Source organism: Barbus barbus (genome assembly GCF_936440315.1).
Source record: "Barbus barbus genome assembly, chromosome: 8".
Taxonomy (NCBI): Eukaryota; Metazoa; Chordata; class Actinopteri; order Cypriniformes; family Cyprinidae; genus Barbus; species Barbus barbus.
The window spans coordinates 15,038,916-15,111,004 of NC_136736.1; the positions used below are offsets into that span (position 1 = coordinate 15,038,916).

General features: G+C 36.4%; 1 protein-coding gene across 4 annotated transcripts; it reads right to left on the reverse strand.

Moving 5' to 3' along the window:
* Positions 1-13,788: 13,788 nt before the first annotated feature.
* On the reverse strand, positions 13,789-37,131 carry LOC306873504 (anosmin-1-like). 4 transcript variants are annotated; one of them, XM_079422839.1, is made up of 14 exons: positions 36,855-37,131; positions 33,181-33,228; positions 24,859-24,921; positions 23,117-23,339; positions 21,818-22,002; positions 21,240-21,369; positions 20,868-21,064; positions 19,069-19,210; positions 18,810-18,926; positions 17,597-17,685; positions 16,951-17,122; positions 16,061-16,281; positions 15,097-15,241; positions 13,789-14,745 (listed from the first exon to the last, which is right to left on the reverse strand). In XM_079422839.1, the coding sequence occupies exons 1-14, from the start codon at positions 37,044-37,046 to the stop codon at positions 14,696-14,698; spliced, it is 1,974 nt and encodes a 657-aa protein (XP_079278965.1). In that variant the 5' UTR covers positions 37,047-37,131; the 3' UTR covers positions 13,789-14,695. The 4 variants fall into 4 exon arrangements, with proteins under 4 accessions (XP_079278965.1, XP_079278966.1, XP_079278963.1 ...); XM_079422840.1 differs by having other exon boundaries at positions 13,789-14,764; positions 16,061-16,278; positions 36,855-37,129; XM_079422837.1 differs by having other exon boundaries at positions 16,061-16,278; positions 36,855-37,092.
* Positions 37,132-72,089: the final 34,958 nt, after the last annotated feature.

Below are 72,089 nucleotides of genomic sequence, written 5' to 3' on the forward strand. Positions count from 1 at the left end.
TGAATACTCATAAGAATTACGAGCCTGTCTGGAACAAAAACATGGACAAATGGAGTGATTCAAGCCGTCCCAGTCCCTCTTGGAACACCAAATCGGCCAATTAAATTTAAAGACCTAAAAAAAAAACTATGTATTTGAGGGCTACATGTAAAGTTTAAACTTGAAATTGGAAACAAATGGATACTTTATATTAACAAGTCAAATTAGTCCAGGATCAGTTTTAGTCAAGGTATAATAAACTAAACATTACTGTACCTTCTTGTGTGGTCTTGAGGAATTAGATCATTGTGGTATACAGCAGAATCCACATCCACCCCCCTCCCAGAATCCACAATATTGTTTAGACACAACACAAAAGAGGTGGCCTTGAGCTATGTCTGCATGTGTGTGTTCTGTGAATGTCAGTCCCCCACCGTCCAGTAATGCTCTAGAAACGTAGCACGTGTCTGAAGGTCGATCCGGCCCCGTGTCCTGCATGCATCCAGCATCAACCAAAACGAACCACTTAACTTGAAGAGTCATTTCCTGGACATCCCTTTGAAAACAAGTGGTTTGATCCCTCTGCACAGAGCCATGCCACAATCTCAGCACTGTAGTCTGGAGAAAACGGAGACCATTAACACAGCGGGCAGTGACAGTCTCTATTATTTCTTTTACTATGAGAAAAATGTGGCCTGGGGAAGCAATCACACTCACTTCAAATGTTAGCGTATGATTTTTTGTCATCAAGCTGGCCCACATTTTAATGCAGTATAGAATGCTTTTTTTTCATGACCACAAAAATTTAATACAGGCTAAATATGTTGTACATAAGACAGGGTTAAAAATGTTTATCAAATTGAAAATATGTTTGAAGAGTTCATTTGCAAAACCAGATAACAAAAATCATGTTTGTTTTTTCTCCATTGTGCATTCCAATCAATCAAACTGCAGTGGGTTTATTAAGTAAAAATAAATAAATACAATACAACTACAGCTAACTAACACAATAAAAACATGATAACATAATAAAAAACATGATTTTTGAAAATGTAGTAATCTGTTTTGGCAAATAAACTCTTCATTTGTTTAAACCTTCAAATGCTAAATTCTCAGGGCAAGAAAATACATTTCCAATCAAGAATGGGCCAAAATATATGAGGACATAAAAAAAAAAAAATAAAAATAAATTGGAAACATTATTACAAATTGAAAATTAAATTAAATTAAAAAAAATATTAAAAAAAAATTAAATTGGAAAAATTATCACAAATTTTTAAATATGTGACCCTGGACCACAAAACCAGTCTTAAATCACTGGAGTATGTAGCAATAGCCAAAAATACATTGTATGGGTCAAAATGATCAATTTTCTTCTTTTATGCCAAAATTCATTAGGATATTAAATAAAGATCATGTTCCATGAAGATATTTTGTAAATTCCCTACTGTAAATATATCAAAACTTTAATTTTGATTATAATATGCACTGCTAAGAACTTCATTTGAACAACTTTATAGGTGATTTTCTCAATATTTGGGAAATTATTTTTTGCCGTTTTTTTGACAAAATGATTTTTATTGCACCCTCAGATTCCAGATTTTCCAAATATTGTCCTATCCTAACAAACCACACATCAATGGAAATCTTATTTATTCAGCTTTCAGATGATGTATAAATCTTAATTTAGAAAAATTGGCCCTTATGACTAGTTTTGTGGTCCAGCGTCACATATATATGAGCAATAAATATTTTCCATGTATTCCATTTTGGTGGATTTTTATATAAAATATATATCTGAATATCTGGTTCTCATCCATCTCTCTGAGGAAGTGTTGCTGTAGCAGTGACAGAGCCAAAGGTGATCAGAGGATCTCTGCACTGTACAGCTGTTACTGACAACTTAATCGTTTCTTAAAAACACATGTGAATTGATCCAAAGAAAACTGCCATTAAGGTCTGCTGAGCTCAATGGACTCTTTGTTAGTTTTGCGTAAATACTCTGTAATTGTCAGTGTGCGTTGCTTGAGGTGTGAAACTTGTCAAGTATGTTATTTATTTATTTATTTATTTTATGGGCAGAAAGAAAACTTCATTTCAGAAAAGTAGTGACATGCTGTCTGAGGGGATTAAGTGCCCAAAAATGATTTCATTCAAAAATACATCACTTTGAAGTCTGTAATTTATGGTTTGTGCAAAATTAACTCTTCTATATGATGCCGTAATGTTGACACTACATTGTCTTATTTCATTTCTCCCTCCTCGCTGCTCTACTTGAAGGTGTTTAAGCCTCGCTGGGATTCATTCCCTTAAGGTGGCTTGTCTCATCTCCTGAGATGTAGTTTCTGAATTCTCGGTTTTCATTTCGACCGCATTTTTGCCTTCAGCGATGCTAACTGGGACAGTATACAGAAAATGCCAGTTTTGAGGGATGACTGGCACTCGTTGATGTGCTAGTATTAAGTTTTCATCACCTCAAACCTCTGTCTCGCAGGTTTAGCAATTCTATAAACAATCATACAGGTGTGGTGAGGACCAGGTGCCCTTCACCATCTAAACATCTTTCACGTCATCAATTCTATCAGGTGTACTTGATGTCTTTGGAGAGCTCTTCCTCTTTTGAAGCTGATCTGTTGTTTGTTGTGAGGCTATCTTTGGCAGCAGCTTTGACTTGTTTTCATTTTAATGTTGATTCAGAGTAATCCCAGTACTATCATCCCTGTCAGGCTGTTGTTTTCTGAGGATTTTGAGCAGAAGCCACACCCTAGAGAAGCATCTTAACATCTTACAGTCTTCCAAGTTTGACTGTTTTAGGGCAAGCGTTGTTTTCATGTCTCCTCTTCATATAAACCCGAATAATAATCACTTTTTGACCAAGTGCTAGTGCTCTTGTTATGATGCTGACCTCTTACCTCTGTAAAACAAGTTAGTCAAGGATGGCCAGGTGCTTTACTGACCTGACCCCATGACTGCAGTGAGATCTTCATTCATCTGGTCTGCACATACAGTATGATATGATAATGCTTGATCTGTACGGGATAATTTGAGGGTCAATGAGAAATAGTTTTCACAATAAAAGGAAAAAATATTATAAAAATAAAGTTTTAAATGTAGAAATGTCATGTTGGTTTCATATGGTTTTGGAAAACTGGCCTTGCTTTGTCATAAAAAGCTCCAATTTTCTGATATTTTAAGAGACTTAATGACCTAATGACATGTTATGAGGGTTATGAGTATGAGGGTCTGCAGGGTCCACTTTATGATATTTAATACTGTTTTATATTTATTTTTCTTTTCATGTTGGCAGCACCACATGACTTTGATTTGGTGGACAAAGATTTTTCAAACTATTAATAAGAAGCGAGGCAGTTTTGTTAAAAATTTAGAAAAAAGTGACGTCAGGGCAGTTTTAGCATGTATGTATGTATTTTTACTTTCCAAAAATATGAACAATGAAACATGCTTATCATATAAATGGTTAATTGACGTAATTTTATGTATTTTATTTATGATGCAATTAATGTAAAGCAATAGACCACACACACCAAAAAACAAAACTTGTGTCTACACCCACCTCTGTAACCAAGGTTTACGGCAAAATAAATCATTTGGGGATGATCGATGTCAGTCAACCTTGAACAAATCTTGAACTTGTCTGGATTGGCAATATTAATCTGTTTAACCAGCATTTTCAGTTCAGGATGAAAGAAATCAGGTCAACTTGGATGGATGTCAAGAAGAAAGTCTTTGAATAGAACTGGAACATTAAACCACATCATTAACATACAGGAAAGAGAAATAAAGAGCAGAATCATAGAATCATTAATCATAAAGAGTCTGACAGCGGCAGCAGTTCAGAATGATTGATGATGAGCCAAGATAAATTTGATCATTTTTCACATCACCGTCTGGATATGTCACATGGTGAACTAGGATTTGTTTAGTACACAACATCAATATTTTGACAGCCATGCATACTCAGAGGAGATAAATGATGCTATAGTCGCCAGTGCAAAAATAAACTTAAATGAAAATTAGGCTTGACTGACAAATATTTAAATGTAATTTATGTAGTTCTGGTGTATGTTTTGTTTTCATTTGCTAGTGCTAAAACCCTTAAAAGATGTTTTGGTTGAGATTTATTCACACAGAAGAAAGGCTTTTCACATTCCTGTAAAAACCACACATTTAACGCTGGGTAGAAAAGAACACTTCACACTTGTAATTTAAAAGCAGGGTTAGCACATTGAGAGGAGCCGTTTTTGAAATATTTAATGGCAAAATGCAATATTTGTCTCACTTTCTAAAAATATATGTAAAACATAATGATGTCAGCCTTCCAGCATTGTGTCAGATGTCAATTGCGGTTGTGAAATCGAGACGCTCACATGCTGTCTCATAAGCCAGTGTTAGCGCTGTTCATCTTCCCGGGTTTTGGGGGCAGATGTGCAGTGGGAGTATCTTAGTGCAAAGTTTCTCTGAGTCTGGAGCTGAAGCTCCCCAGAGGAGTGCTTGCAGTGGGTTTGCCATGAAGTCTGGATGACTATCTAGATGATTGCCAAAGTCAGAGACTTATTTCAGAGAAGCCAGTAGTCTCCGATGAGTCAAAGCACGCAATATTAATGAAATGCTTGAGTATGCGCGTCAGTCTGTGCTTTAACACATATCACTCTGTTCTTGTTCACAGCCCATCTGCTGCAGTGTTCCTGATAAAATCCAGAGTATCATGGGGGAGATGGATTGAGTGTCAGATGGTGTATCTCTCTCTTTCTCTCTCCGCGTGTGTGTGTGTGTGTGTAAAACCCCCATACCTGTAGTAGCCTATAGCTGCAAGAGTCCAAAAATTGTAAAACAGGATCTGTAGATCTGAACTGATCTATAATGCACTAGCATTCAAAAGTCTTGGGTTCAGCTATTTTTTTTAAGAAATTAACACTTTAGCAAGGGTGCATTCAGTTGATTGACAAATTAGAAGATTGCATTTTAAATAAATACTGTTCTTTTGAACTGCATTTGTTCTTTTTTTTTTTACTTTATTACAAACTATTAAGCAGTACAACTGTTTTCAACATCAGCAAGGATGTATTAAATTGAGCAAAAGTGACAGTAAAGACATTTAGAATTTCAAAAAAGATTTCTGTTTTACATTTCTTTTGAACTTTTTATTCATCAAAAGCCCTGAAAAATGTATCAAGGTTTCTACAAAAATATGAAGCAGCACAACTGTTTTCAACATTGATAATAATCAGAAATGTTTCATTAGCATCAATCAGCATTAGAATGATTTCTGAAGGATCATGTGAAGCTGAAAACTGGAATAATGGCTGCTGAAAACTGTTTGCTGTGCTGGAAATTACTCCATAAATGTGGGACAGCTGTACTTTATGACAGAGAAAAATAAAACTACAAATCATTTTCACACAAAAAGGATATTGAAATGGTTAGATAATCATAGATTTAAGCATGTATAAATAATATTTTTAATGGATGTGTCTTAAGGATAAATTACATCAAACATGACTTTATAAATAATGTGTTTTTAAATCTAAAGGCTGTAAACTCCATTGATAGAACTTGCTGAAAGCTGAAATTATATTTTTTTTTTAATTCAAGTTCGTTCATGACATCATGATATAGCCATGAAACGTCAATGTGCCATTGGCAAAGACTTAATGATAACTGGCACCTGGGTTTATTTTTCAAGTTATTCAGAGAAAAATAATTCACTCCAGCTCCACATATCCATCAGTTTTTCCATTACCATGGAAACACACACACACACACACACACACGATGTGCTGCCTCATACTGTGCTTTGTGTCTGCCAACACCTCCACCGATCAATACTCATCTTCACATAATTTGGTTTGAAAATTGATTTGCAGCCTTGTTTGTTGGTTGTAAAATAAATTAGCCTATGGATCAATGCTTTCAAGGTTGGTCCAAACTCCATGTTCCAAAAGCTGATAACTCTCACATTTCACACAATCATCCATACAGCACATCTATGCTTTCTAAGATGCAATATACCTAATGCATTATTAAATCTTTGGTCAATAAAATCAGGTGACTGTATATTTACCAACTTAAAGTCATTAAACAGTTCATTGAGGACACTGTGTATTAAATGTTACAGAGAAGGTTGATTGACTGAATGTCTTTATAAGACACATCAGATATGAGTCTGTGGTCTTGTGTAAAGAATCCTTGATTAAATATAGATTTTTTTCAGCAGACATCAAGCTCTTTTTAATGAGACTCATCTCGATTGTCAATCACAGTCGTGGTTCATGCCCATCAATGGCCCTTCAAAGCCTGCGTCAATCTGTTTAGTGGCATTTGACAAAATTATCCTAAATCTGGGTCATATTAAACGTTATTGGTATGATTTAAACACAACTTCAGCCTCAGAATTGAAGAAATGTGATCGCGCCTGTTCATACGGAGTGCAGATGTCTGTTTATGAAACCAGTGTGCTGATCATTTGCATTATTATGTAAAAGCTTGTGTGGGGTATTGAAGATCTTGAACTATCGTTCAGAATTTTGCTCTTGGCCTATTTTAAGTAGCTTAAATAGCTTGCCAACAAGGTATAAAACTGTTCACTTTAATGGCCTACTGATTTACAGTACATTATTTTGACGCACTTATTAATTCCTTAAGATAAGTAGGAAGTGTTCTACAAAGTACACTCCAGTGCACAGAGTACTCATAGTGCTCTAAAGGTGTCGTAAGGGGTCCTTCGCTGTGCTTTCAGCGCCGTGAGTTGCATTATAAGCTGCACTCTGCGCTTCACTGTTAATTTATGACTCCCATCTCCGGAGTGTGATTCCACAGCCTCTGTTTTTGATTAAGCGCCGATGTGTGCCTCATCAGCACTATCAGAACAGCCATCTCTCCGGCTGTCAGCAACACCCACACACGCAAACAAGCATGTTCTCTTTTGCTCTCACACATACACAGATATGCCCACGGAGGAAATATATCTCCCTCTTGGCCGTGAGCGAGGTCGGCAATCATTCGAGAAAGTCTGGATAAAGAGTCGAGGCCGTACTGAAAGAGTTGATTGCTGTCGACATGGCTGTCTGGCAAAGAACGGAGTCTCATCTAGGAACATTGCCCTGTCATTTCGGTGTAAACGACTCAATAATCCTTAAAACATTAAAGTTGATCGCATTCTTTTGTGGTTACTGTCATATTGTTACTAATTTGATCATCAAAAATATCCATATATTTCTGTAAATCTCCAAATATGTACCTATACAGACAATGCACTGCAGTTTCCAGCTGAAATGAACACTAGTGCCAGTAAAATGCTAACTTTTATTGCATTTTACGTAAATTATGACACCAGGTGCAGAATTTTATGCAGTTCCCTACACAAAACTATTCTATGAACTCAAAACACTTTTGCCACAGTATAATGCTTGTAAACTATTTCATGTTGATGTTTGCATCACGTAACCAGCTCTATATATGTAGCTTTTCTTATCTAGTAAACTTGCTCGGTAGCTCACCTGGTACAGCACTGCACTTGTGGTGTGGAGCGTGAGTTCCGTGAAAAACGAGCCCAAAGATTTGAGCTAAAATAGAATGGTTGCTTCAATAAATGTGTTTTTATCTCACATTTGCTTTTGTTAACACTACTGGTGAGGTTTAGGGTAGGTTTAGTGTAGGTGGTGTGCAATTTTCAAACGTGATCCAGCATTAAGCTTTAAGCACCACTCACCCAACATTTCATTTTGGAACTGCCACAATACATTCTACAAATAACATAATAAAACATTGAGATGATCACACTCATCTGTTTCGGTAAAACCGAATATGCTTTTAGTGGCACTCTCTGGACATTTCACTTTAAAAGTGTATTGAAACACGCAAGAAGCAAGGTAATATCATTTTGCTGAAATGTTGCCACAGGCACGTATTTCCAATGAGCCTGTGTTGGTGATTAATGTATCACCAGTGGAATACAACAAGATGTTGCCATGGGAACTGTCTTGGGAACATAAATAATTCAAAATGTAAATGAAAACATTCCAGTTAATTTGCTGTGATGAGATAATCCTCGAAGTGATGTAGAAAAACACAAGCGCTAATCTGGTACTTTGTCATAGTGGATCTCTTAAATGAGTGTGCAAATTCACTCAGTCAGCTCAATTTTTTGCTTCAGGGCCATCAAAAGGGTAGAACTGTATTGTTAAAAAGATTATGCAGTGCTGTGTTTTGCTGTCAGGTCTACTAGCACTAGTCCAGTCAGCCACATTTTTAATATCACAAATCAGCTATTTAACTGACACAGACTTCATGCAGTGCCTATAATGCAGGAGACAAAAATATCCTGCATTGCTGCTATTTTGTTATGGAACTCATCCCCAGTAATCCCAGTGCAGACGACATGCATAATCCATATTAAACAGGATTTGGATGGGGAAAAAGCCTCAAAGGAACCAGACAAACAAAAGCAGCCGCGATGCAGTGTTGTGCTCCACAAAAACAAAGTTTCAAAACACTAATCCGCATGGAAAAGGAGAAATCAAGGCCTCCAGATGTCCAAATGGGAGTATAATCTCTTTATCTCAGGAGGCTTCTCTTAAACATCGCCTGTAACGTCGCCACATCGCCGCCCTCTTTTGTAGGATCTGATTTAATGGAGCGAACATTTCTTCATAATAAAATCCTCTGTGACTGATATGGGATAGTATCAAATATAAAGAACAAAAGTAATGGCTCCCCCGTACTGGGTGCTGATGGGAGAAAACAGCATCAGCCAGGTGCCATAAAACTCAGAGTAATAACTGCACATCTGCTCACTATTCACACAAAACACATGCACTTGTGCACACACACACAAACACGTTATCTAAATGGACACTTACTAGAGCAAACGTGCATACAATTTAGTTAATCCATGTAGGACACACATATACCTAAGATGTTTTCTTATTTGTCTATGTCACACTTTTTCATTGGTCCCATTGCTGGACAACAACAACACTGCAGTAATGTCCAAAAGGTCTCTCCCTGGAGTACAGCAAGACCCATTTTACAATCCAGAGCACATCCTATTAGATAAACTGGACAATCGCATTACTTTGAATTTATTATCGTTCAAGCTATTTTTTTAAATCTTATTTAAAGGTCCTCTTCAAACGTCCTGTCAAAAGTGTACTGAATGCAGGAGACACGTTTTCATTTCAAATGCTGCGAGAATAGAAAGAATTATGTTTTGAACAATGTAATTTAATAATGATTTATTCTTACACCCCTCACCTGTAGGCCTATAATCTTCTGAAGCAGTCTGGGATATGCAAAGACGGTATTGTGATGTTTGAAAGAACACATTGTACCTTTAAAAAAACTGCTCTTTGAAATGTTTCCAAAATGAATCAAATAAACAGAAAAAAAGTGTTCAAACCCGAATGCAATTCTGTTTCATCTATGGTGATGTGCAGCCACATTTCTCACGCATTCGAGGTTTAAATGCTCATAAACTCCAAACTTTATGAGCGATTCGTCTTCTTGTGGGTCCCTCAGATTTTCAGCTCAAAATTTAATAAATATTGGATAATCAAACAAGCTATAAAATATCTCCCTCCTCTGCACTATTTGTACGATTTGTAGAGCATGGATTCATTTGAGCATGGATTTCACAATAACTGATTATGAAACACATCTGAGGGATTTTAAAATCAATATAGTGAGATTGGATTGAATAAAACACCAAATAAGTCTGTCACCCCTGGATAAAAACTGTATCTAAGAATTCAGGGAGATCCAAACCAGGTAGGTTTTGTGAGAGACTGCTAATTAAAAAACAAATTGGCCAATGACATGGCTCTCATCCTTATGTTATTTTTGTGGAACAAACATTTAAACAATGTTGAAACAATATTTAGCACTTAAAATACTTAACAAATGTATCAATACTGATTCAAGTCACAGATATGATCTATTAATTTATTTGAAAATACATGAAACATGCTATTCATACAGACAATGGTTTATATACACCTCTTCTGTAACATGCATGTGTGTAATTTCTGCATCAAATCATATCATAATAAAAAAGTTTAAATTCTTGAAAAGAAAACCTTATTTTGTTAGTCATGAAGACATGAAAATATAAAACAAAAAACTAAATCAAATCAAATAAAAATAACTGCAGGACTATATAATGGTCAATAACTCTCAAGGTACAATAATTATAATAATAATAATAATAATTGTAAAAAAGACAAAAAAAAATCAGTTTTTATTAAAAATGGTATGCAGGAATTGAAGCTGTAATGGTATAAGTGAGAACACAGGCCAGAGTGCAATCATTTTTGAAAAATGTTTCTTATGGGATTGGCCAGTTGTGAGGCAACTCGTCTGGGAGGCTCATGGGAAAGTGGGAGGAGGAAATATCATATCTCCCTCTGGCTTAAAAAGTGTGAAGTATTTTGATACATATTTCATCTGCTCACAATTTCGGTCCCTGAGGTCATCTATTCTCTCCTTCTCTCGCTGTCTCTCTTTTGCCTCTTCTCCCCTTTGGTTCCTGTGCATCTCTCCCCTCTAGGTTTCCTTCTTCCTAATGCTACTTCCCTTTCAGTCTCCCTTTCTCTCACACTGTACCATACTCCGGCCAATCTCTAGAGCATCATAAATGTGTTGCAAGCGGATCGAGTCTTCCAAACTCTCCAACCCCCACCCTTCCTTCTCTCTGTTTCTTCAAAATCCCTGTCTGTGGGTCACCAGAGTCCAGAAGCACTCATAAATCCTGAGGCACAGTTCAACACTTCAGAAGGGAAGCAAGAAGACACTTCCAACCAGGCCATTACGTTCTCTAATGTTCTCACTGCACTCCAGATGCAACATGCAGAGATCCATCGATTTATTCAGACAGCCTTTATATCAGTCATACTAACATTCGGCCTGGATTCAAACAACTAGCAATATTTTCTACTTAACTGAATCCATTGAGGCCTCATTGACAAGAGAATGATTACTTTAAACAATGAGGTTGATACTGATATGCCTCATAATCAGACAACATGAAAAAACTGTGGCTTTTCAGACACTCCTTCAGGGAGTTCAGACAGATAAGATACATATTTCATTTTCTAATAAAGAACCATTTAATGTCTAATCATAAAAATGTCAGCTTAACCCAGGCACACACACACGACATGCAAGTAACTACATATGGAAGTCATACCATAATATGGTATGGATACCCAACCATCCAAACAAGCCACATGTAATAGCCATCACCAAGCCTGACTCAGAGTAGATGCCTGCTGAAAAATTCAACTTTGACCAACATGAATTTCCATGCTGAATCATGCTTGTAAAGTTGGTTATGCCATATACTTTTATGGTAAACAACCCCCTAAGAGTTTCCAATATTTGAATAATTTCTTGTCTTTTTTGAACACTCCAGACAGACTGTCAGTCAGTGCTTTCCCAGCTAACAGGAAACATTCTCAGAACTTTGGTTAACATTCTGGCTAGATTCTTTCAAAATTATGAATGTTCTCCGAGTAACATTAATAGAACATTTGTTCAAAGTTATCTTGCCTTCAATAGTTCTCAAAATTTTAGCTCAAAAAACAATTTATACATCGTTAACATAATGTTGTTGTTTTTTCTCAATTTCGACATTTGTATAACTTTTTTCATGCTACTACTTGTATTCAAAAGTAATGTTCCCATAATGTTAGCAAAATGATCAAATTGAATGTTTTCGTAATATTTACATAATTTTTATTTTTTAAATACCGGTAGATGTTTTGAATGTTTGCAGAACAGTCAGAAATAGCATTTTCATAACTTAATTGTAATGTCATCAAGACGTGCTTAGAGTATATTTTTAGTTGGATCACTTGTGGGAATTTTTCAGTGACTCTTTCTACAAATCTGTACATCACAGAAACTCAGATTTGTTAAAAATACTTATTCATACAGGAACGAGCTGTCTTAATTATGAGTGAGTTATTGGCCCTGTCCCAAATATTATACTTTACGAGCACTTTTGTGGACAAGACCGTATGGCGTCCCATATGTCGTTTTACATTTCAGAAGTGTGTTCACAAGTGCCCCCTTTGCAGCCCTTGTTATGTATTTCTGCTGAAGTGAGCTTCATAGCATGTGTTTACCATATACGTAATGATGCAATCTGAAAGATTAAGCAATATGATGTTAGCGAACATGATGACACCCCCACTGTAAAACTTCAAATAAATGTAATTTTGGCCTTATTTTGTTTGAACTGACGTCACACCAGTTCTACTTAATTAAGTCCACTGAGTCCATCTTATTGACTAGAGAATGATTACTTTAAACAATGAGGTTGATAAAACAATGTGACACAGATTACACAGTTTACACAGATAAGATTTTAAACATTAAAAAAACATTTAAAATCTAATCATAACAATTTTATTTTCGTATAAAGAACCATTTAAAATCTAACTATAAAAATTTCATCTTAAACTAGGCACACACAAAATCAAGCAACTTTCAAACTAAGCAACTTTCTGTTTTTTTAGAACAGTAAATTAAATCAGTGTGCGGAACTTGCACAAAACTCCAGATTGCAGAGATTCCTATTGAAGTGACTGAAATTCACCCCTAAATTTTTGGAGAGCAACAGTAAATGTGACTACACCTTTAGAGTGACATTTGTGACAGAGTCATTGAATTGTTCACTCAAACGATTCAAAAGCACTAATTCATACTCTTTTCTCGGGTGAGTCTTTTAATCATTCACTCAAATGATTTATTGAAAACAGATTCATTAAAAAATGAAACAGAAACTCTTTTGTTTAAAGACGAGCTATGATTGATTCTACTGTGAACCTCTTTTAGCTGGCGGAGCAAACACAGACAAAGATATATAACTTTAATTTAAAAGCAATATCACACTCGCAATCATGCTACAAGCTCTCGGCCTGAATGCCAGGGCAATAACAGACCTCCTGCTCATGTGATATTGCTAAAGCATATGCTTGATAGTCCATTGACATCCGCAGTATATGGTAGAAAATGTATATCGGATAATATCACTGAGGATCTACACAAATGAATATTGTAAACAAACATCCATGTTGTCTCCTGTCTTTTTGTTTTTACATCATCCTAAGGGTTAATGACAAGGGCACATCATTATTCCATATAACAAACAGGCACACACACACACACACACACACACACACACTTCCGTTGTGACATGAGGGCCAGATGTGGAGTTGAATTCTAATGAAAGTGACTACAGAGCTACAAGGGTAGAGTTGCTTGCATGCATATGTGTATGTTTGAGTAACCACACACTTGTCCCTAGAGCTTAGGGCTTTATGAGTGCTTTGTTTGCGCACACACACACTGAACCACAACAGAACACAATGTAGCTGCATCAACAGAACGTCTCATTACTCTCTATCTGGATGCTTTTTTGTTCCAAAGTAGTGTCTACATTTGCATCGAAATGAAAAATAAACACAATTATATATGTATAATGTATATTATCGTTGTCAATGACTGGAAATGTTCCGAGTCTTGATTGTTTCGTATGAAATTGTGTTTTAGTAGTAAAATGAATACTGGTGGCATTTATTTGTTCAGATTTTTTTTTTTTTACATATATATGATTGAATATTGCTTTGTGTGGCACAGTTTAATCATATTCACTCTGGTAGCATGTACGTATGTATATTTATAGAGATTTTATTTGTGCATAGGTGGCTTGATAAATTTAGATAACACCGTTCACTCCCATTTCATTAGATTCAGCCTTGTAATTACAAAACACACAACCAGCTTGGTAAAGGGAAACAAGGTTTAACAGCTTTATTCATATAAAATATGTACACTAATATTCATTATCTATGGGAATTTACAAATATATTTATACAAAATCTCCTTGCAAGGGTTTGTAAGTTTGTGAATGATGCTGGGGGAACACACATACACTCACACAGTTACAAATCCACATGAATTGCATACATAAATAAATAAAAAAAACATACAGTATATACAGGAATTACATGACTGCAAACAAATATCTCTACAGCATATTGAGCACACACCACACAAAACCCTCATAAACTTGAATGACATTTTCTTTTTAAAGAGCTGCAATATTTTTTCATTGATTCCTCATTTGTTGCTATTGACACAAAGGGGATGCAAACAGTAAATTTCCATGCTTAACGAACACATGCAAAACCACAAACAGTTGTATTGAGTCAGACGGGCTTATTTACAAGTCAAACCAAATTAGTCATCACATGCGATATTGGATTAAAGAGGCTCCATTTGCAGAGCTTAGGGTGTGGGTAACCATCTTTTTAGGGAGGGTGCAAATCAAAGCATGTCTTTTAGGCAAATAACCACAAAGTTACAGTTTCAAATCCTTTTTTTGTATTTGTATTTGCACTTGTTTTGTTTTTATCCTATGGCTTTTGCTTTTGCTTTTGATGTCCTAGTCTTTGTAGTATACTCAATTCTAATTAGTTTGTGGAAGCAGATCCCCCACAGGAAATTACTGGGGCTTTAAATATCGTAACGTCAATCAACATTTGATTTTCAGATTACAGCAGGTCCCCATGTTGAGTTATGGGGCAGCTGACTGGCTCAGGCTGAAACGCTGATTCGCAATGAACTGTTCTTTGGTTCTCTTTGTTCCTGAGGAGTCAGTTCTAGTCCAGGATGATTCATTGCAGTGTGGTCTTCAGTGCCGTTCTATCACCGACCTTAGATGGTGTTTCTTAATCCTGTGTTCTGCGAAGTTAAATATACGCTAGAGTCAAGAGAGGAAAAGCAATTTATCTCAATTACATGATTTATTGGTTGACCTGTACATCAAGAGCTGGGGCCACTTGCACATGACATTTGACCTCTCATACAACCCTTGACCTTTTCCTTCCGACGAACAAGAATGACTTTTCAGCTCCCTTATTAAGATTTAAGTATTGGGCTGCAGTTCTTTGCATTGGAGAGATCAGTGTGGTACAGAAACCGCAAAAGATGTTCAATGGTAAATTGTGAAATAAGTAAGAGCGATGATGCCATTTCAAAATAGTATGTGCTGTGGAGGTACGCATATGTCATCTTGTAAGTTTAAGCACTTACTGTAGTGCTGGACTGGCTTGTTGTGAGCTGGTGTCTGGAAGGTTCTCGAGGTTGCTGGGCCTTGTCCTCCAGCAGTGATCACCTGCACCTCAAGTCTGTAGAGAGATGCCAACTGAAGACCAGAAACTACCAAGATATTACGCTCCTGTTTGCGAAGAAAGAGAAGATATTTTAGTTCACTCAAATTTGAGTCTGAGAAAGAATTAAAATACAAATAACACTCGACTTGTTCAAAAGTTCTGGGGATGAAAGATGAAAGATTTTTTAAATACTCACTTATGCTCACCTAAGCTGCATTTATTTGATCAAAAATACAGTAATATTGTGAAACATTATTACCATTCAAAATAACTCTTTTCCATTTGTATTTTAGAATATGATCCTTCAGAAATCACTCTAATATGCTGATTTGCTGCTCAATAAATATTTATTATTATTATCAATATTGAAAAATGTTGTGCTGCTTCATATTTGTAGAAACGGATATTTTCAGGATTCTTTGATGAATATGAAGTCCAAAAGAACAGTATTTATTTGAAATAATAATCTTTTTGTAACATTATAATTGTCTTTATTGTCACTTTCGATCAATTAAAGCAACCATAACACATCAATTAACACCAAACACCAAACTTTTGAATAGTAGTCTACATTGTAGAAAAACTCCGGAATAAAAATAGCTACATTGTAGAAGAACTTTCGATATTAATACAATGAATACAATACATTTATGGCTTAATTTCTAAAATAATTTATGGAAACCAGAATAGAACAGCATATGTTTTAGAATGGTTTGAATTTAACTCAGAACTAAATGAATGCTACATTATGTTGGTTTGGTAGTCTTACTGCTGGAGCAGCACACTAATGCCCAAAACGAAAACATATCCCATGCTGGTGAACAGTGTGCAAAACAAAACATACTGTATGCTTGTGACCAGCAATCATTATTAATGTGACTTACTGGAGGCAGGATTTGAGACTGGGATATGAGGCTGTTGGGCAGATTATTTCTGCGGCTCTCTGTGATGACCTCTGCCCATGTGACCTGATATCCTGTGACCTGCTGTGGCGGTTGAGGCATGGCCACCACCCATGAGAACAGGCCTGTCACATTCCCCATGTAGATGGAGAACGCTGCTGTCAGGTTCTCTGCCTTGACCAGGACCTTTGGAGGAACCACTGCTGAATGAAAGAACATAAAGAATCATACAGGACACATAAAATCATATACTAGTAATAGATGTAAAAAAAAGATTCTAGAATTATTTTGAGATTTCTGGGCATAGAGTCAAATATGTTACAATGACAAAACTGCCCTGATGTCAAAATGAAAAATGAAATTGAATTGAATTGAACTGAACTGTACTTAACTGAATCAAATTGAATTGAATTGAAACAAAATAAATCAAATTTTAGTTAATTTCTTGAGAATACAATTTGGCATAATCTATTTTATTAAGAAATTATTATTTCTAGGTTATGTTTTTTTTTTTTTTAAATGGCAAAAAAAATTAGGTGATCCACCCAACATGTAGAAACAATATAATTAACTATTTTTAAAAAATTAGTGTGTACACTCAAATTTTCAAGGTATAAGGTAATATGTAAATATATGTGTTTTTGAATCCTACATGATTACAAAGAGTACATTTGCAGTTAAAGAAATTTGACTTTAGAAATTTGACAAACTACTTTGTAAAAGAGTTTTCTGTTTCTTATAGGCATTATTACGTGTCATTGTCCCACACATTTGATCCAACATACCTCATAAACAAAGCAGTTTTGTAAATTACACTAAAGAATTATAGCAATACAGTCATCTTGCTCTCAGAAACTAAGTCTCATAATTACCTGAGACTGTGGAGCAAGGGATGGGTTTGGGACTCTTGCTCTGGATGGTAGCACAGGACGGGGTGTAGAAGGTTGTGCTTTCTGCCTGGGCTTTACCCTTTGATCCTACGGGCTGGATGATCACCTTATACTTGCAAGAGAACTGAAGTCCAGGAAGGCTGGCGAAATTCTCCTGCTCAGTGACACGAAAAGAGAGGAAATAGTGAGACCTCATTCCAACTCCACTGAGAAGAATTCAAATAGAAATATGATGACTGATCACCTATCCCCACATCCAGCATAGCTGTGGGCCACAAAGGGAAAATCTATAGTTCATGTTTTTCATATGTCAGGAAAAATTTATTTTCATGTTGATAAAGATATTCTCCACTTTTTCAATGTCAAAGACTTTAACACAATCTCTCACATTGTATATTACATAATTACACTGATAAAAATCATAACCTAAGGATGTTTAAAAATATTTTGTCTTATATTTTTCTGCGAATTAGTAAAGAAATCTGTCTGTGGAAGTGCCTCCAAATGAAATGAATGATCAATGAACACCACACGAACACTCTCCCTGGAAATTCATAATATGCATGAGCTGTCAGAATGTGGCCTCGCACCTGTAGAGAGGATAGAAGCCAAATTCCTGACTGGTTACCTGGGTGATGAGCTTCTCCTGTGTTCTGGATCCATTGTGACTGCAGAATTCCGGAGACCACTGCACACGGTAACGATTCACGGTGGGATCTGAAAAGAAGAGATGGCAAAATATCAAGTGCCAGATTCTGAATGTGATTATGGAGGGCTCTGAGTGGGGGGACGGGAAGTTTGTTTTGTTCCGCACCACTCACATATGCCGTTCCAGACCGATTTTTAGTCTGTGTGCTGCTTGGTGAAACGCAAACTGATGCTTTGCTCTTGTTTGGAACTATTTAAACTGTATGGACTGGCAGAAAGTTTGTATAGGCTGGCCAAATTTGATCTGTTTTGAATTTAAAGTCATCCTTTACTCACTCCCATGTCATCCAAAATAATTTGTACTTTTTTCTTTTTTTTTTTGTCAATACAATTAAAGTCACCAGTGATATTTAAAACTCCACTGGCTTTCAATGTATGAGCAAAAACAGTGAACAATTTCTTCAAAATATCTTCTTTTGTGTTCCACAGAAGAAAGAAAGTCTTGGTTTGAAACAACATGAGTAGGCCCAAATGATGATAGAATGTTCATTTTTGTATGAACTATCCCATTCAACACATCTGAACATTTTTGTTAAATATTTAAAAATTTGGATAAGCCTCTCATTGTATTATTAAACTTTTTTAAATCTCAGTATCAGTAAACAAACAGTTAAATGTTCACTGATAATCATCAGTAATGATCTATTCAAACCTTGCAAGTAATCAGTGCTCAGTGTTACACCCTGTAGAGATCCATGCTTTTTATTCATCCAGAAAATATGCAAAGCAATGCAAACTATGCAAATAAAAGCAATCTTTATAATGTGCCTGACAGATCAGTATGAGATAAATCCGCTGGACATCCATTAGAGAGATTAAGGGATTTGACATGTGGCCAGTGTGACTCTTAAGTTATTGAAATTCAAAACAGAGGTCAATGACAAGGTTTCAAGCACCATTTTGCATGGCTTGGTATGAATAAAATGTCTTCGTTTCTGTGACAGTTTTCATTTGTGAGGTTAATGTGGGATTATCTCATCACTCATTGGCAGAACGAAACGTTTAAATGTAATTTGCGGCATGTGATGTGAGACATGCCTCATCTGCTCATGTTAGCACACAAACAGCTCCACACTAATTTCAAGATTGGTTCCTATCACTTCCCAAACAAAGAGCTATTGCATATGCTATACCTTTCTTTTTCCAGTAGACCCGGACCTGAAGCTGTCCATCTTGATAGAACGGAGTGCCCACATCTAATAGATCTGACTGGGGTTTTATAAAGACTGGGCTGTCTGTGGGTTCCAAATCTGCATGACATCAAATATGGGGAAAAAGTATAACGTTACAAATGGAAAACATTTACAGCTGTTTTCACTGTATTTCACAACACCCAAATGAGTGCTGTTATGTATCAAGCAAAAAACGTACAGCAATTAAATAGTTTTGTACCAGATTGTCTTTGGCTTGTAGTAAACTCAAAAATGGCCTTGGAGCTCTTGAGAGGGACCTGACCCCAGTATGAAACCGCCTGCAACTCCACAGTGTAACTCCTGTTCTCTCTCAAGTCATCCAGCTCAGCATAGGTAGAGTCCTGCACACACACACACACACACACGCAAAACCCACAGGCAAGGATTAGTATAGTCACGGCAATCCAAATCCAAAACAAAAGAAACCGAGAACAAATGGAAATGGAAGGTAAATCCTTGTAGAATTTTTAACTACCCAATAATCTCATTTTAGGTGGAGGGCCATACAAAACAGCACCTTATGCATGCGAAAAATATTTTATTTGTTAATCCTTGGTGAACCCCAATCACAAAAAGGGTATGCAAAGAACATGCTCTTCTGGAGAAGATCCAGAATCAACTTTAGCTGGTTTAATGGCCAATTTTGGGAGCAATTTACTGATTTTAGTCACCAAAGACCTTTGGATTACATTTGCACGTGAGGGAATATTGATCAAATAAAAATACTGACAAGAAAAAAAGAGTAAACCCCTAATCGCTTATCGGCCTGCCTGGATAATTTAAGAAGCTTTAATATGCCATCTGAAACTATAACTGACCATTAACACAAAGTTGGGCCAAATAAAAGAAAACTGCTCAAAAATAAACGTTTGCAGTGATTCCATAGAAGAACCCAAAGAACCTTTCAGTGAAGAGCTCTTTGAAAAAAAATTATAATATACTCATTTTAATTTATGGGCCTGCTGTTCAGTCAAATTCTGGCAGCATCAAAATAGCATTAATGTGTCATATAAATGTAGCAAGTATTCAGTGGAAAATATTAATATTATTACATAAGAATCTTCTTTCAAAAAAGAAATGTGCTGACCCCAAATATACTTTAATATTAGTGTATAATGTACAACTTTTGAAGATAAGAAAAATATTCTAAAAATGAATCATACCAATTTAAAAAATCTCCAAAGTCAACCCACAGGGGGTCGTTAATTTAGTCCAATAACATGAGATCTAATACTGTACGTGAGTAACAGTTTAATATTAATAAGACTATTAATCACATAAATCACAGTAATAGAGTATGCCAGAAAAGAACTGTAAAGTTATCCAAATTTGTTGTAATCTTATAATCATTGTTATAATCCCACTAGAGTAATCTGTTTAAAATATTTCAGCATATTTTTTTCCTATCATCTTGCAAAGCCAAGCAGTAAAAGGAGCATGGTTTACATTTGTCCGCATTCACTCAGCAGCTATTTAAAAAATGTCATTTTCTGAGGAAATTTCCATGTCCCTCAACTGACAGAGCCCTCAAATGCAAATATGAATCAACTGCCATCTCTTGGATTCCTAAAGAAGTAAAATAAACTCTTCAACATGATCTCATTGAAAGAAAAACAATTCAACTGTTATTGAGAGATTTCCTTTTCTCAAGCACAACTAGAATTGATATGCTGTTTTTGGCTGTATATCAAATGGCACCCAGAAATGTTTGCATTTGCCAAGAGTGGTGATGCAATGCTGTACCACCCTAGTTTGGTGTCTGAAGCCCTTGAAAATAGGGCTTGGTGTGATCAAAGGCCCAATCCTGAGTTCTTTATCTTGCACTTGTTTGGACTAAGATTTCTAATTTGTTGTGGCTTGCTAAAAGAAGATGCTGGGAAGCTTAACCCTTGAGGGGTTTTGGGAACAATCCAATATATGAGAAAACAAAAGCATTAAAGGCCGAGAGAAAAAGCGAATGGGCAGAGAGTTTGTGTGTGGGCAGACCAGATGAATTACCCCATTTGTAGTCTGTCTCCTCTTGAGTTTGGATGGCATAGTATGGTCAGAACAGCTCCAGGAGAGTTTGTAGTGGTTAACAGGGATGTCTAAATCTGCAGACATGCTCCAGCTGAGGCGGACAGACACAGAGTGTTCTGCACCAAAGGTCATGTCACTGACATGAAGTTCAGAGGGTGCCGGGGGAGGGGCAGGATCTGAGAGAGGGGAACATAGGGGGGAATAAAAATTAGCAAAAGGTTACAGTGTCGATATTTCAGATAATAACAGAAAGTAAAGGATAACATTCATTATATAAATTATCATTATTGTTTATTATGCTAAAATAGATCCTAATAGAATGCCATTAAATTACAGTTTTTTTGTTCTCACCTTTAGAGGATCTGAAGTGTCTGCTGGGGGTGGTGTATCCTCTGGTTCCATGAACATTGACCGCAGCCACTCTGAACTGGTACCAGCGACCGGGCCGAATGTCCGTCAGCCACACGCGCTCTTCTGATGTCTACAGTACAGAAACACAGATGAATGAGTGTAGGAGGGAGCATATAAATGACTGAAGGAAATTTAATATATACTGAATATATACTGTAATAGAGCAAGGATCGCAAGGGAAGTTAAGAATTTCATTTTATGTTTGGCTTATGCCATACTAATATATTTGCATACGTTGTTGTGATGCTAACATTTAAAAATATTTTATTATTTGCATTATAATATGCATTATTTTTTTTAAATATTACAAATAAATATTATATTTTTCTTAAATGAACAGAATATATAGTTACATTTTGATAATATGTGATGTATTTTTTTTATGCATATTATTCAGTTTTCACAAGAATGTGCTTGAGATTAAACTATAATTTTCAAATCTCCTGCTGTATGGCTGGAGGACCTTCTAGTATCCTTTATTAAAGACGTAACACACACACACAAAAACACACACTTACTCTAGCCACCACTTGCCACTCAGTTGCTCCATCCTCACTGGGGTGGATGCCGTAGTTCCACCTCCTCTGCAGAACATTCAGCACCGGCTCTGCTGACACATTGAACTTGGAGGACCAGCGCACTTCCAACACTCCAGACTCCAGCTCCTCAAAGACCAGCTCCTTCCTCGGCTTCAGAGGAGCACCTGAAGATCAAGACAAGAAAAACAGTAAATCTCAACCTGAGAAAGAACATTCTGGATATGCCTTTATTACGATCAGTAGTCTATCAAGAACAATATATACATACTAGCTTTAGTTTTTCAAAACAAATGTGACCCTGGACCACAAAACCAGTCATAAGTAACACAGATATATTTGTAGCAATAGCCAAAAAATACATTGTATGGGTCAAAATGATCGATTTTTCTTTTATGACAAAAATCATTAGGATATTAAGTAAAGATCATGTTCCATGAAGATATTTTGTAAATTTCCTACCGTAAATATATTAAAACTTAATTTTTGATAAGTAATATGCATTGCTAAGAACTTAATTTGGACAACTTTAAAGGCGATTTTCTCAATATTTTGATTTTTTTGCACCCTCAGATTCCAGATTTTCAAACAGTTGTATCTCGGCCAACAAACCATACATCGATGGAACGCTTATTTAATCAGATTTCAGATGATGTACAAACCTCAATTTTGAAAACTTGACACTTATGACGTCCATGGTCACAAATATGCTTGATGTTTGCTATTTGACGTATGCTATTTGCTGTGACCTTTCAAAGAATATATGGCACATGATAATACAATCTGCATGTTTTCCAATCCGATTATGGTTATTTTCAGCACATTTCTTACATTTTGAAACAGAACACTTTTTTAATTTGTGAGAAAAATGAAACATCAGATGTTAAGAGTTCCTCTATATCAGGGGTTCTGAAAGGTTTTGACTCCATTTTTGACTCCTTTTGGATTACTGTGATGTTTTTAATCCGCTGTTTGGACTCTCAATCTGACGGCACCCATTCACTACAGAGGATCTATTGGTGAGCAAGTGATGTAATGCTAAATTTCCCCAAATCTGTTCCCATGAAGAAATAAAGTCATCAACATCTCAGATGGCCCAATAGTGATTAAACTTTCAGCCAATTTAAATTGTGAGGTGAACTATTCCTGTAACACCTATTCGCTCCAGATAAAATGTAAAAAGGTACAAGTTTAATGGTATTGTCCACAGCTGAGGTTAAAATCTAAGTGATAACTGGGTTAAGTCAGCTATCTATCATCAGGTTCAGTAGCAGGTCTTACCCCTGTAGAGGTTCTTAGGGGACTGGCATGTGTGTCCACAGCCATTTGGGCAACATTTCTTCTGGGCTGAACACTCTCCATCTTCTTCACACCCCTCCACACAGGCAGCTGCAAACCCACTGGCTCTCTCCGGCGCAGGACAGTCACCCTGTTTCACCACCATCACCGATCGCAGGAACTCACAGCTTGTCACACACTCGCCATGACGCTTGGGAAACGCATGCTGAGAAGATGTCATAGTGCACAGGACCAAACTTTATCACCTGTATCATCATCATACATTCTAGCAATTCATTTATGTGCCATTAATTTGTTTATTACTTTTGGATTCGGTACACTTTTGAGTCCCATTCACTCACATCATATGTATGCATGTATTTTTACATATAACCTGTGTGCTTACAGCTTATATATTAACTATATATAATGTAATGAATGTAATGGCAGTGTAATGAAGTGGTCTTTAAGAGAAGCAGTCTATCAGCGGAAGTTTAAAATCAGCTCGTAAGTGTATTTACTTGTCTCAGTGTTTAGCGCATTTGCCGTTGCTAGGAAACGCTTATTTTGTTTACTAGGATGAGAGTTGCTGAAATCGCGTTTGGTCTCGTACTGTATCGTGTATCTTGTCAGTGTGTGCACTTGCTTGGCCATTTGTAGTTGATAAACAGGAAAGTGGGTCCAGCTGAATTGAAATGATCATTTGTTGGTTTGGTATAATAAAGGTTATTATACCGCGGCAGCGGTCGCGGCAGTCGTCGTGTGAAGCCCTCTTAGTGTGAAGACCAAAGAGTGTAAAGACCATCGACTCTACCGTGCGACTCCACCGGGCAGGGACACCGGCAAGGGATAGTAGTAGCTTTTTATTTAATTTTTTCATTGATATGTTTATTATTGAAATGTTGTTGTTATATGCATGTGTTAATTTTATTTAATTTCTTTATTTTCTTAAATATGTGGGTAGATAGTATTTATAGAGTTGTAACTTTTTAGTTTTAGTTACTTTTTCTTATTTGTAAGTCGCTTTGGACAAAAGCGTCTGCTAAATGACAAAAGTAAAAGTAAAAGTAAAGTAACTTACATTTATTTAACTTATATTGTATTATTGCAGGAACACATGATAGGTAGTATAATATAATATAATGGTCAAAGAAAAATGTACACTTTCACATGCAGTTTAAATCTATATGAAAGGTGTATTGTTTTTTTAGCTGGCTTTGGGAATGGATTTTCTTGTTTTTGGCACTATGTTCAACACAAGATGATTACAAGATTTACATGTCTTGTGAATGAGTGGATTTCATGTTGCTTAATCTTATACAAGTCTAAAATGATGGATGAAGGTCCTGATCAATACTGGCAAATGAAATAACTAATATTCATTGTTTTAAGTCCCCATTGCCCTCAACAGTGCATTCATGGCCTAAGAAACAGGAAAAGCTAGATGTTACTAAGCCAAGAGTTTTAAATTGTAGAGAAACGCCACAATAACAGGATTCAAGACCAAAGAGAAATGATCAAAGAAACTCTCAGACTGTTTAAAAAGAAGATCAGAGCAAAATATTATCATGTTGAACAATGGGAGACCACTTAAACAGTAGCCAAGTCTGTCAGGAAAAACAATGGAGGATTAATATTTGGAAAACCAGAATACCAAGGTCAGCCAATTTGTATCAGATTTTTTTTTCTTGTTGAGAGCACATCCCAGAAACTACTAGATCTATTAAGAATGTTGCGGTCTGTACCTCACATAAATCTCGACAAGGTCCGTCTTTTAACTCCCAGGAGTCTTTGCATGGCTCCAGGCACTGTGAACAGACAGCAGAGGTCTGGGTATCAGAAAGCAGTTTCGAATGACTCTGGTATTATTCTTTTCCATACAATCACAGTCAAATATGTTAAAGTCAAAAGCATATACTCGGTGTAGGGGTATCACAATACACGGCTTGTGACAATAACCATGATATTTTATAAATGAAATATTGATATCATGGTAACATTACACACTAATACCATAAATAAACCATCACTTGTAATTAGTTGACACTCCGAAACAGAAATAAGAAATCGATGCAATGTGTAGTTACAACTGACACACAAAATTATGTTGGAGGAGAAGACACACAAAAACAAGTTACTCTACCCACATCTGACAAAAGTTAGCTTGCCAATGTGGGAGTTAAAGATGAATTTAACTAACAGCATAATACATATTTTCCCAAAAGTACTATAGATATCGCAATAACATCATAATTGTGAACTCTTTTGGCTGTGATAATCGTGTAGTGAAAATCTGATGTTCGTTGCTGCTAATCTGAAGAGCTAAGGTGAGTCGCAGTCAGCAATTTTCTTTATCGCAAATCGCTCAGACAAAGGTTCTTTTATAATTTTTTGTTGTTTTTGATCATACCTCATTCGTAGGTGTTTGAAGTCTGTCATTACCTTCTCAGCAACTTGGAAGCATCAGTGGAGAGATCCCAGAACGTTTTCCGATCACTGACATTTGCATTCAGCATTTAAATCACATGCCAAAATTCTTTCATTTCGATATCTACACCTGCCTCTCTCCCTTGCTCTTTCTCCTTCTCCTTCACTCCCTCTCTCATCGTCTATTCTCCTTTCCTTAAAATTGACACTTCGCTTCCTGCATGAGTGAGCGTGGCTGCCTCTGGGGAATTCACATTTCCAATTTCATGCCACGATGAGACACAGCGGTCACTATGGTGCTGGGGCTAAACATTGCTCTGCAGGAGCATGCTGGGAACGAGATGTGAACATTACACATTATGCTGATCTAGTAGCCATCTTTACTCCAATGGTCACATTTTCAGAACAGCATGAATGGACCTTTACCACCACCTTGGGAAAACGCACACTTCCTTCCGAAGGAAAGATTCTGCAGACGTCAGTTAGAGAGAGTTTCACATTAAAATGCTTGTTAATCCAGGGATTTAGTATCAGGAGGAAACGATAAGGTGTGTATATGTTGGTGTGTGTGTGTGTGTACCTGTGTAAATTGTTAATATATGTGTGTTTGTGTCAGAGGGAACCAATGTTATCCCGGGGCGATGCTTCTGAGTGAGAATGAGAGTGGGAAACACATTTATCTGGGAGGGCAGTAAAAATGCACACCTTTTAAAGACGGCTTGGGCTCGAGTGGTGCGGTCGTCGGAAACTATGAATAATGGGAGAGGCACATGGGCAGTTAGAGGCAGCAGAGGAGGCAGTTTTATGGAGCTCAGAGAGGCCAGAGCCCTGCTGAGATTGCCTGGAGCTTGTGTGCTCCAACACACGAAACACTGTCTCAGAGTCGCCTATGCAGCTGAGAGAATTCAGCTTTGCCTGCTTTTGTTTCCCATGCGTGCAAATATCAATTCACCATGCACACCACTTTATGCCACATGAAATAAAACAATGACATTACAAGCAATGCATAACTAAAGTTTAATTTACAGTCTAGACCTAGTGCAGTACTAATGTTTACTGCATGTTTATCATTTGCCATAAGTGGAAAACACAAGTCAATTAGTATGAAATTACTGGAGTTACAGAGATCAATGCCCCTTATTTTCATGTCCAGATCTATTCATTCATATTTTTTGTATTTTTTATTTAATTAATAAAATCTCAGTAAAACATTGATTTAGCTGTTCTTGATATTATTGAATGAGAACACTGAATAAGTGAATTAAATTGATTTTAAATCATGAGACTGTATTATTTCCTGTAAAGCTGCTTTATACTTAATATTTAAGTTGCAATTACAACCAATTTATTTTTCCCAATATAGTAATAATGAAGAATAAATATTATAATAAAGAAAATGGCTCATTAAAATAATTAAATTACTGAAAAGAAAAAGTTATTGAGTAGCATAACATTTTATTATAACTTTTTACAAAAAATAAAAATAGAAAGACCGTGTGATTGAAATCAAGGCCGTGGAGCAACCAACATGCAGGGAATAAATAAATACATATAGAGCCTCATAAGTGGGTGTAAAGGTCAGTAGGTCTCTTTAAAATATCAAACGGTTTGACCTTTTATTGCGAAGCATAAGGCAAATTTCATCTATACTATGACTCATATAGTATGACTCCCCAAAAACATAATGATATTTTTGAAATAACATTTTATTAGGATGTGGGAATTCAATTCAGTGTTATTATCTTGCACAAGATGACAAACGTTTGATACTTTTATTTTTTAAGTATTTATTTTTTTTGACCATATGAAATCAATATGCATATGATGATGATTATTATTATTTATTATTATTATTATTATTATTATTATCCCTTTTCTTTATCATGGACATGTTATTTGATCCACACATAAATTATTAAAATGATATTTAAACTTATTATACTTCTGTCAGATAAAAACTGTGGAGTCTTATTCATTACATTGATTCTTCAGCATCATATGCAATATAATGCAGTCTTTGATAAACATCTACGTCTCCCCGCTCAATACTCTGCAGGTAATGCGTTTTTATGCAATGCTGATGTCGATGCAGGAAAATTACCTCCTACCCACACACTTTATAATTGATCAGATATTATTCATTCCTCATATGACAAGTAGATTCATTGGCCTCTTTATAAACTACAATCTCATGCACCCTCACCCATAAACCTAAACCACTGTAAACAATAGCATGTTCTAAGGAACGCCGCATTCACAACCCTAGTCTCATTTATCAGTCTCTCAAATACAGCACTCAATGGCTCATTCCCTTTGCGTAGTGGCCCTTTATGATGCATTGCATGTTGATGGAAAAAGCACAGCATAGATCTAAGCTATAAATCACTTAAGTATTACAATCCTGCAATGCTGGTTTTAAATCACTTTCACCTTTCTAAAGCCACCTTTTGGCTTGTGCCATACCCACAATGCTTTTGTCCATGAGGTGCCTGTAATCTCCATGAAAGCATTCGCTCCCAATGTCTTTATTGTACCCCAGCGCCAGTTAGTTTTCCGCCCCATTTCAGTCTCAAATCAAGCATTCCCTTCTACCATACAAAATAAAGGTTATTTAGGAGCTGCGGACATGGAGATTGAGCTGAGGAGAAGTCTTGGGTGAGTTCCAGTTCAGCTAAGATGCACTGCCCTTGAACAAACTGAGACAAGTTTTGTACTTTTTAGCATTAGGTGAAAAATAAGACCTGTCTCTTTTGAATAAAATGGTCAAATCTGACATGGCGTCCTCTATAAGTGAGTTTGGCCGACGCTTGCATTGAGTGTTTAATGCTGGGATGGAATGCGAGAATCCCACTCATGTCTGTGGCAAACGTTTGGCCAAACTGCAGTTACAAAAGAAGGTTCCAGTCCTTGTTTAAACTAGCACTGAGACGCTCACTTTGCCAGCCTCAGCAAATTATGTAGAGCAACTGTAATTGAAATCTAGCGCATGTCATGAAAATTGCTTGCACTCTCAGTTTTGCAATTGCATTGATGCTGCAGCATTAATACTTGAACCAGCGATTAAACTGGAGGGTAAGAGAATTGTCAAGGCACACTAATTATTTTGGTGGCATTTGAATATCAAATGCCTAAAGGCCACTTGCTGCAGATGCATAATAACTTTCAAGAACAGATCTTCGATTTGAGGGCCATTTGTGTACTTTAACATTTGTCGTTTGAAATGGAGGAAATGCTGTATGTAGTTATAGCATGCTAATCACTTTGAAGAGTACTTCAGTGGAGAGCTGGCCAAGTGCTGTCTGAGTATAGTTATAATTCAAAAGCTGATGAGAGGAGACCACCAGGTTAACTGTCAATTCTAGGCAAGAAGCAAGTCAACTAACTAGCTTCTGTGCAAGAACATCTAATGTCTAAGGCAGGATTTTGAAGCACAATCTAGTTTGTAAACACTCTATTAGTATCTATGCTTGTTTGTGTACACATGCTGAATGCAAATGCTAGTTCTGGAATGAAGCGGGAAACAAGGGCAGGAAAACAAAAGCTGCAGTCTGCTTTGTGCCTGTATGCAGTGATATGATACAGCTCTTAAATCAGACGTGCACACTTTGTTGTGAGATTTAAACACCTTTAGAGGCCTATTCACCTGAATGTGGCATAAAAGCCACTGGAAGTGAATGAGGTCTGTAATTCCAGAGCAAACCATCAATGTTATGCAAAAAACTCAAACTTATCATGCACAGAGACTCAAATAAGTTTAGCTTTATTAAAGCCATGAATCCCATGGAATATATTGTAATGGGAGATTATACACGAGACACATTTCAATGTACTAAGAGCAAACCATTTATAATTAGAAACAAAACGCTGCATGCTGTGCTTGTGCTTTAACATGCTATTTTACTTTATGCATATTAAAAGTCTCTCTGAAGCTGCATATTCTACATAAATAAATAGCATATAATATATATATATACTGTATATATTTTCAGTGTTACACTAAAATGCCGCTGTAGGGTATTTGTACTGCATGCAAACACAATCTTGGCACAGCGGCCCAAAAAACTAAACTAAATAAATAAATAAAAATAAAATAGTATTAAGTTTGAGATCCTGACTCCCCATCCCCATATCTCCTCATTGGACGTGCCTTTAGAGAGAAATGCATCTTTACGTATTACATAGGCTAATGAAAGAGTTTTAAAAAATTTTATTTGAATTATTTCATTGTAAAGTAGTATTTTATAGCATTCTATAAATATATTTATCATGTCAGTGAGGCAAGTATTTGGTTCAGTTTTTGTGAAGTGTTCCTGCTCAAGATCAAGACACCCCGTTTGTTTTCTTTATTTTAAAAAGCAAAACATTTTGTTGATATTGTGAGTGCACACAAATAAAACTATTTGCAGCTTCGAATGATGTATACTCTTACCTTTATGAGGAAAAATTACGGTGTATTTTAATTTTCCACTCTTATTAAGAAAAAAAAAATGCAAGTGATCTCGCAAGCGCCTCCATGTCCTTCTAAGTACGCTTCAGCTTCCACTTTTAGCACAAACGATTTGATATCTCAAATCGTGTTTATTTGAGAAGGCTAAACTGATCAAACATATGTCCAACTCACTGTCTGTCGCTGGCCGCTTTGTATTTAAAAAATAAATACAACTTGAATTTAACAAACATAAAATGTTCCAGTCATGTTTCTAAATTAACTTAATAAAGAAACTAAACAAAATATAACCACTTTGTCATTAAGAACCAAAACTGAACTTTTTTAATGGCTGCAGCAGCAGCTGTGTAACGGGGAAGAGAGAGAGAGAGAGAAAATAAGACACGGGCTCGGGCCGGAGAATTCTGATAAGCTGTCGGACAAGGGCCGGGCCCGTGCAAGGCTCTGTATTCGTTCCCTTGTTTCAATTAAAAGTTTCCCCTCGGCTCGGCGGGCCCCCAATCTGCCCGGGTCCATATGCACCTGCATACCCTGCATAGGCTACCCAGACACTACGCCACTGCTCGCATCCAATAATCACAAAGAGCTCTGTGCTATCTTACTTCAGATAAGAAACAAACTCTCAGCTTTCAAATCCTGTATATTCTATCACAAAATACAAACAATAAATTCTGTTTTGATGCTTTTAAATGTGACGTGACAGATCGCTATTGCACCTCAGTTCAAGTCTCTTCCAGTTTACTAAGTTAAAGCGCAAAATACACATGAATGTACATCATAAGATGTTGAAAGTTACAGTATGGCTAACCAAATTGTATCATGTCTGTCTAACGTAGTCGCTCAATCAGCTTTTCAACTGCGGAAAGATGCCAATAAAACAGATTGTGAACAGTATGTCACTTAAGGTGACATTTACCTCAGCAAAGTTATTCCGCTGTTCACAGTTCATTAGTTTAGTTTATCAACAACACTGATGAGGAGCTTTTTTACTTATTATATATGTAGGCTATATTTGAATAAATCTGGCATTAAGGTATTTATGAAGAAAAAAGGAAAGTTTATGTTTAAGTTTATGGTAACAAACATTCAACCTGTTGTTTTTTATCAGTATTATTTGTGATTTGAATTTTGTGAATGGGAGTTCTTCTTTTGCTGTTCGCCGGGCTTCGGACTCGATTCGAATTCGAATTCACAACCGTCAATTTTTACAAGAAAAGATAATTGTCTGATTACATCTATTCACTGTTAAAAATAAAACAAATGATTGAAATATGGATTCATTGTTATTCTTTAATTGAATATTTTAATTGAATTTATAATTGAAAAGTACAACAACAATAAAACAGCATGCTATAAACTAATTTATATAATGTAATTAACAAACGAATAAGAAGAGGCATGGCATAGGCTACACCAGAACGTTTAACAAACACTGAGGAATCAAATAAATAAAGAACATTTAAAGAAAGCCTCCATAGCGTAACGTGAGATAAACAGCAAAGACAAAACCAACATGTTCACCTTCTCTGGTTTAAGAAGTAGTCTTTTATTTTTATTTTGCTTGAAAACCAAATCCTCCGTTCCGTCCGCCATCATTTCCTCAGTAGCCTATTCACGTCATTTTTGCTGCTCGTGCTGACGCAACAAGTATAAACCAGGCTCTGCTCCCAAAGAGCTTGCATTGAAAGGCCTCTCTCACTCTCTTCACCTGATCAGAAATCTTACTCCTACTGCACTGTGCGGTGGCTCTGCAGCATGGAGCAGAGCAGATGTTCTGGAGCAGTGCAGACCATGCACTGGCACAAATGCGACCACATCAAATTTTAACTCACACATAACTATTGGTATCGGCATCGGTATCGGCCGATATCATTTTGAATAATCGGCTATCAGTATCGGCAGAGAAATTTGGTATCAGTGCATCTCTAATACATATATTATGGATGCGATTAATCACAATTAATGGTTTGACAGCACTAATAATACAGTATATGGTTTCCATAAAAATATTAAGTGGGTTTTTTTAACATTGATAATAAAAAGAACCAGTATCCAAAAACATATGAGTGTAAGTTATATAAGTTACCCTACTGAAAGGCTGTGCACTCAAAATAAGAAAATATGTTGTTTTGTACACCTCTTTGTACAAAACTAACCACATTATTTGAGACACAGGGTGTCAAAAGCATACTGTCATAAAGCATTTGGGCTTCTAACTGACTGTGGATCCTGTATAATGACCAGAAAGAGTTTAAAAGGCATTGTCCTCGTTTGAATCCAACGAAGGAAACTCTCTGGAGAACGCAGTAAAAATCCATGATCTAGTTGGCCAAATGTTTCCATGGATCGTAGAAGAGAGGTCAGAACCCTGGCTGTTCCAGTGAACTTACCCCGAGGGTGATATGAAAACACGTGCTGCACTCTTTCCAACCATATGCACACATACATCAATGCATTAAAGATCTCAAATCCTTAAAGCTGCCCCTCAAGCCATGAAAAGTCTGCTTAGGCACTTAACCGTAACATGCACAATCATGAACTGTTTCGAAAAAATTTTAAACGTCCAGATGTACATTCAGGAAGGTTTTCTGTGCGGCATTGTTCGGACTGCAATAGCTGGTTGATATGTAAAGGAATGCAAGCACAGAGCATTGAAAGGAAAGCGGCCCTCATTTTCAACAATACATCAAAGGGAGCTTTACATAATACCACAGTGAAATGTGTGGAAAATCTGCATTGGCAACATGTCAGCTCCTTTCCCCCCGTGCTACCGGCATATTATTGTTATTTAATGACTAGGCTGCTAGAGCATGTTAATGTCCTCATTAAGAAAAGTGGGTTGAGTTCTTTACTGAAATTAGCATTTCGCCTTGAAGTGAGAAAGGAAAATAACACCGGCTGTATAATATAACGCAAATCAAAACACATAGCCTTTCAACTCCATTTGTATCGGTCTCATTACAGACGTGACCTCTAGCTTCGCTAGTGAATCATAACCTCATTTCTGTACGACAACCAGCTAGCACAGATATAATAGTCCAAGGCGATAGCTGACAAATACAGTAGCTTTTACAATGATGTATGATGTCATTACAGGAGGTGCGCAGGCATACCAATGTTTTACAGTGACAGATCTGTGTTGGCTGTTATGTCAAGCTGCTGTGAAATGCTGTGTAATTTTGACAGAAATTACCTTTGCACACTGTTTATGGCTCTGACACCATCCAAGGGATCCATTACTCTGCGGACAGAAGAGACAGATGGAATTGCGTGTCAGAATGCTGTAATCACCAGTCACATCAGACAGACTCATTTGAATCACGCTATTTTAATGTGCCCCTGCTGAGCAGAGAGGCTTTAAAAAGGAAATTTCCTATTATGAAGGCATTACTCTTATTTAAAAACACCGCCCTGACTACGGCAATGTAAAATTGCTCATAAACCAGAACAGGCCCCCTCCCTTATTAAGAAGACTAGCCAGGGCACCCGAGCACAGAAACGTCAGAAATCACTCATCGGCACCTGGAATCACAAACTTGTTTGCATAGCAGATCTCGGAATGTTCTGTAGCGTGTCAGGAATTGTCAAAGAGTTTGGCTTATCTGAATAACACTAGCTTATATACAGCATATTTGATTGGCAGAGCACAGGACTGCGCCCCTGGCCAGTCGTGCTGGGTTCAGAATAATGGGTATTCAATAGCACAATAACAAAAAAGGATAAAACCTATATAATGCACTGTATATTTTACTGCACATGGTGGTGATTCTAAAGTAACCACAATATTATTGCTGCCATATCTTGTGACTATGCCACTGTAGGGAATAGAGCTATACTAATCCATTTTGGCCTGTGGTGGGATCAATGGACTACGTCGGCAGCATAAGCATGGTGTGTTCACATGCACATTATGCATGTGCTCACATCTGAACTGCACAAACATATTCTCATATAATAACTGTTATTGGGTCGATGACGTAAAAGAGCATTCATGCTAATAAAATCTTTCTCTTAGAAATTTGCATTCATATTTTGTATATATACACATGTGTGTATTTATTTATTTATTTATTTATTATGTAGCATAACCATCAAATAAAAAAGTAATAATATATTTTCCTAACACAGTGAGTGAATACATGAACACATAAAAAATAAAAATAAATTAATAAATAAAAACACAAAACTATATTATCTAAGGTAAAAAGTCTTCAAAGGAATTCAATTTATATCATTTAAACAAATATCATGGTTTTAATTTATATAAATTTATTAATATCATTACATTTTTACAACCTGAATTATAACCATCATAAAAACATCAAATTATCTAACATTTTAGGAGACATATTGACCTGATTAATTGCCTAAGTTAATTTTTTCTTTATTTTCTTCATGTTGGTCGGGCCACAAGACTTTGTTGGTCACTCCATATGACTCTGATTTGGCAGGTAATAAGGTTTTCTTCTTAAAAATGTCCTTAATGAGAATTTTTCTTCTTTGCATCAGGACAGTTGTATCACCCTTTGTAATTTTAATACAAACAATTAAAGACATGATCATCCTTAAATGTGTATTCAAGTCACTGTAAGCACACATTGCATTTTCATTGTATTTTTTGAACAAATTAATTTCACGCCATCGACCCAATTTCTTTACGTTATAATTATGTACTATATCATGAAGTACTAAAACTATACTTCTAAAACGAACTATTGGAGCCTGGGAAAAAGGTTGAGGTTGAGTGAAGCGAGGACTGAAGATCAAATAACAAAACAATGGCTGTCAAATAGGATATTGAGACAGCTGAAAGATGTGTATTTCCACGTAACTGTCTGCATAACACTGACAGATCAGACGTTCTCCAAACCACATCAAATAATTTCCCGTAATCATTAATCATCAGTGATAGCTCCTCATAGCTCGATGTTACAGCATAACTTGACATTCAGCTCAGCCCGTTCAAATTAACCCATGACCCCGGTCTCCATTCGATACTAAAGGAAGGGGGATAATTGCCAAAATGGCTTCCCCCCTTGGGAGACAGCGTAAGTGGGCTTTAGGGATGATCAGCAAATATGAAAAGCATTCATTCTGGTTCAGTCCCTGCTCGGACAGCAGAATGAGGGCTGCTGTTCAGGAACACTAGCTGCTGTTTGAGCTCTGGAACGCTTTGAACGCATTGTGGAATCAGTGAAGACAATGAAGAGCTTCTAGACCAGTGTCTAATTTGATAGCATCTCCAGATGGACAGCTTGCTGTAGAATAAAGCATTTGATAACAGAGACTGATGTGCATAGCTTCCCTTTGCGCTGATGTCTGGCCCAGATAGCAACAAGACATTGACAGGGCATTTGAAGATAAGAGATTGTTTCATTTGAATGGATATATAGATCTGGAGGATTTTTATTGAGGTCTTTTGGATGTCTTTTAAAGGTCCGGATAATTTCAGACATTGGTTTAGTTCATGTTTAAAGGTTTAGTATGTCAAAAACACCTTGAAGTTATTATTCTGAAACAAATTAGCCTATGGAACAATAATAAAGGGAATAGTACTGTTGCTACTGAATAGCGTTTGACACTCACTCACTCAGTTACAGAATCTTTGCAAAAGAGTTATAAGTGAATTTGTATAGCTAGTCTGTTTCTGGGTTGGATGCCGGTGCTCATGATAAAGATCAGGAAGGACATGAGGATGAATATAATCACAGTAACAAGGGATTTTGTTGACAGCAGACAAAAAGTGCAGACACACGCACAAAGATCCCCCTCCACATGTCTATGTGCACACACATAAACACACATAAACATATAAGGCATGCGCAAACACACATACACAAAGGAAGCCTCTAAAACACACTCCTCTTCTACACTCCCACCCAAACCCTCCCACGGTCTGTCATAACCAACATAAACAGAGAAGCAAGTAACTTTAAACTTCTAATGAAAACCCCAACCGCAGTGTTGAGACTGGGGCTGGCAGAGATTTGTACAGTTGTGCCTCCAGTTTTCCAATCCTGTGCATCTGTTTGTTTATAGACAGAACTCCTCTGGGTGAATGCTTAGGAATTCAAATGGATGAGCTGGCGAGTGAGTTTGCTTGTGTTCACTAAGGGTATAACTCTACAAATAACTGTCATTTAACTAAAGAAAGTTGCTTTAGTTGTTCTGAGGTGTAGATTGATGGTCCATTTACACAGATTACTTTATCTCTAAGATAAAGAAATCTGTGTGTGAATGGACCATCATGAGATAACGTGCCACTGAATAGTCTCTTTGTCATTAATTATCAGTAATATTAGATCAACTGTTTTTTTTATGTATATATATATATATATATATATATATATATATAAAAGTAAACAGCTTAAATAAGTAACTTATATAATGTATTATTCGTATCATTTATTTTTCAACCATTCAATCTTAGCTCTTCTTCCTGACCATTTTGGGACTATGAATTTAAACCGTTTTTGCATTTAATAATCCAAAATCCACCTTGCATAACAATAATAATAAAAATACAACATATGTTTTTAATACATTTAATATTACAATACAATTACAATACAATTTAGTATTACAATACAGTTGGTTTAGTTATTGTGTTAAAAGCAAAAGTAAAACAATAATATCACTAATATCAATGACAGATCAGTGCAGTCAATTATTATTCATTTCAATTAGCTAGTATTATCAATTAAAACATTATTATCACTCACTTAAAACTAAACAGTCTATCTGTTAATTATTAGTTATAATAAAGCATACTGAATAAATGAGGCAGAATAAACTGATTGTCTTACTCGGAACATATGAGTACAGCACTCAATAACATTCACTTTTTTCAACTTTTTTCTTCCTTACCTGGAAATGTCTTGGAGAGAGAGCGATGCGCGTGCTGTGAAGGCTCAGGCACCTGGCGGCGCACCTCGTACGGAAAATACTGCCGAGAGCTGAAGACGAGTCCTGCCTCCTCATAACCACAAACCCGCTGTTTAACAACATTATAATCCCAATGCACAAACCGGAGAGCGCGTCGCGCATCTTGACCAACATAAAGTGCTCTGTTGAACCGTCTGCAGAAGAGCGTGAAAGTAAAAGTGGATGTGGGGGCGCTTGATGCAAATAATGAAAGTTCAATGAGCGCGTGTGGGCGGGGCCCGCGTAGAGACGCGCGCTGCTATTGGCCAAGGAATGCGCCGTGAGACGCGCGGGATCAGGTGCACCGACCGCACACAACAGCTGTTCAGTGGAGAAGATACTGTACAGTGTACACAGCTCGATGCTCTCTGTGGATTGCTCACTTCATGGCTGAACACAACACAACTGTTTGGATGTGATACTTAACGATTGCAGATGTTGAGGGTAGCAAAATAGTAGGCTATAGGCTACCTTACAAATAAAAAATAAATATATATAGCTAATGAAACCTATTCATTCATCCATCCAAATGTGGATTTCTCTGTCTCAAGCTAATAAGCATTAATTAGACATTTGGCACTGCTGCCATCTTTTGGTGACAGAAGTAGACCACAAAACAGCCCATAGAAATTATTTCTTACTTTGAGACAGAAATAATGTGACCCTGGAGCACAAAACCAGTCATAGCTAAGTAGCACAGATATATTTGTAGGAATTGCCAACAATACACTGTATGGGTAAAAATGATCGATTTTTCTTTTATGCCCAAAATCATTAGGATATTAAATAAAGATCATGTTCCGTGAAGATATTTTGTAAATTTCCTCCCGTAAATATATCAAAACTTCATTTTTGATTAATACTATGCATTGCTAACTTCATTTGGAGAACTTTAAAGGCGATTTTCTCAATAATATTTTGCACCCTCAGATTCCAGATTTTCAGATAGTTGTATTTCGGCCAAATATTGTTCAATCCTAACAAACCATACATCAATTGAAAACTTATTTATTCAAAAAAATTACCCTTATGACTGGTTTTGTGGTCCAGGGCCACATATGAAAGCCCACATGATTTATTTATTCGATCATGAATGAAAGATTATTTGCCCTTTACTTATTTTCTCACCCAAAGTACTAGGTTAATTTTTACCATTTGCTTCTACAATCTCCGCCAACATGCCATGCAGTACACGCATTTTCCACTCGGTCTCATCTGTGTTGTTGAAATGCAGCTGTGCACGTGTGTGTCCGATAGAAACCCCACAGCATCATGGGCCAAACCCTGGGCCCATCTGGAGGGGAGCAGGAAGCATCCAGGGAACCCCACAACTATTAAAAGGTTTCACTGGTAGCTGAGAACAACAACAGTTTTATATGTGGAGTGTTTAAAACGACCACTAACGTATACCACAAGGTATCTCGAAACATTCTGGCACTGGTCCCTCGCCCAAGGAATGGAGAAAATATGACGTGTTGGAAATATTGAACAAAATTATGTGTCTTTTTTCACTCTGTCATGCGAGCTGCTGTAATGAATTGGGCTTCACAAGGGAGATCCCAGGGTGTTAACGAGACGCCCGTCCTCCTCCCTACTGGGTTTTATGAAGTAACAAAGCTTCCTGGTGTTGTGGCAGCTGTGCTGTCAGCAGTTTGGAGGTGGGATTTTTTTTTTTTTTTTTAATACAGGTGAATCACAATGTTTTCCTTTACCAGGCTGAGCTGAAATCAAGTTAGCAGTAATTATCAACAGCTGATTACAGCTCTCTTTCTGTAAGACTGTGGGTGTGTCTCAATCAGCTCTCTAGCTCCCTAGGTAGTGAATCAGTGCACTGTGTACTGTACATGAATTTGCACCCTACCTGACTTACATTGGCTCTGTCCAAATACCCACACTTACAGTCTTTGACCACTCTTGTCAACTTAAATGACATTTTTCCTGTACTTGACTCAAGTGTTCAAGTGTGTGTAAAATTTTGATTATCCAATGGGACACACTTACTACACCATGTTGTAAAAAATGCAAATAAACAGTGCTTTATTTACACATTTAGATTTTCAATACTTTGCACTTTAGAACAAACTTCTCAATGTCTGTTTAGTGGTCCCTATTTAACAGATGACTGCATTTAATAGTGGTGCTACTAATTAAATGATAAAAAAGCATTTGTGCAACATTTTGTGTTTTACCACCAAATTATATGTAATATCTAATTAATTTAACTTACACTGGAATATATTCTGTGTAAGTTCCTGAACATGATGAATGGAGGGATTTTTTTTTTTTAGCTGTGGTGTTTTCAGACCTTACTTCTTGTCACATGCACATGCTCTCAAGTGGCCAAAATTCCATGGAGCTCTGCATCCAAGTATACATACTATACCGTATGAGAAAAAACAGTAGTCTATATGAGCCAAGTATTTATATTATATACAGTATAAAACAGTATGGCAACAAGTACCTCGATGTCTTAGTATTTCCAACGAGATTCTGAAGTGACCACTTTTATATCCCATGAGGCCATGCTATATACATTTATATATATTTATATTCTTATATACTTATGTTATATATATATATATATATTTAATAAACATGTTTTTTCTTAAATATATACATGCATGTGTTTGTATTTATATATACAAAATAAATATACACAGTATACGCACATGTAAAAAAAATATTTTGAATGTGATTAATCGCTATTAATCGTTTGACAGCACTAATTTTTTTTATTTGTTTTTTTATATTTAATGGGTCACACTATGTGCAGTGTGTGGACCAAACCAAATCTCCATGTTCTCTTATGAGAACCAGGCTGAAAAACTAATGTGCACCTCTGTCTATAACACATGCACAAAGGAGCCACATGTTCGGCCTTTTCATTGAACTTAATTGCAATGCTTTAAGTAACAGAATATAATAAAAACTCGATCAAACTGAGTAATGTCAACAGAGCAGAAACAAATAAGTAAGATGAACGTAATTTTACTAAGTTAACAGTGCATTATCTTTTACAGTGTATGGGACAGGATTTGAGAATGACAGAGAAACGATGCAACTAACACCATAGGTCACATGACAATGACTACATTGTGGACGTGACGGTCCAATTTTCAATCATACTACACACATTCATAGCACAAACTTTTTTAATTCTCGTAAAATAATTTTCAAACCAAATGTAGTACTTACTAGACAGGATGCAATTCTGGATGCAGTGCATGGGAGTATTTGGACATGCTGACTGGGACACAGATACTTAATTTCCAGCAACATCCATACTTGAGTTGTAAAATGTCACCACTGGTATTTATCTGGTCTGACTAATATCTTTCTGAAATTATTTATTATTTATGCTGTTTAAAGTACAGTATGACAAATACTTTATTGAGGTGGCTCATAAGATTCATGTTTTGTGCTTCAAAATTTCCTTTAAAGAAACATAGTGTGCATTGATGCTCACTGCAAATGATCCAAGGATTTCGCTTTTTAGATAGCCTTTAAAATGGATAGGACTCTGATTGAGATGCACCCTGGGATGGTGTCTGAATTCATATACTCTCTGAGTAGGTTTTTTTTTTTTTTTTTAAATAAGAAGCCTACTTACTTCACGTCTGATAGTAAATCTATGTTTAGTATGTATGTGTGCAACATGAATGTAAACATACTACATTCGTCGACTGTATTACGAAATCGCATACTCTCTGAGTAGGTAATAACTACTTCACAACTACATGAAAAATAAAGTCTATGTAATGAATTTAATCTGGACGTACTACATTCACCATGTTGTTTTTGTCATGTGACCAGTGTCAGCTGCATCACTTCACTGCCATTCAAAAATCCTCTATGGCCTCATTTGGGCCGAAGTAATACGTCATCCGGGGACTTTTTGCCTACTGTTTTATGAATACTATGAATTTTTTCCTCATGTTTTTGCCCACTATATAGTAGTATTCTCTGAATGGAAGAAAAACTAATTTGGCCAGGTTGGTGAACCTGGTGGTCGAACCACACATCATAGCATTCAGGAGGTGAGGTGTCACTCCTAAAAATGTCTTTATGCATCAGTCCATGCACATACAAATAGCCGTCTTTGCGGTTTCCTTACAGCTGTGAGTTTCTACGTGTATACAAGTGTGTGTACTTCAGCTGGATAGTGTGTAGTATTGGCACTTGGTGTGTGTATGTGCACATACCTATGAAAAGCAGTGTTGGTGTGGGGTCCTCTTTTCTCCTGCAGCCTTTTTGAATGGTATTTCCCATAACCCCCTTCTGTTTCCAGGGAAATGCCTTGGCCTTTGGAGAGCCCAGCTCGTAAAAATGCAGTGCAGGGAGATCCTCACAGTTTATTTAGGCTTAATAGGGGAGCATGAGGTAGGTTGATTTTGTCATTTCCCTTTTTTTCCTCAGCATTAGGAAACGACCTGCTAATACGCCTTAACTTTTTTATTGCATTATTTTGGGAAAACTGATTGAACACATGTTGATGTCAGTCTACAAATGAGTCACATTTACCAAAGAGCAAACAATCTGTGTAAAATTAACACTGATCTTTAGTAAATAATGAAAATGAACTGCTTTTCTTCATAAACTGATTAGAGTGATGAAACTAGTCACCATCTGGCAGGAGAAACTAAGTGAAAACTAGGATAAAATCTAAATGGAATATATGAGGGGGGTAGGGAGGGATTTCATCAAAGACACTTTGATTTATTTATTTTCCGATCAAGTATAAATGGAGTATTGGCAGTGGCACAAGAAAACTAATTTTTGTGTTAAATTGAGACATTTTGAGGTCTGTCAGCTCAGAAAGGGTTATTAGGCCTGACAGTGAGTCCTTGCAGTCTTTGTTTAATAACTCTGCTGACATCTGCTGGTCATTAAAACCATTACAGTATGGTTTTAAGTATATTTGGTCTTTTCTTGAGGACCAGTTACTGTCAGAGCAGATAAATGAAAGTGAAATACTAAATGCTCTCTGATCTACACTACACTAATGGATGCAATATTAACCATAATGTCTAACGTTTCCTTTACCCAAGTCATCTTAGATCATAGAGTCTGCAGATCACTGACACAGTGAAGCCTGGACTTCATTTAGAACTAACTTTATTTGAAAACATTGCGGTCAGAAACACACAAGAAAGTATTTAAAAGATGGGAAGATCTCCATTTAGAATATGTGGAACAACAAACTTCCAGCCTAGTTTTGCCAAATCAACTTTTTTATTCATGTTTCAAATTTACAGATTATGGATGTCATATTGTTGTTTAATTGTATTACAATAAGAGGTTGAAACATTTGCAAATTAGTGATTAAAGACCATTTAAACTAAATACAACACAAAAAGAAAATAACATTATTACGTTTATTTAAATCACCATGGCACCATGATAAACACCTAAGGCTGTTATTATGTGACAATATTGTGAAAGAAAATAGAAATACATTTAACTGAATTGGTCTGTGATGTAAAATTTTCAAGTTTAAACAAATAAAAACCAGTGACTTAAAGCCCACAACCACCATAGACACTTAACTGTGGTCAATATTGAGAACAATATTGTTTCCTTACACACACACACACACACACACACAAATAATATAAATTAAAAATAACTAACTAAATAAATTGTATTACTATTCTTTAAAAATCTATAAATACAGATAAAGATACATTTCAAGAAATAATCAGGGACACAAGTTTTATTTTTCTGAATATCATCATGACAGTGAACTGTCCTTCGTTTAGAACTGTCTCTAGAGTCACCCATTGCCATCAAATCTATAAATATTTCCATTAATTGATTAATAGATGATCAGGAGGGTAACAGCTGAACAGATTAAAAGGGCATAAAGTTAAGATAAAGTTAAGATAAAAAGTGCTCGTCCTTGACTCTGATGATGATATTGTTCCTTTGAAAAGATATGAGAGACATGGAACTGAATCATGCGATCCAGATTTATATAAAACTTCACAATTATTGAAAAACATAGGTCAACAAAGAATATTGTTATTCTGCAGGCACCACTTAGACATCCATTAGACAGCCATTGATTGACGACAGTCTGCTATGAATCTCATCACCCCGGTAAGCAGAAGGGGACCAGAGCATATTACAGTGTCTGACATCGTACTTGCAAGTTCCCACACCTCTTTAACATTATTTTTAGTGATCTACGACTGGCGAAGTCGAACATCATTAGAATCACAAATAACTAAAGCACTTTCATCAGGTTTCTACAGGTTTCACTGAGTGGGGAGAACCTGTTTGATGTTTTGATCGGAACGGAAGAGTGGTGTTTTGACCAGTGACTAGGCCGCCTCACAGTCACCCAGTTGCCCTGCTGCACGGGCTCTACCGGAACCGAACAATGTACAGGACTCCCTGAGCTAGTCGCATCCAAAGCAGTATCTACAGCCCTCACATTCTTACTGTCCTCAACTAAAGTTTGGATGTGTGTCTCTAGTTCTAAAACCTTCTCTGTCAGCCTAACTATTTCCCTGTGTAATGCGGTGTAACCCGCTCTACATTTATCACATGTGAATCCCTCGCTGCTGACAGAGACAGATAAACTGTACCTGTGACGAACAGTGCAAACAACAATAGCAGGAGAAGAAGCCATTACTCACCGTGATTGATGAATGATACCGACTTAACTTACCACTTACCACTATTGTTTGATGAACTCGTGAAAAATGGAGCGAGAGAGAAATGAAACAGAGCGAGAAAAAAATAAAACAGTAATTGACGCGAGTAGAAACACTTATGACAATCTAACCGGCTAACAAATGCTAACGCGCTGCACTCGTGGTTTTAGATTAAAAGCGAACGATCAAATTAGTCAGGTTGGTTTGATCGATAATATCAGAAATATGGTGGGAATTAAGGCTTCGGCCAAGCCTCGGCCAAGTCTGTACCTTAGCATCCAGTCCCAGTGGGATGCTCGGCCCCTGCCTCGACAGGATATCTGCTCTCTTGCGCACCAACACATGGTGGTCTCTTAGGTCTGGGAGAAAGTGTTTGAGTGCTCAAAACACTGCCAGCATCTCCAGGCAGTTGATGTGCCAAGTGTTTTTGAAACAGTGCAAAAAAAAAATACCCAATTTCAAAACTGTTTTTGTAAATGTTCTAATTAGCTACTGGGCGTGTGCTCCACATTTTCATTGTATGATAATGTTCCATTCATAAATATATATAAAATATATTGGGCAGAACTGAGTTAAGTGTATTGGTCCGGCCTTCTGCAACCGCCCAAATGTCTCATGTGGCCCCTTGGGAAAATTAATTGCCCACCCCTGATCTAGATAAATCATCAGTTCATTGAATAAAAATAAAATGATTTCATTTTTAATATGCTAGTGTTGAAGGGAAACTACAAACTGTAAGAATAATGATTAAATTCCAATAATCTTTTTGTTTGTTGGTTTAGTTTTTGTTCATTAAATCTAGACTGACCACAGTGATGCAAACAAATAAAAGTATAAAGGCTTTACTTGTTATGGACTGACATTTGAAGATTTCACTATTTCTGCACTGGACCGTTTAAATTTACTTAAGTTGCTCTGCAAGAAACCTATGCAGTATCTGTTTAGGACATGTTTTGTTAAAAAAAAAAAAAACTCTGGTAAATCTAAGCAGAACTCAAAAGCTCCAGTCATCTTAAGCCACTGTGCCTCAATATCACATAAATCGCATTGTATTTGTCACAGTCTGAGTGGCAGTTCCTCATTCTCTCAAAGGCATGCAATTATAGATAGGCTACCATAATGAAAACAGCCTCAATATTCACCAGGCTGAATTGGCTTAGAACAGAAGCCCGTTTCCATTATCTTGTGGCAATAGACTCGTTCAGTTCTTTTGTTTTAATTATAATTGATTTGAATGAATCCGGGCAGGTAAATTACTGTGTTGGACTAGAATAATACACTTTTATCTGTCCTTCACACCTAACCTGATTTCATCCATTAGGGGCTAAGAGCTCTGGGGCACAGTGATAGCAGAGCTGGGTTAGTGAGCACAATAATAATTAACATTTGAGCATTCCTGTTTACTGCTGCACCTGATAGCTTTGCGACATCCACCAAACTATTGTATTTAGATCCTTGACATTGTGTGGCGTTTCTGCCATCCAAAAGATAATTTTTTTGTTTTGTTTTGTTTTGTTTTGTTTTGAAAAGGGAACAAATGATAGCCTGTTATAAAACATTTAATGGAAAATGGCATCATATTTCCATTTTGTATATTGCATGTTCCAACTGACCAACAGATGGCGTGGTAGTTCAATTATAGCCATTGAATACTAAAGCGACAAAGGTCGTGTTGGGACAATAAAAGTGTATAATGTAGCTTAAAAAGAATATAAAATCAAATTATGTTATATTATATTCTATTATATTATATAAACAGAAATGTGCTTGTAAAAGTCTTCGGGGAAAATAAGTAGGTACATTGGCTGTAGCAAATGTATAATTAAAAGTTGTTCAATATACAGTAATAAATCACTTTTGGAAATAATTTGGTCCTTTAACCGGTGTCTCATTAATATCTAACTAAACATCTGTAAATATGAAACATATGACTGTATATCAGTACTTTAGAAATAATGTGGAGTACATCAGACGAGTGAATAAATCTTTCTTTAACATTCTTTATATTTATGTAAAGAACATCCAGATATGCTTGTCAAAGTCTGTGCTATTCAGACTGAGCATGACTTAAGCAATTCACACCATAATTCTGATCATCTATATATCACAGACACAATGATCAGCTCAAATATGATATAGTCAGTTGCAGCTTGATTAAAGGATGAGAGATTGATGAGATGATGGCAGAACAGTTGGCTGACTGTGAACAGTGAAGGGTGAAAGAGTTGAATGATGAAAGTCATATATGAGATATGTGTTAGTGTGTTACATAATAACTGCAGTGCTGAGTGTGAGGGAGAAAGAGCAGGCAAACGTTGCAGTCTGACATCAGGGTGTGGTCATGCATGGATTTTACCACACAGTCCGTGTGTGTCAATACTCTCATCTGCTTCCTTTCAAATGGACATTCCATTGTTGGACAACCCATATGATCAAAGTTATTATTATATAAAAATCCTGGTCTTATTTTATAAATGCAACATGTATTTTAAATATATAGCCTATATCAGATAATAGCCTATACTTAATAGAAAAATTGTAAAATGTGATTATTTTCACAAGTGAATACGGGTCTTGGACCTTAGGACCTGTGCATGGGTTTGAGTCTTACAATAGACCTTAGGTTATTGATTTTAGATCAATTGCTACGTTTTGCTTTTTGATCAATTGCAATTAAAAGGAAGAGACAGCTATTGGCAGTCTGCAATCATTACTGCAGCATCTTCCATCTGCCTTTTGTCTGCTGGCCTGAGATCAGTACAGTATTTCTACCTTACAATACTTCAAACTGCCCTCCGTATTTGTTTTAATTGAATACTGTGGAAACATGGAAACTATGGAATGGGAAGGCAAGGATTTGGAAAATAATTGTATTATTATAAATGTTCAACTGTAAGCAGATCTGAAAGTGTTGGTGTTAAAGGGAGTGATGATGATGATTATGATGATGTTGTGAAGAATGATTTTTTAGTGTTACAGTGCAGTATTGTACTGTGTTTGTAAGTTGGGGAGGTTCATTCCCTGTATTTTTGTACATATTATATATGCATCTAGGTCATGTTTTATGTCCTTGTTGTTTGTCACCTCCCTGGGTTAGTCTGATGTGTTCTCTCTAGGTGTCAGGGCAAACATCCCCCACTCTCTCTCTCTTTCTCCTCCTGTGAGCAGAGACCTCCTGCTGGGTTGACGGGGTGTGGCTCCCAGCAGCTCTGAATGATTTTGCTTGGCACCATAGCATACATTTAGATAATATATGGGTAGTTGACAAATAAAATTTGGACTGTGTCCTATGGTGTGACATAGCAAAAATGCAGAAAAAAAACTCAACATACAAATAACATGAGAAAAATGTATCTTCATTCTTAGAGTTGCAAATAGCATGAGAGAGGTTTATCTTCAACGTTAGAGTTTTTTTTTGTTTTTTTTTTTTTGTCACACCATAGGACACATTGATATATATATATATATATATATATATATATATATATATATATATATATATATATATATATATATATATATATATATATATATTGGTCATATTCATCTTATTGCAAAAGTAAAGGTGTTTTTACCCTTGAAGTTTGGTTCTTTTGGTTGCAAGCAAAATGAAACTGATACATTTAGTCCTGGTTTGCCTAGCATGTAATTTTAACACTGAACCTAAACATACAAAACAATAGGTGTAAGGATACGGCAACCTGACTGGACAGCATATTTTGACACAAAACTTACAGAATGTCATGCATTTGTTGTATGTGTGTACATAGGATGGTATTTTTTCCAGTTTATAAGTCACAAAACTCTTAAAATGTGTAAAGAAGTCAGAAAGAATTCCTTTGTTGTGCACATGAAGATCTGCTGTAAGGGGACAACAGTTCCAATGCCTGTCCCAAATTGTAATGGGTAAATTATGACCAGACGAACCAGATAGGCTTGAGCAATCTTTCCTTTTTGGTTTGCATCTTGTGACATCACATCCTGTTTTTGTTTTTTGTTTTTTAGATATCTGTGGTCCATTTTGCACTCATAAATCTGCAGAAGTTAGTTTGAAAGCTTGTTTGGAGCAAGATTTAGAGGCAGCATTCACACTTATTTAAATGCACTGTGCTACAGAGCAATTGCACTAGAAATCATTTTAATGAACTAAACCTGTCAAGTGTGAACACACCCTAAGAATGGGTACAGCCACTTTTGACCAGTGTGCAAGGCTTCTGTTAAGAGTTATTTTAGCTATATAGTATAACAGTCAGTTGTTCTGCAAAATTATATTTGTTATCATATTATTTAATTTATATTAATCATAAATAATATATTATTTAAATGATCTAATCTCTTACCATGGTCGCTGAACAAGCTGCATTGTTCCTTCACAATAAGGCACAAAAAGACTCTCCAAAACCTTCCCCTCTCTGTTCCACCCTGCACAGAATGAGCTGCCAATCTCAAGAATAAGCTGAAAACACACCTCTTCAATTTTGTTGTTTAAACTTGACCCTGTATATTATGGATATTGTTAGCTTTGTGACAAACTGCTTATTTTCCTCCATTGTAAATCACTTCGGATAGAAGCTTATGCCTAATCCATAAATGTAAATGTAATCATAAACAACACTCTTGTTTGTAGCACTACAATTTATTATACTTTGTTATTCTTCTAGTCATTTACCCAGTGGCTGATAAATCAGAAGTCTTGGAAAGAGCTCACAGGAAATAGCTTACTTTCGCATATATATAAATATAGTGAATATAGGCAATCTGTATTAAATTAGTATTCTGTGAGGTTGTACATAATATGCAGGCACATAAACAGTAATGTGAGGCACTTAAGAGATACTCCATTCCCCAAGGAAAATTCTGTCAACATTTACTCACGTTCATGTGGTTCCAAACCTATATACCTTTCTTTCCTTTGTAGAACATAAAAGAAAATATTTTGCAAAAGGTTGGGAACCAAACAACACTAGAGGCCATTGACTTCCATTGGTTGTAAAAACACAGAAATATTTCTCAAAATACTTTTTTTAATATTCCACAGATGAACGAAAGTCATACAGTTGGGTGAATTATCCCTTTAAACAGCAGCTAACTTAATCTCTGTTAAACATTTATGTAGTAAATATGTGTATGTTGTCAGGTCAGATGGATTGGCTGATGGTAACATTTCTGATGAAAAAGCATTTTAAATCTGTCAGTGATAAGCCTGCTCTTAATCCTGTTCCTGTGGTTTCATTATGAGGAAGTGTTATGGCTTCGTTCCATGCAGTGATCTGACATGTGCTCGGATGTTTTATGACTCTGTATGTGCTAAAACTGTATCAGTGGCAGTTTTATTTGGACTGCTGGTGGAAGGAGGTGGAACATGGAAGGCAGGAGTTTTGGTGTGTGTGTGTGTGTGTGTGTGTGTGTATGTTTATGTGGTTTATGAGGACACAAATTTGTATAATGACATGGGTATGACAGAGGTATTACAATATGAAGGTGGTTTATGAGGACACTGCCTATGTCCCCGTAATTCAAAAGGCTTAAAAAAACATACTAAATGGTGTTTTTTTTGAAAATCTAAAAATGCACAAAGTCTCCTGTGAGGGCTAAGTTTAGGTGTAGGGTTGGTGTAGGGCAATAGCACACACAGTTTGTTCAGTATAAAAACCATTACGCCTATGGAGAGTCCCCATAAACCACAAAAACCAACATGTGTGTGTGTGTGTGTGTGTGTGTGTGTGTGTGTGTGCGCGCACACTTTCCTGTAACTAGAATGTGTTTGTATGCGTGTTCATGTCTTGTAATGAAGACAACAAGGCAACAGCAGAGCTGCCAGAGTTTAATTACTGTCAGTCTGAACATCCATTAATCTTTTGTCAGATCAATAATGCTTCCTCTAACAATCAAATACAGGCCCTTCCCTACAATACAGTAGGTGATTTTGATTAAATAACCTGTATAATTAAAAGTCTAAGACCAGACATTTGTGGCTTTGAATAATAAATTGGTGTTCTGATGTGCAGATCGAGGAAATTAATCCAATAAGTTGAAGAATGTCTCTGTTGGTGTCCCATTTTTTCTCATTCCATGAAATGGGTGTTTCCTATTGCATATTTTCTCAAGGGAGGAGAGTGAGGAAGAGAGAAGTGGGGTGGAAGCAAGACTGGGAAGATGTGGGTGGATGAGAGAGAAATTTAAATTTGAAATTAAGGTTGTGAAGAGAATTAACATTCAAAATTGTAAGTGTCTCCTCTTGACGTTCCTGAGATACTGTGTGTGTGTGTTGTTGATCACTGATATGAAAGCTTTGGTGTATTAATGGCATACTATATCAACAGAAATACACACAAATGTGTCCAAATACTAAGTTGCATGTGATGCAGCGAGATCCACTCATGCATTGACATGTTATGAGTTATGACTAGAATTAAGAATGAGTTGTGGTTTGCGTGTATTCAATTAGCCTGACACATTAATTTGACAAATAGATCCTACTTTCAACCACGTATGCATAATTCATTAACTCTGTATAAATGCCTTATGCTGACCAGACTAACGCTGTACTTGCACCACAAGCCACATAGATTTTACCAAAGTAAACCAATGAAATCATGTCTGACGTTTATTATTTTGCAGATGCTCTTATATTTAGATTAACTTTCAAAAAGAGGGCGACATCATTTTGTGTCTAAGATTTCCTGAAATGTGTGCAGTTCACTTCAAAAGACTTGTGTTTCAGTGTTTCCCCTGCAGAATAATTCCTATTCCTTGTCTATTTTTTTGCAAGGAACTATTTTAGAATGTTTGGAAACTTGAACAAAAATAAAATCAACTTTTCTCTCGCTGGAGGTGTTTTCAGCTTCATCTGTTCAACCTAACACATTAATTATTGAGATTTGCATAACTACAGAGAGCAAAACAACTTTACAGTCAACCGCAGTTCCATAGTGACTGTTATGTTCCTTGTTTGTATTTGTTTACCCCTTTGTATTTTTTGTTCTTTTTTTTCTCTCTGTCTCTCTGTCTTTTTCTTCTTCTTGATTCTTAGGGTTCATCTATTGGCTGACTCAGTCCACCGGTCGACCAATTAGGCTGGCCATACCCATCATAAAATGGGCCGGGCTTCCTTGGCTGTTTGTCAGTCGTCCTGCGTTCCAGACAGCGGGCGGCTGTCTATTTTTGTCATTCTGTTGTTCAACTGAGTTATGGATTTTGTTTAGTTTAAGTTCTGCTGAATTGTCAGAAATTGAGAACACCTGTTACTGAACGATTAGTAGGCTACTTTAATTATTATCTTAACATGCTGTGTAATACAGATTATCTAAATTAGACCAGTATGGCCTTTGTCACCTGCAACTTGTTAGAATAACCCTGGGAAAAGGAGATACACTGTAAAAAAAAATAAAATCTGTAGTTTTTACTAAATTATTTTGGCAGCTGTGGTTGCCAGAATAATTTTGTAAAAAATACAGGAATAAAACTGTAATTTACAAACAAGGAAATTTGAATGTAAACCACTAAATTCAACAACACACACTGCTATTAAATTCTGTTTTGTACCTATAACATACTGACAACCACCATAATAATGCAGGTGGTAAAAGAGAAAGCCACATGAAGAATCAAAGTTCATCATAAGTAGCTTTGCCACAAGTAGAAGTATATACTCATGTATAGAAGGTGCACGGAGTCATTCATGCAAACACAAAACACCATCATGGTAACACACATGACACTTAAATAATGCTATAAACTTTCATTAAACAACGGAAGATGTAACATAAAGCCCAAATGTACATAAATGATAACAGAAACTATTAAAAAAAACATGATTATTTAAACAAAATACTTTCAAATGTGGAGTGTCATGCAGGGAATTCTGGGAATATCAGTTTACAGTTTTTGATTGTAAATTATACATTGATTTGTTATTTTTACTTCTATAAACTGTACACTTAACAGCATTTTAATGTAAAGTCACATGAAATGTCTGGTTAGATCTTTTACAGTTTTTCCCTGTATATAGTACAGTTAACCTATTAACAGTTTTTTTTTTCAGTACCGTTTTTACAAAATTTTACCGTTAAAATTACACTTATGTTTTACAGTGTAGGTAATCTTTTGTATTTAAGTTTAGTTTTCTTTTCTTGTTAGTTTCAGGTAAGGAGTGACAGCCACCAGTGTATTTTTGTTATTAATGAGAGTAGTTTAGGTTGGGCGTCGGATACGCCGAAGCTTGCGGTTTTATTTCTACATTTTTCGTTTGGTAGTTAGATTAGTTGGGTTGGGGTTTAGTAATTAGGGTTATTTTGCTTTTGATAATTTCTTTGTTTTGGTGTCACTCATTTTTCTTGTTTTTCCCATAATTGAAATAACATATTTCTTTAATGATTGTAATCAGTGCATCTCAAAATAAACTGACACAGTTGTGTCTTAAATGTCACAAAACATCCCCAAAAAATATCTAACACGTAACCGTGACAGAAAGTAGACGTGGCATTTGAGAAATATAAATAAAGTCACAATAACCAGTCTGATAGGGGATAAACAAGTAAATAAGATGGAGGTAAATAATCCCCTTTTTTTCAATGTTAGGCACCAGAGAAAATTAATTTCTTTATTTTACCAGTTCCTACTCACTAATGAGGCAAATTAACACTATATGATACTACTAATATTAATCACTGTAAAAATGAAAAAACTTTATAGAAAACCTATATGTCATTTCTGATACTGGTGGCATGAATAATTAATGAGTTTTTTCTTCCTGTTTTCCAGCTGTTTTTACAATGTTTTATCATTGCTTTTGCTGTTAGGTTTAGTAACATGCAAATTTGTTTCATCTGGAGTTCATTTTCTACTCAAAGTGACACGTTCATATTCAAAAATGATCCACAGAATCATTGTGTATTGTGTACCAAGTATTGAAGTCTGTGTGTTCGAATGAGTGTTCTTCATTATATCTATGGTATTTTTATTTAGATGTTTGTAAGTAACAAACTTTAAAAGCATCGTTTAATTAGGTGATATATTAAGTAAAATCAAAGTATTGCCTAGATTTTACTTAACTCCATGTGTGAAATTATATATAATTGTGTAATATTTACATTTTGTTTTTTGATGAATGTTACGTTCAACAGTTAGTAGGTTGTACAGAGCAGTAACAGTAAAAATGTATTTGAAATATGTTATTGCAGTACATTCATTCGTTGTTTTTGGTACAAAATTGTGCCATATTGGAAGAAAATACATAGGGTAATGAAAGATGTTCTTGAACTAAACTTTGATATGACCCCAGCTTTGTATTTATTGAATCTTAATGTGAACAGTTTGTTTAAAAAGATGCAATACAGTTATTTATTGTCCTGGTATATTTAGCTAAAAAAAATGCATTTTGTTACTTTGGTCTGCATCAAAGGCTCCATATTAATGTCTAAACCGCTGGCCACAAAAGTGAGTACACCCCTAAGTGAAAATGTCCAAATTGGGCACAAAGTGTGAACATTTTGTGTGGTCACCATTATTTTCCAGCACTGCCTAAACCCTCTTGGGCGTGGAGTTCACCAGAGCTGTACAGGTTGTCAATGGAGTCCTCTTCCACTCCACCATGGCGACATCATGGAGTTGGTGGATGTTAGAGACCTTGCGCTCCTCCATCTTCCGTTTGAGGATGTTGAACTTCCAGTGACCAGTATGAGATAGTGAGAGCGATGACACCAAATTTAACACACCTGCTCCCCATTCACACCTGAGACCATGTAACACTAATGAGTCACATGACACTGGGGAGAGAAAATGGCTAATTGCCCCCAATTTGGGCATTTTCACTTAGGGGTGTACTCACTTTTGTGGCCAGCAGTTTAGACATTAATGGCTGTGTGTTGAGTTATTTTGAGGGAACAGAAAATGTACACTGTTATACAAGCTGTACACTCACTACTTTACATTGTAGCAAAGTGTCATTTCTTCAGTGTTGTCACATGAAAAGATATAATAAAATATTTACAAAAATGTGAGGGGTGTACTCACTTCTGTGAGATACTGTATTCATGTTACAAAATGTACAAAACCCTAAAAATAATAAGTAAAAATTAATGTAAAAAAGCAAACTCACTTCTGTGAGATACTGTATATGATATGATACTGTTAATGTTATTTGATTCTGTGGGCAAATAATAATAATAAAAAAATTATTATTGCAAATTGTAACAGTTTTTTTTTCTACAAGTTTCTATTCTACAAGTTTTTTGTTTTCAGTGAAGATGTAGATGAGTTTGTTTCCTCGTGGAAACAGATTTGGAGAAATTTAGCATGACAACACTTGCTCACCAGTGGATATTCTGCAGTGAATGGGTGCTGTCAGAATGAGAGTCCAAATTACAGCTCACCAATTAAAGTCTTGTGAAGTGAAAAGCTGAAAGTTTTTAATAAACAAATCTGAGTGTCAAAAAAGTGGTATCATTTTATTTGCGGATCTTTGTCTTCTTGATAATACAGTATGTTACTGTATATGGATCAAAAAAGGTTTAAGATGAGAGAGCTCAATGTAAAATGGACCACATTCTGTGTTGCTTCACCCCCACATCCATTTCAAACACACATTTGAAGTTTTCATAGTCTCTCTCTATTCCTCTTCCTCTCACTCTTTCTCTCTAGTGAGTTGGGGGGTTGGATGGCTGTTACCTTTAGTCCAGTGAGGCGTAATAATGGCAGGCTGATGCTTGCTGGAACACTGGGATCTTGAATCACTCTGCTCTGAGAAAATGTTAGTCTGAATTATTGAACAAGGCCTCTCTGAAATTACGGCACAGAGCATCATGCAAGCTCAGTACAACAGTCTTTCCCAGAATAGAGAAGGAGACAACATGACTGTGTAAAAATGAATCAAAGCATCTACAAAACCTTCAAAGTGTGACCCTAGACAAGGTAACAACTGATCAACTGGTGAATAGAGTTCAGTTAAATCAACTTCATTTGTTAGATTTATTTCTACAGACTAGTATTGAGCCTGCAGTTTAATTTGAGATGGTTTATTATTCTTTAAACCTATTTACTGTGTTACCATGTATTAAGTGCTACTAAGTATGAAGGATAATCACCTGCTGACATATTATTACAAACAAATTTACTTTCCTTGAGATGTTATATTTATTTATTTTATCAGAAGAACCACAGGCACGCAGCACAGCATGGCAGTGCAGAATATTGCATCACTTGCATTTACATCTGATTTGTGTCATTTTTCAAACATTTTTTTTTCTTCTACCTGATTTAACCCATATAAAGTGATATAAATTAATGTGTTTAGTTTGATTCAGTGATGTTAAATTATTATTTTTAACATGCATAAAACCATTTAATTTAGATAAAATAAAATAAAAAAATTTAGTGTGCATAATTTATATACAGATAATAAATTGCAGATATCAAAGTTTGTAATTTGGCCAATTTTGTGTTTATGGTTTTATTATTATTATTTATTTATTATTTTTTTTACTTTTGACTTCATTTGAATATTGTATCATATTCAAAGTGTTAATTGTATGTAAATAAAATAAAATAAAACATATTGACCCTATGTGAATTCAAACTGGACCCTTACTTAATAAATGAACCTGTTTGGTATTTTGTTAACTATTGCAAGTGTATGTTATTCATGTAATAAAAAATAAATAAAAGGAGTTCTTATGGACATCACTTGACATCAGCCCATGTGGACTAATGGATCATATAAACCAATAGCCATGCCCACTTCTCATGATCCAGTCAATCCCTTACAGATAAAATTAAACCATGCTCTGCCTGTTTTTACTCTGAAATATATCACATTGCAGAAATGAAATGGAGGGCCAGTGGCAATTTACATTGATTTTAGAGTCTAAACACATTTGTAGGATATTATGGTAATACTTTATTTTAGGGCCTCTTAGTTACTTATTAGCATGCATATTACTACAATATTAGCCACTTATTAGTAGTAATTAAATGCATGTTAATGCCTTATTCTACATGACCTTATTCTACATCCCTAATCCTACCCAATACCTAAACTCAACAACTACCTTACTAACTATTAATAAGCAGCAAATTAGGAATTTATTGAGGGAAATGTCATAGTTAATAATGAATTATTCCCTATTCTAAAGTGTTACCAAAATTTTGAAAGAGAGGTGAGTCTTTTAACAGTTTAAATAAAAACATGAGCAAAAAATGTAAGTTATATTTGTTTGCAGTGTTATTCTGATTGAAAAACATTAAAAAAAAAAATCTCATTAGTCAGCTTCTCAGGTGCAGAAGTAATGTGGGTCATGTGCACACACTAATTGGTAATTGATGGGCGGGAGGAGTGTGACAGAGAGAGATTGATGCATAATGGAAGGTATAAAGCTAAACACAGCCTACATTAACACCAATGACCTGTGAGGAATGAATCTTTTCTCACTAAATGATTTGTGGATGTGTATATAGCCAATATCCCATCTAACAAAAACATGTTTTAGGAACATTTTGCTAACACACCGAATAACTTATGAAAAAAGTAATTTCTGATATTCAAAATGCCCAGTTTTTTACATTATTAAAAACGCTTTTTCTTGGTTATACAAATGTTAAGAGAACATCTGTATCAGTTTGACAGTACATGTGCTGCAAATGCTCATAACACAACCAAATTACAGAAGCATGCTGCAAATCAGAAACATGCAAGTAGCACACACCACTTTAAAATTACCCAAGCAAAACGAAAGTTAACAATGTTTTTATTGATTACCTTTTGTAAAACCACAGTTGTACAAATACCATGGTTAGTGTAGTAAATCCATGGTTCATTAGTGCATGGTTACCATGGTTTAACTATAGTAAATAACCATTTTTGTTTTTTATTTGTTTTTTACATAATAAATGTATTAATTAATTTGTGAAAGTTAACCAACTTACATTCACAGTTTCAGTAATTGTGTATTTCATCACCTTATTTAGGCTAATAATACCCCCCCCCCCCCCCCCCCCAAAAAAAAAAAAAGCTAAGTAATTGTATGATCAGAATATTAAAATAAAGACAAATCTCACCTTTCAGAGCAAACGCTGATAAATATGTCCCAGCCATGTTCGACACTTTGCGGTTCTCTTCAACATTTCAAGGTGGTCTCTGCCTATTTTCAGCATGTTTTTGTTTTGCAGTGTGTTTCTTTGTTTGTGTTGTGAGCATTTGCAGCGTGTTTCTGTTTTGTAGCATGTTTATTTATTTGTTTGTGTTGTGAGCATTTGCAGCATGTGTGTTGTCAAATTGATAAAGATGTTTTCTGAATTTGCAGGTGGCTTTTTTTTTTCATTTGCAGCACTGTTGAGCTTTCTCAGCCACCCTTAAAAAATGCATAAATGATGTATAAATAATGTTTTAAAGCTAATGTTTTGAGAACATTAAACACCCTGCTAAGAGAGACTAAAGAGCAAAAGTTCTGAGAATGTTCCTTGTTAGCTGGAATATTTTATTTGTATATATAATACAATAAGCAATGCATTTCATTCACTTTATGCACCTCATTTTGCAGTAGAACAAAAGAAAATCAGCAGCTCCAAAAATAGAAATAGAAAAAAAAGCTGAACAAAACTGGAACAAAAAAATCTGCTTAATTTATCCAGTAATGTCTCAATTACAGGCTGTAGCTGTGGTGATGTATGTTATGAAAAGCAGCAGCTGAACTCTCTGGGGTGTTGTTTTACTTGTATGTCAGCAAAGACCTACTGCAGGGAGTGTTTGCCAAGGACGACTGCCAGACCGCAACTTTACGGCCTGACATTGATTCATTACATTTCATCTGATACAGAACCAACTACAGCAGGGTATCCCCAAGTACATTACAAATACATCATCCTCTATACATCCAATACACTTTAGGGTTTAAATAAATCTGTAATAACCTCATGTGATCCTTTATTATACATTTCGATGAATTCATTTATCTATTTCAATTCATTTAATCATTTGATTAGATTTGCTGTGACTGTGAGAGTAAAGCTCAGCTGTGGACTCAGATGTTTAGAGAGCTCTGGGGTGTATGACAGGGAAATCCTCCCCTGGGACTGTTTTGTCACAGACAGCTCTGAGCACCCTCTGCTTTCCTAGACTGCTAATGATCACTAACTTCCTGTAGAACACAATAGTATAGAAATGGCCTCATTTTAGAAACACACGAATGCAGAACGTGACACAAATTGCTTGTTATTTTAATTAATGGCTGAAGTAATTTTGAAATAAAGGAACATCTGTCAAATTCTGTCATTTTTTTTCTCACCCTCATGCTGTTATTTTTTTGTTGTTGTTGTTTTTCAAAGGAGCATGAAAGATAATAATTTTGAAGAAACCAGGAGCTATCAAGACTATCAAAAAAGTGCATATCTGCTTATGTGGTTAGTCTTAAGAAGTCATGTGACAGCATTGTATGAGATATGAGGACAAAGAAAATCCCTAAAAAAAAATACTGGTAATTTTAAGTATTGGTACTTTAATTTATGGACATATCTTAAAGGCTAAAAAATTATGCCTATGATGCTGTGGATACAACACCTGTGATACAGAAAATTTCTAATTTTTACAGACTTTTCTTAGAGTATAATATTCTTCACCTGAGCCATGTTTAAACAATTTCTGATGAGATAAAGGTAAATAAATAAAGACTGAATTTTTGTTCTATCTATTTTTGTTGTATCTATTCCTTTTATGTCAGATTGGGGGTCATGGCCTAAACTGAGTTGATGATATCATGATAATTCATTAAAATTTAAAATTTATTATAAATAAATAAGCAAAAATAACACAATTACTAAAAAAAGGTTGAAATGTTTTGTTTTCCTGTATGTCATGTGACTATTCACCAACATCAGAGAACCATGAATATGTGAATGTGTTGTTGTTGGCAGCTGACTCTGGGCTTTTAACCATACTTGTCCTTCTTGATTTGACTGCTGCTTTTGATACTGTCTCACATGAGATACTTCTCGACAGGTTGGTTTCTATTGGGATCACTGGCACTCCTCTGTCTTGGTTTAGGTCGTATCTTTCTGGACGTACTCAGTGTATTCAATTAAAACATTTTAAATCAAGAATATCAATAGTTACCACTGGGGTTCCCCAGGGTTCTGTTTTGGGCCCGCTTCTTTTTATTATTTATATACTTCCTCTTGGTTACATTTTGAGGAAACCTGTTCATTTTCATTGTTATGCGGATGACACCCAACTTTACCTGTCTGCCAAACCCACTGGTTCTTTTCCACCACCATCTTTATCTAGCTGTTTAGTTGAAATTAAACATTGGCTTTCAGCTAATTTTTTTTAAGCTAAATGGAAAGCAAAACCGAGGCCCTACTTATTGGCACTAGATCTGTTTTGTCTAAATCTAATTGTTTTTCTTTGTTCATTGACAATAATACAATACTTCCTTCTTCACAGGTTAAAAGTTTGGGTGTTGTCATGGATAGCACACTATCCTTTGAAACTCAAATTAATAGTATCACGCGGACTGCATACTTCCACTTGCGTAATATTAACCGTCTCCGTCCCTTTCTTTCTACCAATAATACAGCAGTTCTTGTTCATGCTTTAGTTACTTCACGTATAGACTACTGCAATGCCCTTTTCACTGGTGTTCCTGCTAAATTGTTACATAAGCTCCAGTTGGTTCAGAACTCTGCAGCTCGTGTTCTTTCTAGAACACCTTTTAATTAGCACATTTCTCCAGTTCTTCAGCAGTTGCACTGGCTTCCAGTAAAGTATCGAGTAGAGTTTAAGATCTTGCTACTTACTTACAAGGCACTTCATAATCTTGCACCTCAATACCTTAATCAACTTATTCATGTCTACACCCCTTCACGTGCTCTTAGATCCTCATCTTCAATTTCTCTTGTGGTACCTCGGATTCGACTAACTACCATGGGTGCCAGATCTTTTAGCTATGCTGCCCCCCGCCTATGGAATTCCCTTCCCAATGATATTCGCAATAGCAATTGCTTGCTGACTTTTAAAACACGTCTTAAAACATATCTCTTTATAAAGGCTTTTTTATGATCTGTATTATTGAGTCTCTACTGCATTTTACTTGTATATGTACAGAGTTTGTTGTGTGTTTTTGTTTTATGCTGTGATTTGTATTTTTCATTTTGTGAGGTGACCTTGGGTGTTTTGAAAGGCGCCATTAAATAAAATGCATTATTGTTATTATTAATATTATTGGCATATTAAAATTTCAGGGGGTACCTCTGGAAATATTTCAGGAAAAAGGGATTCAGCTGACAAAAAAAAGGCAATCCCTGCTTTAAATCATTACATCAACATATTGTTTGTCTATAGCAGTTAGCACACATGCTTTGAGTCGTGGTGCTCATTTACTATATGAGAGTTTGAATCTGGCTTGTGACATTTCCTGATCAAATTACCCACATTTCCTGTCCATTCTACACTATTTGAGGAATATAAATGGCAAAAAAGACAAAAAAAAAAAGATAAGCTTTGGCCCTTTTGTCCTGACAATGTATTGAAAAAAAAAATTAGGCATTGAGATAATTGTGCTTTCTTAAAGCACAGATGAGTACTCAGAGGGTCACCGAGTTCTAAGAAGACACACACTACAGAAGTGTCAGAGGCTTTGCACAACAAACAGCCGCATCCTTCTAAAGTCCCAATACACTATTTATTATAGTCAGCCTATTGATTTTCTCACTGCTATCTGTCACTACCGTTGACTCACCACCAAAAGACTCAACCTTTCCTGACCACAGCACATTTGTGTGTATGTGTGTGCGTGTGTGTGTCCATGGACTAAACTGGCAATTTAATCATGCTTGAAGTCCTTGACATGTCAGGTGGCTCAGGCTGGAGAAAGGCTCCTAAACAGCTTTCTGTTTGTGTGTGTGTGTGTGTGTGCTCGAAGATGACTCTACAAATCCCACCCCCACCATTAAGCTCCAGAGATGTGGCTTAAAGCCAGACCATCTGACCTCTGTAGGCTTATGAAAGCAGGGGTCATCTTAAACAATGAAAGGAGCACTACCGGAGAAAAAAACTATTAATTCAGGAAAGAATAGATTAATAAAGTGCTGAACAGTAATGTTTAGTCTTTACATTCCTGTTGTTTTTTATATCTTAGAATTTAGGGAAATATTCTCAATTTTCAATCTCAATATACATTGAACATGTAATTCATTAATAAACACATCGTCAGTAACAATTTTATTTATTTATCCATCCATCAATCTAAATAAATAAATAGCAAGTTTTTCAATCCTGGCCGGAATTCATACATCACAATGAGACATTCTATGGAAATATTCATGAAAATCTCTTTAAATGTCCTCTAATAGAATTTGGTATCATAATTTGCGTAGTGTGACAGTTATCTGTAATGTAGTCTGATTTGTGAAAATGCCATAAAAAAAAATTTTTTCATTCCCTGTCAAAATATTTCAAATCATCATTTGAATTTAGTATTTGCCTTGGAAATTACATTTCTACAAGCTTTTAAAAGAATGCACTTGGCTCTGTGACCAGTCTTCTTTGCCTGTGGAGAGAAAACAGAGAAATAAATTAAATTAAATAGATGCATTGCTGGAAAAGCTAACCAGCTAGTCACAACTGATGATGTTATATGTTATATAATTAAAATCAATAAATAGATTGGACTGCCTGTTATCTTCCTTATTGTGCCCAAGAACAGAGCAATTTGAACAATATGTGTAAGTCCACATATCATACTAACAAGAAACAATTCCTCTAAACACAACTTTGTGGTGTTGTTGAATTTGTTGGAACTTCCAAAACACAGAATCATTAAACTGTGTTGGTTACGACAGAACATGTGACCACAGCTGGTTAACGACGCTTAAGGAAAGGCACCCCAGGTCAGATATGGAAATATCATGTCTCTATGGAAAGAATCAAAGAGAATATAGTGAAAGAATTCTTCTCACCACTTGAAAGACGTGTCTGCTTCTGTGAAGATCCGAGTGTAACATCTGACCTCAGTGGAATTTTCATAAGATCTAAGAAAAGGGCATAAGCAGATACCTCACTTATACAAATTTCTATAAAATTAACATGAACTATATTAGAAATATTAAGAAGCACTCCCTCATATAAGAAACGTTGCATTTGAATACACAAATCAACTAAAGACAAAGTTCCACCAGCATGTAATTGACAATGCCATTAAATGCCATTAAAAGGTTGTTTCCTTTGCCAGCCTCTGCTCTGGGGACCTCAGAAGTCTTATGACAGAGCTGCATATTGCTTATTTAATTACGTCTGGATCAGAGTAATGTGAAGAGTGGTTTCTGGGCTAATCAATATCTGTTTATCTGTTCACACACAATTCTCCCAGCTGCTGTCAGCAAATCAGCATTGGTGGTGAACAGTATTGTGTAGAGGCACCACGCAACCGACGCAATTGCGTGGGGCCCCGCGGTCCAGAGTATGTCATTTTTGCATGTGTATTTAGTTTTTCCCACTGTACATTTTTTCATAAATGTAAAAATCTATTATAGCATGAAAGTTATGTTATGCTATGTATGTCGATTATGCACAGATTTCACACACAAATTTGCAATGTGCAATGGTTAGTGAATGAGACCCAATGTATTTATTTTAGTATATAAGTTATTGCATACTTACAATTACTCATAAAAGTAGTTTTCTACTTACTAAGTAGTAGAAGTAGTAGAATTTAAAAGTTGATTACTGTGGATTTTTTAAACCAACATTTGAATGTGCTATACATTTATGCTTTTACATTTACACATTTATCCAAAGCGACTATTGCATTCAAGTTACAGTTTTTACATTTTATCAGCTCTTGCTTTCCCTGGGAAACGAACCCATGACCTTGGCGTTGCTAGCGCCATGCTCTACTATTTGAGCTACAGGAAAGCTTTTTAAAATATTAGAGAATTGTTAGCTTAGCAACATGCTAATAGCAGCTTAGGCTGATTTTAGCTGTTTTAGCTGCACCCATCAACCATAGTGCATTTGAGGAGAGGTCTCAACTTCCCCAACATATATTTGGGGAAGTCGTGGCCTAATGGCCATATATTTGGGGAAGTCGTGGCCTAATGGTTAGAGAGTTGGACTCGTGATCCAAAGGTTGCGGGTTCGAGTCTCCGGCCGGCAGGAATTGTAGGTGGGGGGAGTGAATGTCCAGCGCTCTCTCCACCCTCAATACCACGACTGAGGTGCCCTTGAGCAAGGCACCGAACCCCCAACTGCTCCCCGGGCGCTGCAGCATAAAATGCCCACTGCTCCGGGTGTATGTTCACGGTGTGTGTGTGTGTTCACTGCTGTGTGTGTGCACGCGTGATGGGTTAAATGCAGAGCACGAATTCCGAGTATGGGTCACCATACTTGGCTGAATGTCACTTCACTTCACTTCATATTTCTGGTCAAGAACTCTCCTTCCCTCTCTCCCCAGGATATCCATAAGCTGATGACTCATGGTAGACTCCATACAGCCTGATAACACTGTATCCAGTGATTTCCCTCAGGAAAGCCCTGCAGGTTACTAATGCTGATGAGAACTCAGTTCAGCTTCAAAATGGGGCCTGTATTATTTATCATCCATAAGGATGTTATATAACCCTCAGTTTGTGTTCCAGTCATTTTGACCTGGAGAGGATTTCCTTTTTTCCCAAAAATGCTAGTTAAAGGGATAGTTCACTCAAAAATAAAAAATGCCCCATGATTTACTCACCCTCAAGCCATCCTGTACATGACTTTCTACTTTCAGACGAATACAGTCGGAGTTCTATTTAAAAAAATATCCTGGCTCTTCAAAGCTTTATAAGCAGTGAATGGTGGTCAAGATTTTGAAGGCCAAAAAAGTGCATCCATTCATCATGAAAAGTGCTCCACATGACTCCGGGGGGTGAATAAAGGCCTTATGAAGTGAAGCAATGTGTTTGAGTAAGAATAATTTCCATATTTAAAACTTTAGAAACCATAATCTCTAGTTTCCGCTAACTGTCGTACACAAGTTCACAATAGAGTGGCATTCCAGCGGATAACATAGGATACAAACATTCTTACACTTGTGGTGTTCCTGGGGTCGGTTGCATAAACTGCTCAAACTATTATACTGCTTAGTACGGTGGCCGAGAGAGCTCAACGTGCTGCAACTTCAGAAAACAAATAGAAAAAGCACCAGCAAATCAAGAAAACATCTTCATCAGTTTGACAGCAGGGGCCAGTTTCAATAAGGAGGTTCAACCGAGTTTAAACTTGAACTCTGAGTTGACTCTGAGATGGGAAACTCGGAGTTCTTAATAACTGTCTATAACTTAATAACTGCTATAATATCAGAGGTGAAAACTGGAAATTATTGAACTAATATTCATTTTAATGGTATCTCATGGCCACAGAAAATAAAAAAAGGAAAAAGACAGACAGAAAAAGCAACAAGAACGTGGCAGCAGCTAAAAACGAAGTTTAAAAACACAATTCAATCAAGGTAAAGCTTTAAACATGAAAGGTTCATGGGTGTGGGCTAAATTACTTTATAGACATTAAATATCATTCAATGTCTATTTCAGTGCGCTGCAGCTTTTTCCACATAGTCTAACACTCTTTTCACATAATTAAATATTCTCTAATCCAACCTGTTACATTTCTTAATTAGAGTAATAAAATGAACAACTGACTCGACAGCAAGAAGGCAGAGGGGGAACCTGCGCCAGCACCACTGACAGATGAAGAGGAGATGGTCAAGTATTTAAAGATTTCTAAAATCCAAAAGTAAAAAGAATAACTTTTGTATTAGGAAATAAAGATGACCAAACAATTGTGAATAATTTGTTTATTTAACAGCTGTGGTGGTGGTTATGGCTCCATCTGGCATCCTTCCATTTCATACAGTAATCAGTTTCATAAGGTGCGATGGTGGGGATATGCTTGTCATCAATGCATCCAACCACACTGGAAATCCTGAAGGAAATTCTGATTATTCCGGGTTACTTCCACAGGTCACAGAAAGATGTTATCAAGTGAACATCATTTATCAGATTAGCCTCATTTAAACTCATTGCTACACCACTGACCTACAGTCCTGTGAAAATGGATTTGTGCCAAGCGATGCACACTTTCCTTAAAATCTGCATACAGGACTTATAATGAAGTGAAGTGACATACGGCCAAATATGGTGACCCATACTTGGAATTCGTGCTCTGCATTTAAACCATCCAACGTGCACACACACAGCAGTGAACACACACACACACACCGTGAACACACACCCGGAGCAGTGGGCAGCCATTTATGCTGCGGCGCCCGGGGAGCAGTTGGGGGTTCGGTGCCTTGCTCAAGGGCACCTCAGTCGTGGTATTGAGGGTGGAGAGAGCGCTGGACATTCACTCCCCCCACCTACAATTCCTGCCGGCCCGAGACTCGAACCCGCAACCTTTGGATTACGAGTCCGACTCTCTCCGATGTTTCAAAGAAAACTACCATTTAAAATGGTACCGTTCAAATAAACATGCACATGAATACAGTGTAAAAAAAATATATAATAACATAAATAAGGTATTTAGTCTTGTTTCCATGAAGGTAAAATAAATATTTAAGTGATTTTTTATTTTCCAAATTATCTGGCAATGGGGTAAGAAATTAAAAATAGCCTATTCTTGTTTCTGTTTGCATTAAGATTATTTTTCTTACCCTATGGAGAACAATTTTATATTTGAACAAGATTAAACATCTAGATCATTTTTCATCTATAGACAATGCATCTTAACTTAAGAATTTTTAAACGTTTGTACTTGAAATAGGACAAAAATACTCAGTAAGAAAAGCAATTTTGCAGCGTGAATGAATGAGGTATTAAAACATCGCTAACACTTTAAAAAGGGGGAGGAGACGGAAAGAAACTCTGGGTTTACCAAAGAAAACCTGCTCCCGACCAGGTTAGGTTCACAGAGTAAGTTACCATGGTAACTGACTCTGAGTATAAGTTACCTCTCTTTCAGAAACGGTCTTGACTTACCCTGCTTTCCCGGGTTTGACAAATCTCCCATTTTGAAATGGAAAGCCCAGAGTTTCCCTGATTTCAGGGTTAACATACTCAGAGTTTTCACTTAACCTCCTTTCTGAAATGGGCCCCAGGTGGTGCAAATGCTCACTACACAAACAAATAAAGAAACACACTGCAAATGTTCACAATACAACCAAATACATTTTATTTGCCGTGAGCATTGTGAGCATTTGCAGCTTGTGTGTTGTCAAATTGACAAAAGTTGTTTTCTTAATTTGCAGGTGTTTTTTTCTATTTGCGTTTCTTTTTTTGGTTGTGTAACAATTTATAAGCTCAAAAAGGAATTGTATATAAATAATTACAATGAATTATGATTAATTACAATTATTTATATCGGCTGACAGTAATAACTGTAGCAAAATTAAATTGCCATCAACTAATCTGTCCGTCCAGCGAACATTCAGTGCAAGTTCGTATCAACTCTAAGAAAGGATATTTTCTTGGCCACAGAAAACACCTTCTTAAATATTAATGCATTAGAGCATTGTAGCAGGGGTCAAAATCGTAAAGGGACATTTAATATGCAAGGCAGAGTCAGAAACTCATGTAATTTGTGCACACAACTTTTATTAACTAAACACTAACGCAGACTAGTCTAACAAACAAACAAACTAACAAACAAACATACAATCACTCATACATGGGAAAGGCTAATGAGCGTTGATGGATGAAACCATCAGGAAAACCAGAGAATGCAGTTATGGAGGAAGTCATTTAACCACCTAAGTAAAACCATCAGCGCCGTTTATAACGGGGTCTATAACTTATACTAAACCTCTGTTTCGTTTAGTTAAATGTTATACTTGCACTGCCTTTGGTCGGGTCGAGTGTCCGGAATGCAGTCTCAGATGAAAGTCTTAATGGTTTCAAAGTTTTGGACTCCTTCCAGGTTGAAGAGTGATGAATTCCAAAAATGTGTTATGCTGAGGTCCAAGGAGCTTGGTTGAATGGAAAGACAAGGCCGCAAAGGCCTGGCACAAAAACTTAGAGGGTTCAGGACAAGTTCTAGCTCACATCCTCTTAGGGTCTAACAAAACCGCAGACTGCCGGGCATCTCTGAAGTGGGAGCTTTATCTGCTCAAGAGGTCCCACCTCTGGGGTGTCAAATACCCAATGGAGTCCTGGATTTTTGGAGGGAAATTTGTATGACCCTTTGTCTCTGAACATGGTAATTTGCATAGGTAATTCGCCTGGGTTAATGTACAAACTTCTAAAGATTCTTAAGACACTAATATGTTGCATAGGTATCAACATGTAATATTCACTCTCAATTAGATCATCCGAAGACGAATTCATAGAGACTAAATCTCAGAATTAAAATCTCAGATTTAATTAAAAACACTTTAGCTGAATTGGTACATTCAAGCTAACCAAGGGTAAATCAATGAAAACAAAATCAAAGAGAGGTAGAATAAAGTCAAAATAAAAATAACACAAATAGAACCATCATATGTGAGGAGAAGCCAACCTGAATTTAAACAGAAGGCGATAGTACAAACAGGAAATGAAACCAAGAGTGAGGGGGAGAGAGAGAGAGAGCGAGAGAGAGAGGAATGGTTCAGATGCTACACTTTACACTTACAGTGTTAGTTAGTCGGATGCTAACAGTTGAGGTAAAGGACTTAGTTAGCTTATATGCCTGCTCGGCTGCTAAAGAGTTAGCTTTGGCTACACTCAGTTGCTTGTTTGCACAAGGGTCTGTGACGTGTGTGCTGTTATCAGATTGAACCGGAAGAGGCTGCTCTCAACTCCCGGGGTCAGACGTTGCTAAGAGACCGATGCGAGTTTACAACACGTGCAAGTGGAGCAGAACTTGCACCGCTGTAAACATGCATGGGAACTCACGCGCAGTCAGTTATGACGCATCGCAAACAACTTTTTTCACAAATCAAAACAGCACATTCACTTCACAGACAAAGGCAATTAGTTAGCTAGGCTAGAATTACACCATTAATTCGCTATTCGATTGCATCACTTCAGTGACTACAATGATACGCGAAAGTTACAAAAAGGCCTTAACTCTGGGAGATGAGGAACATCGCTCAAATCACCATTTAACTAAATATACTGTAGCAAGATTTCTTTGTTGCCCAGTTTTAATATCATTGCAAGTGGGATTGCTTCGCCACGCAGATTAATTTGTGCTGCTAATCTGAGATTTGTTCATTTAAAAACTGGCCATACGAAAACTGAAAAGATTGTTTAATGTACAATAATAGCAATAGTATCCACTCTGTGGTCTACAGAGAATAGCTTGTAGGATTAAAACACGTCCATTTCCCTTGTCCTATTTTTAAGATCCATTTCTAACCACATTTGAAACAGTTTTTAGGAACACATCACTGGAAGCACTTTAAATGACAATGATGTACTTATTGAGGACAATTGAAAGTCTAATTTTGTGCAGAACTTCAGGCTGTTCTTTCATCTGTCTCTTTATAAATCCATTTTCTGTTGATTACTCAGTGTCTGTAGGGTGGGCTTGTGAAGTGTGTGTGCGGCTTCCCACAAGCATCTCTCACTGCTGCAAGGGCACAGTGGGTTGGGGCTCGGCAACAGTATCCATGACAACAGCTGATGCAACAGGCCGGTTAACACTTTACTGACAGGTAACATCACTGCCCTTCTGTTTCATCTCTCTGTCATTGTGAGGGACATTTATATAGAACAAATTGATTGGTTCAGTGAGCCTGTGGGTATGACTGAAGAACTGATAAAGTCAGCTCTTGTTTAATGACTGATGTTTTAGATTGTGTCTTATCATATAGATAGTTACTCTTTTTTGATATAGGTGGGGATTAGATTAGGTGGCATCAGCTCGATTGTTATCAGCAGCCTTTTTCCTTAAGAACTTCAAGAACGGATTGCCATTATGTGCAAAATGTAATAATAAAATCTCTTTTGTTTGAGAAAATTGTTCTGACCATGTGCAAGATGACCACTCGCTGATACGAGAAGGTCATGGTGAGGACACCACTGAGATTTTCCCTCTGTTGCCTCATCCAGTCACTGATGAGGAGAAAAACATGAATAATTCATCAGTGTCTGTGTGCATATGCATGCTTGATTATGTTAAAGGGATAGTTCATCCAAAAATGAAAATCCTGTCATTATTTACTCATCCTCATGTCACTCCATACCTGTACAATGTTCTTTTTTCTGTGGAACACAAAGGAAGATATTTTGTATCCAAACTATTTTGGTGACCATCGACTTCCATTGGATCCTTTTGACAATAAAGGTCAATAGGAACCAAAACTTTGTCTCATTCCAAACCTACATGTTATTTTCTGTGGAACGCAACTCAACTTTTTTATTTTCTTTTTTTTAAGAATCTCAACCTTTCTCTCACAGTGATGTTTTATCATAAACAAGGACAAAAAAAAGCACCATAAAAGTATGACTTTTATACCACTTGAGCACTATAGCCCAGGTTTTTCATACAGTAGGTTTGTGTAATGACAGTCATATAAAAGGTATTATTCTCTGATCATCCTCTTCTCCACTGCAGCTCTTAAATTACATATGTGAAGGAGGTTGGACATCAACAACATCATATGTCTTTGTGGAGAAGCTTTGGGTGTGCAATTTTTACTTTATTAGAAAGAGAGGATGGCAGGTGTATAGATAATTTTTTGATGCATCCCAGTTTTTTATGATTGTTGTTTGATTTAAAAATGAATAAATGCTAAATAATAATAATAATAATTTGTTACATTTATGTAGTGCTTTTCTGGGTACTCAAAGCGCTTTACATTGTGAGGGGGATCTCCTCAACCACCACCAATGTGCAGCATCCACCTGGAGGATGCGATGGCAGCCATAGTGCGCCAGAAAGCCCACCACACACCAGGCCTGCGTTCAACCCCGACAAAATGGTGCAAAATGTTTATTAAACGGAAATGGTGGTGCGTTGAACACCCTGTTCTGATGACGCAAGTGTTGCAACTATGGCAGCTGACAAAGCCATTCTTTGTGTTCTTTTTGTAGAATTTTCGGAGCCGGATGAAATCGGTGTAAATACGTGTTTAATACTGCAAAATATGCTCGATGTTACAGTCACTGCCCTTGCCGTCCAGAATAAAAGAGAACATCCCAATCGAGTGAAGGGATTTGTGGAAACTGTGGTTCCTAACTGTGGTTCCTAATTTCAGGATGAAAAGACAAACATTTCAGGTGAAGGATAATCCACTTCTTACCTCCGAGACTGTGTTATGATCTATATGACCTTATTATTTTTATTGTGAGTATTGGGCTTATCATTATTGCTGATCACTGTTGTTGTGCTATGATATTGTAATATTTACCATTATGTAATCAGAGGAGTGGCCTATAGAAAAGTTTATGAAAGTGTCACTCCACAATACAATAGCAAAATATATAAATATGTATAGTATTTTTGTTACATTAATCGGTGTCTAGCACACCTTCCTAAAGGAAGGATATGGACCAGAAGACATTGCAATTACTACATGATATTTATACTGCATGATATACATACTTGACAATACGTCACAACTTATATTTAGACAGACTTAAAGAAGTTCCAGATCTTGTGCTCTTATTATTTCAGTTATTTTGCCTTTAATGTAAACATGTGCAAACAATATACTTGCTCTTGTGAATTTATAAAAAAAAAAGGGAAAGGGAAGTGGTGTGTGGCCAAGTATGGTGACCCATACTTAGAATTTGTGCTCTGCATTTAACCCATCCAAGTGTACACACAGTAGTGAACATACACCCGGAGCAGTGGCCAGCCAATGATGCGGTGCCCAGGGAGCAGGGTGGGGGTTCAGTGCCTTACTCAAGGGTCTCACCTCAGTCGTGGTATTGAGGATGGAGAGAGTGTTGGTTATTCACTCCCCCACCTACAATCCCTGCTGGACCTGAAACTTTTTGATGTTTTGATTTTGATGTTAATTACATTTGCTTACAAATTCATCATCATCATGTTGATATGTTACTATAAAACTCTTATGACAAAAATGTCTTCAAATATCTTAAATTGTTGCCTATACCGAGCTGCAGCGGACACATTTGTAAACGACTTGGATCCATTGTGCGAGCTGTCTCTTTAATACCGCGTGGTTTATATACACGTTGCTGCTGATTGGGCTGACATTTTTGACACACCCACCAAAAAAGAGAAAACGTACCTCAGACCCCGTTGCACACCGTTTCCAGGAAACATGTCGTTCAACCCGGAAACCGTAGCAAAACTTTGTGAGTTAAGTGTGAACCTGAACGTGCCCCATCTTACTGGTGGAGAGGTGACTGAGTGATGAAGCCAATCAGTGTAGTGGGATGATTAGGAGGCCATGCTGGTCAGAGGCCAAAGGACATTCTGGGATTTGTAATGACTACAGAGAGTCAGGACCTTGGTTTAATATATAGTGTCCCCATCACTATACTGGGGTGTTAGGACCCACACAGACCACAGGGTGAGCACCCCTGCTGGCCTCACTAACACCTCTTCCAGCAGCAACCTAGTTTTTCCCAGGAAGTCTCCCATCCAGGTACTGACCAGGCTCAACCCTGCTTAGCTTCAGTGGGCAACCAGTCTTTACAGGGTGAAATCCATAAGTGTAAATAACAGTAAGGTTAAACTGTTCTGTATGTGCATGTAGATGTATTTTGTGTGAACTATAATAAAAATTTAAGTCTTGCGAGTTTTTATAAATCCTCAGTTATATATTACCTGCTTCATAGTGAAAATTAGTTATTTGTTGGATTGAACTTGCTATATTAATAAAAATGCTTGTCTTTACTTGAGTGGGGCTTTGTTTTATAAATAAACACATTATAGTTAAGTGAAATAAATAATTCCAAAAATCTCATTAATTTTGCCCTGTGTCGTGCGCCATACATGTCACAACCTGTCTTGCACCCTGTGGATAGCTAAACATTCCAGATGCCATCTATTGCTGACTGAATAACAGAATAACAGAATTCCCTTTTTTATAGAACTAACCATTTCCACTTGACAAATTAGTTTATATACAGGTACACCTCAAAAAAATTGAATATCATGAAAAAGGTCAACATTTTTTGTCACTCATTTCAGAAAGTGAAACCCATATATTATATAGATTCATTACACATAGAGTGAAATATTTCAAGCCTTTATTTATTGACATTTTGATGATTATGGCTTACAGATAATGAAAACCCAAAATTCAGTGTCTCAGAAAAATTTGAATATTACATAAGATCAATAAAAAAAGGATATTTTAAACATAAATGTCAGGCTTCTGAAAATTATGTTATTTTCTATGCACTCAATACTTGGTTGAGCCTCCTTTTGCCTGAATTAATGCATCAATTCGCCGTGGCATGGAGGCAATCAGCCTGTGGCACTGCTCAGGTGTAATGGAAGCCCAGGTTGCTTTGATAGCGGCCTTCGGGTAATCTGCATTGTTGGGTCTGGTGTCTCTCATCTTCCTCTTGTTCAGGTCAGGCGAGTTTGCTG

Excerpts from the sequence above, each read along its gene's own strand:
- LOC306873504 (XM_079422839.1), bottom strand. The coding sequence starts at position 37,046 with ATGTTGGTCAAGATGCGCGACGCGCTCTCCGGTTTGTGCATTGGGATT. Across the intron at positions 21,370-21,817 it reads AGTGGCAAGTGGTGGCTAGA|ACATCAGAAGAGCGCGTGTG; the intron begins GTAAGTGTGTGT and ends TCTGTACTGTAG. Across the intron at positions 17,686-18,809 it reads GGTCTACTGGAAAAAGAAAG|ATCCCACCGTGAATCGTTAC; the intron begins GTATAGCATATG and ends TCTTCTTTTCAG.